This window comes from Pantherophis guttatus, chromosome 2 (genome assembly GCF_059756535.1).
Source record: "Pantherophis guttatus breed Tessera chromosome 2, ASM5975653v1, whole genome shotgun sequence".
Classification (NCBI taxonomy): domain Eukaryota; kingdom Metazoa; phylum Chordata; class Lepidosauria; order Squamata; family Colubridae; genus Pantherophis; species Pantherophis guttatus.
In genome coordinates, this window is record NC_142064.1 from 99,367,059 (window position 1) to 99,439,147 (window position 72,089).

At 38.0% G+C, this 72,089-nt stretch overlaps 3 protein-coding genes across 5 annotated transcripts in view; 2 read left to right on the forward strand and 1 right to left on the reverse strand.

The window, feature by feature from the left end:
- Window positions 1-3,272: 3,272 nt before the first annotated feature.
- LOC148115214 (uncharacterized) lies at window positions 3,273-6,291 on the forward strand. Its single transcript, XM_087888307.1, has 5 exons — window positions 3,273-3,379; window positions 3,487-3,610; window positions 4,212-4,266; window positions 4,573-4,648; window positions 5,994-6,291. Exons 1-5 carry the CDS (start codon window positions 3,289-3,291, stop codon window positions 6,149-6,151), a joined length of 504 nt encoding a protein of 167 aa, XP_087744433.1. The 5' UTR covers window positions 3,273-3,288; the 3' UTR covers window positions 6,152-6,291.
- A 417-nt stretch (window positions 6,292-6,708) lies between these two features.
- Window positions 6,709-34,642, forward strand: ERI1 (exoribonuclease 1). Of its 2 annotated transcripts, XM_034410858.3 has the most exons (8): window positions 6,738-7,105; window positions 9,964-10,145; window positions 11,520-11,730; window positions 13,403-13,486; window positions 14,501-14,610; window positions 15,552-15,666; window positions 17,918-18,167; window positions 34,090-34,642. In XM_034410858.3, exons 1-7 carry the CDS (start codon window positions 7,031-7,033, stop codon window positions 18,155-18,157), a joined length of 1,017 nt encoding a protein of 338 aa, XP_034266749.1. In that variant the 5' UTR covers window positions 6,738-7,030; the 3' UTR covers window positions 18,158-18,167; window positions 34,090-34,642. The 2 variants fall into 2 exon arrangements, with proteins under 2 accessions (XP_034266748.1, XP_034266749.1); XM_034410857.2 differs by lacking the exon at window positions 34,090-34,642 and having other exon boundaries at window positions 6,709-7,105; window positions 17,918-19,931.
- Window positions 34,643-53,519: 18,877 nt separating this feature from the next.
- PPP1R3B (protein phosphatase 1 regulatory subunit 3B) overlaps window positions 53,520-72,089 on the reverse strand; it is a 20,997-nt gene continuing 2,427 nt past the window's right edge. Inside the window, exons 1-2 of one of the 2 annotated variants that reach the window (XM_034410859.2) lie at window positions 59,803-60,030; window positions 53,520-58,820 (exon numbers count right to left, since the gene is read on the reverse strand). In XM_034410859.2, coding sequence (XP_034266750.1) covers window positions 57,929-58,820; window positions 59,803-59,852 — 942 coding nt within the window. In that variant the 5' untranslated portion in view covers window positions 59,853-60,030 and the 3' untranslated portion in view covers window positions 53,520-57,928. Of the gene's footprint in view, window positions 58,821-59,802; window positions 60,031-72,089 lie in introns of those variants that run through there. The other variant, XM_034410860.2, reaches the window with a different exon arrangement.

Sequence of the window (72,089 nt, forward strand, 5' to 3'; positions counted from 1 at the left end):
TAATGCTTTGCATCATTTTATCTTCTACCTAAAAAAATTAAAATAACATTCTCCATCTCTTCTAAACATCTTTTTATATGTTAAGGTACAAGATTAAACACACACAGAGGTGCAGTATTAGCACAGTTTCTATACATATCTGGGGAGAAAGGACATGCCATTGGTTACTCCTGGAAGAGGAAATTAAATCTTTCTAACATTTATCTAGAAATTATAGCGGGTAATATCTAAAATTACAGAGTAAATTTTGAAGAGGCAAATGTTTCACATTTCAAAAGACCGCCATCTGAGAAGAACTGAATCACTGTGAGAAAAAGATTGGTTGTCCATAGATCCAGCATTGTTCTCATTTTGTTATGCTTGGAATCCAAAGATCCCATTGCAGATAGCCTTACTAAGAATTTTCCAGAGGCCATCACATATTGACTTCTTGTGTTTTTCTATGAGTATTGCTTCCTGGAGACATCATTGTCTCAAAGTTGCTTCAATCTGCGAGATGGGTGGGAAATTAATTTGGTAATAATAATCTGGAGACAGCAGAATAGAAAAGAAAGAACTAGAGAAGATAATAAAATACATAGCCCTGCAAATAGAAAGACTGGCAAAAGAAAGCACCAATAGTAATAGGTGCCTTGGGTACAATCCCAAAACAACTAGAGCACCACTTGAACACCATCAATATTGATAAAAATCACCATTGGTCACTTGCAAAAGGCAGCTTTACTTGGAACAGCTTACATCTTAAAACAATACCTTCAATTTCATCAAATGTCCATATCTGCCTATCCCAGGTATTTGGGAAGAACTTGATAGGTGGATAATAATGCCAATTCCAGTCTGAACATCTGGCTGACTACAATGAACTATAATATTATCATTGGATTTGGCAGCAAAGATGGGATTAAATTGAAAAATAAAATTTCATAAATCCTGTATCTTGAAGCAGGATTCATTAATACGTTTTCATGGGAAAGTGTTTATTCTCAGACATAAATGGAAATTCATGTATTGACTTCATTGTAAAATAGAATGTTGCATCTTAACATTGCCACGTTTTAAAAAGTTTTCTTGTATTCAATCACTGATTACACCTGTGGGCCATATTTAGTAGTAGCCAGTAACTGCTTTTACTGTGCAAAAAAAATCACACATTTAAAGAGTTTGCTGATATCAACAACCTTACTGTATTTCTCTAAACAAAGTACAAACACATTGCTAAGGAAACCAGCATTATCACTATTCATCCAGCAATATTTTCCATGTTTAAATTTCATTCCAAAGAAGATATCATTCCGCTTCAGATTCTGTTTCTTGTTTGTTTTTTGTTCCACTTCAGGTTCTTTCTCAGTTCTATTTCTTTCTTGCTGCTTAATAAAGGCTTCTCAATACATGTTGGGTATGTACAGTATTTATTTGATAGTTTCCAATTAGTGTCTTTCAAAAAGCTATAATGTGGGATAGAACTGAGAAAAAAAATCACTTGTAAAAATGGAGATGAATACCATTAACATGCCTATACAGCCCACTGGACACCATGCCATGTTGCAGTTTTTGTAGTAAGGCATGAAGAAGGATACATTCTGAAGAATCATATTTTATTTAACACTGCTCCCCCTGATGAAGCCTGTACAGCATTAAACATGTATATATGTGTCTGGGGAAGGCTGGGGTGGGAAAATTAGATGCTCGACTGTATCTGCAATGTAATGACTATCCCAGTGATGGCTAATCTTTTTTTCTTCGGGTGCCAAAGTGCACGCACATGCAAAATAGTGCACACGTGCATGCTCACACCCATAATGCAATGCTCCCCATGCATGCCCTGCCTCCTCCACATGCGGGCGCAACCCCCTCACAATGCCTCACCTGCTGCACATGCAGGTGCAACCCCCCATGACCCGTTTTGGATCTAGCAGGCCTCCCTGAAGGCCGGAAACAGCCCATTTCCAGACTTCCGGTAGGTCCGTTTTTCACCCTCCCAGAGCCTCTGCGCGAGCCCTGTACTTACCTGGCATCTAAAACGGGCCACGTGGAGACTCCTGGGGTGACAAGGCAGCATGGACATGAATGCATGGTAGAGACCTGAAAATCAGCTGGCCGGTGGGAGTATGCGCGGTGGAGCTGACCTAAGGTGACGGCTCGCGTGCCCGCAGAAATGGCTCCGTGTGCTACCTGTGGCACGCGTGCCGTAGTTCGCCATCACAGGGCTATCTGAACAGGGTAGGATGGGGTGGGAAAATTCAGACTTGTCTGCATTTAAGATGTGGATGCTATTTTGAGTTGGCAGAAATCAGAATTGGAAACAAAATCTTGTCAGAAGTCATAGATTTTGGTTTTTGTAAAAATAAAATGGCAGTAGTTTCAGGTTTGAATTACAGGATAAGCCTAAGAATCTGGTTAAAGCATCACAGACAACCATGTATGTTTGCACGTCTGTATAAGAAGCCATATGTTGAGCATTATGTAAAATGCCATCTTCTTCAGCATCCCAGCGTAAACTCCTCAAACACCGAATTTATCCTACAGACAGCGGGGTCAGTTATACTGGATTTCTAGCACCTCACAATCGAGAAGACCTTCAAATGTAATGGATATTTGGCAGATGAAAATGTAAATGATTGGATAGCCATTTATCCGGGATGCAATTAAGGTCGCTTGCCTTGGGCAGGATGTTGAACTAGATCTCCAGGGTCTCTTCCAGCCCTATGATTCTATGACCTCTATACGTATAAAGCTTTTACTCTCCCTCCCCATTATGCACCAAGTGGCTTCCTACAGAACTGCAAAAGAAAAAGCTTTTCCACTTGGTTGTTTATAGAAATGGGCCCTTCTAATTGCTTGTGGAGGGGCATGAGATTTCTCTGACGTAGGGACATGAGTATTTTTAAATAGGGACATGAGTATTAAATAGGGACATGAGTATTTTTAAAACGTCAGATAAACAAATAAAAAGGAAATGGGACAAGTAAAACTGCTGAGACATGACCAAAGTTATTTTTATAATCAGGTTATATTTCTGTTAGCATGTAATGTGCTTTATGTACCAATGCTTCACAGTCAAATGCAAATGTGCTGACAGATTACCCATTCAAGTAAATTCTACTTTCTTCTACTGCACTGTTGCCATGAAACTCCACTCTGATGCACGTTTTTAGGAGGAAAAATATTCAGAGGGATTTATATAGTGTCAGTTTGGCTGGCTTTCCTCCCAAGCAGAATTCAAAGAGGAAAATGATATAGATTCAGGGTTTTTAGATTGAAATGTATTTGTCAGGGCTTCCTTGTTTTATGAATAGGTCATACGGTACTGCTTCCATGGCTACTGTGACAAACAATATTTATATTCAAGGTGGCCAAATGAAAGAAGACTCCCTTCAAGGTATTTCACTATTGGAGCTCTGCTTTATAAATTCAACAGGTGAAAAGGCCCAATAAGCTTTGCATGGGTAGATTTTGTTAATTTTCTGTTATTTTTCATTGAGGCAGAGATGCCAATTTCTTCAGGAGCTCAAGGACACATTGGATTTGGAGTGGACACATCCATCCGATGGTTTCCTAAAGGAGGAAAGAAACTTTATACGCCTTTCAAGGTGAATTCCTACCTCCAGAGGTATCTATAAAAATGACTATTTAAAACAAAGTACTGCATATTATGGTTCTTATGAGAAAATGTTGGCTATTGTTCCTCACAGAGGAATATTTTTATGCCAACTGAAAGGTCATTAAGTATTTAAGCTGTCAAATTCTCTAATCCTTTATTTTAAAACCTGGCAATGATTCTATACAAATTTGTACAAATTATAGAACTATTTCATTAATTAATGTCGATACAAGGATATTGTTTTCTTGGCCAGGGAACTGTGGATCTCATCTTATATAATTTGTCTCCTTAAGATTTATTTTAAAAACACTGTATAATTTGAAATTGTTATCATCCTCAAAACAAAACTGATCTTGCTGCACTTTGGATATGGTCCAATTTAATTTTCTTAAGCAAGTAATGAGTGAAATTTTATTAAAGGGATGAAAGCTTATTATCAACAGCCCAGTGTGCAAGTTATAACAAATCAATTGATTTCAGATTCGAGTTACAGCATGATACTCATCAGGGTTGCCCACTTTCCTTGTTACTTGTTTATTTAACTTTAGAATCCTTAGTCATTAGCAATTGTAAATTGCTTCTTGAATCAGTCTATCTGCTTTTCCGACAGGTATTTATACTCCCACTCTGAAGCCAAAAGCAGATTTTTTGATAAACATTCAAAAGTAAGTGACGCACTTTGAGAAGTAATTATAAACTGATGAATTCAAAAGACGATTTTAATCTAAAGATGTCAAAAGGAGAAAAAGCACAAGATAATTATCAAACAATATACATTGCAAATATATTATCAGTACTTCCTTTGATTTGTTTTTTGTGTTAGATCTTGTATTTAATTGTGCCCTAGATAATGAAATAATAAATAATGCAGTCTTTCAATTCTGTATTAAACCCCCCTTCTCACTTTTTTGGTTAGATTATATGTATTATTTAAAATCTCATTTAAAATGTAGTCTCATATTTTCTTTAAGAACTTCCATTATCCAAGCACACAGTCATGGCCTATCAGGAAGAAATCTTCTTTTTCTAAGGAAACATTCAAACCAGGTAAGCTATGTTAATACATACATATAAAAAAAAATCAAATGCAAAAACTATTTAAGTAATATTTATTCATCGTATTGTTCTGACAGTATATATATTATTAAATTCATCTATCTATAAGAATAGGTTTCACCCATGCATTTTAGTAGCCTAATCAATGCCAAATTTAGAAAATGAAACTGTGGTGCATAAGACTAATATGAAAATAATTCTAAGCTCTCTGGTATAAATGAATAATAGAAGAAAAGAATCTCATTTCACTGGGAAAACGTTAGGAATTGCTGAAAATTTTATAGTTATATAACAGTAGAATGCCTAGAATAGATGACGTTTGTAGGCAAAGCACGGAATGTCTGTTATTTTAATGTTATATACTGTCCCTAGCTTTGTATATAACACCTAGGCATTATACAGAATGACAAGAACTATTTAGGCAAAGTATCAAATGAAAGCCATGAAAGTGTGAGAAATTGCCAGTGCATAGAATGCTTAGGAAAGGAGCACAATATTAAGCATTTCATACTTTAATGTCCCATTTTTGACATTCTATAGCAGTGTTGACAAACCTTTTCGGCATCGAGTGCTGAAAAGGGAGCATGTACGTGCGGGAGCGCCGCAAACCAGAAAAGGAGCCCTAGTGCGCACGTATCAGAGTGCCAGAAACCGGAAGACCAGATGACCAGCACACTTGTGCTCACCGGGAAGCTGAGCTTCCCGTTTCTGGGATGTGCATGTGCGCTGGTCACCTAGTCTTCCGGTTTCTGGCACACATGTGTACGTGAAGATCAGCTGGCCGGCACGCATGCCCGTGCTGGAAACGCAGGGGAGCTGCTCTTCCGGCTTCCTGCAATCCCACACGCATGCAAAGACCAGCTGGCCAGAACCCGGAAGAGCAACGGGTAACGGCTGGGTGTGCCTGGATGGCTCTGCGTGCCACTTCCGGCACACATGCCATAGGTTCAGCATCGTGGTTCTGTAGATTTCCTAGGCATTTTACAAAATGCCTATTTTCATACACTGACATCACAATAAAAACATCACTAGCAAGATGTTTTATTATACTTTGGTTTGCCTTTTGGCATTGCATAGTATACCCAGGAAATGTGTGAAATATTAAATGTTTCATACTTTGATGTCCAATTTTGGCTTTCTATATATTTCCCATTCTACAAAATGCCAAATTTCACATACTGAAGTTAACAGATATTAATAAATTAGTAATTTTTTTAACCTGATAAATTCTTTTTATCTCAAGAAGCCACCCATGCTGACGTTTTTGTACTGTGTACATCGATTTGAATTCCCCTGATCATTCAAAGTTAACAAGGTTCATTTAATCTGTTGCCAGACGAAAAGACAATCTGGAAAAATCAGCAAGAAAGGATAATATCCCAAAATGGAAATATTTCAGCTACTAGTACAGTGCTTGCCAGCAAAAGAACTATAAAGAAAACCCCAAAACAGAAAACTGAAGCAACCAGATCTTCTTTTTGCAGCCTGCTGTAAATATCACTGTAGGAATTTAAGGAAGCAGAATTTCAGAAACATCCGGACAGAGACGTAATTTATGCCTTTTACCCAGACTGCAACATGATTGACAACCACAGAATTCCTGATAATGGCATTAAATAATCCAGAAGTGCTAATTTTTCTACAGCAGGTCTGATTTCATTCAAATCCCCTTATGTGCATTTGCCCAAAGCGTGCCCAGGATCGAAGTCTTAACTATAATTTGCTTCCTAACTAGCTAAATTCCAAATGGCTTTCTTTTCCTAATAAGGAATATAGAGCCGCAGCAGGATATTGTTCCAGCTTTCCCGTAACGTTTTCAGAGGCAGAGACCAGCACTGTGCCCTTAATCCCGTGTGAATGTTCCAGAGGTCAAGATTGAGGAATAAAATTCTGGAATTTTTTTAAAAATCCTTTTTTAATCGTCGCTTAACAAGAATCTGATTTTGCCACGTTCGCAGCGGAATCGGCTGTCCGCCCCCGGAAGTTTCCGCGGCTCCTGGCAGGAACTTTGGAAAGCAGCGAACGGGAACTCTTCGGGCCGAACCAGTCTGGCCCTTCCCGCGCAATTACAGGGAGGCCGCGCCTCCCGCTCCGTTCCCAGAGCGAGCCGCGTTCGTTATTTTCCGGCGGGCCCTGACGTCACATTACATTGCCGCCCCATCCTTTGCGGGAGGCGTTCCCACTCTCGACCCCGCCTCCGATCCACCATTGAGGGAGCGCGAGGGGCGTCCTGACGTCACCCAATCCGGTGCGGTGTTTTGTCTGGTTTGGGAAAAAAAAAAGTGGGGGGTGTTGGCGCCTTCCCTCCTCTCTCCCCCCTCCCCTCTGCAGGAACCCGAGGAAGACAAGAGACCGAGGTTTCCCCGCCGCCAAATGGAGGCGCAGAAAGAGAACATGCCGCGACGAGACCGCACCGAGGAGGAGAACGCGGAAGCCAGCGAGGCCTCGGTGAGTGTCCCTTCGCGGCTGCGCAGCTTTGCCATCGGGCTAGCTAGTCGTTTGGTGCCCAGAGAACCAACCGTCCCGGCTGGAAAGCTCCTTCCGTCATCGGTCGAAGGGCTTGGAGCTCCGCCCTCGGCGAAGGAGGGGCAAGCGGCGCGAGAGGCTGAAAGCCATTGGACCGCGGCGGGAAAGAGCTCGTGCTTCTCAGTGAATCGGGGTCTCCCGCGGAGTCCTCTCTCTGCGATCGATTGCACGAGAAAGAGAGAGAGAGAGAGAGAGCCCGGCGGCCCTGGGCCTTTGAAGAAGCCTTGCGCTTATAAAGGGTTTTTTTTTTGGGGGGGGGGGTAGTCCATTGAGTTTCGTCTTTCCAGTTGGGTTTTGCATTTAACCAAGATGGATCACTGCCCAAAGGAGCAATCATTGCTAAAACAATTAAACCCAACCCCGTGACACTTCCAGAGGGGGGTAGGGGTGGGTAGTGTTACTAATTAAAAGGTGAAATCATGTTTTACGTCTTTATTATTATTATTTTTAAATAGCATGGGCAAACAAGATGACAATGCCTTGCTTGGATTGTTAGTAAAAACGACCGTGAGGCAAGCTGTTTGTGTTACCTGGAAATATCCAAGAAACATTGCAGCGCTCCGGGGTTGCAGGTAGTTTCACCACTATTGGTACTGGAATGTACACTGCTCAAAAAAATAAAGGGAACACAAGCAGAAGACATCCGAGATCTGAATGAATGAAATAGCCGTATTAAATACTTTGTTTGTTACATGTAGTAGTTTTGTGTTCCCTTTAGTTGTTTGAGCAGTGTATAAACTACTGTATGTAAAGAACAAAGTATTTAATAAGGCTATTTCATTCATTCAGATCTCGGATGTCTTCTGCTTGTGTTCCCTTTATTTTTTTGAGCAGTATATTTTGCTTAGTGACGTATATAACATAGCAATTGCAGTCCTGGCAATCCCAGTTGCAGTTGTAAATCCAGATGCATGGGCCGTTAAGTGGGAAATAGCAATAGTACTTAGACTTATATGTTGCTTCACAGTGCTTTACAGCCTTATGCGGTTTTAGAGCCACATATTGCCCCCAACAGCCTGGGTCCTCATTTTACCAACTATGGAAGGCTGAGTCAACCTTGAGCCGCTCAGGATTGAACTCCTGGCAGTGGAATGCAGAGTTAGCCTGCAGTACTGCATTCTAACCACTGTATCACTACGGCTCTGGTGGGAGTCCCAGGTAAGGGCTGTAGGGGAGGCCCAGTACAGCCCGCACATGAATGAGGGGTGTGCTGCAGTGTGGAGCAAGTTTAGGAAGGCCAGGGAAAGAGGAGGTATGTGTGAAAGTGCATTGAGGCTAGGGAAGGAATATAGGGGCTTGGTGCACCACATCTCTGGCTGTAAGAAGCTCCAAGAAGCTGCAGCATGAAACCACAGGTGTTCCTGGAAGCTTCAACCAACCTTGCAGCACAGCAGAAAGCCATTTTACCTTAGGAAGCACAAAGGGGCTTCTTGGTGTGCCACAGCTGTGGGGCTGCAAGAAGTTCCTAAGATGCAGTGCAATATGAACTCCATCCCCAACCTAGCTCATCAGCACAGGGTAAAGGGGTTTCTTGCTAGTCTGGAAAGTCACAATTAGCTCAGCCCTGTCCAGCTGCAGTCACTCTTGCTTCACCATACTCCATTCTACTCAAGGCCATCTTGGATTTTAGAAAAGGATACGTCTGCCTCTGTACATTCTTATTTTTCTACCCTTGAAAAACCCTTCATGCTTTTCCATTGGTATTCCAATGCATCCTCAGGCTTATTGGCTCCTCTCACCATTGAATTGTTTTTCAATGGAGCTAAGACCGGCCTTTACCCAATCCACAAGCATACAGTGGTTTACTTTCTTCAAATTCATACTTGAGAAAATGTTTTCATAAGTGTCTAACTTTTAAATTATATCAACCATATTTGCCTATTCTTAACTGTTGGCCATTAAAATGCATCAGGGTGTTCTACTATAGTTTCCACAATTTCCTTTGCTGGTATTTATCTGATGACTTTAAGTTTAAAAAGATAAAGGTTTCCCCTGCCCAGTTGTGTCCAATTCTAGGGGGTGGTGCTTATCTCCATTTCCTAGCCAAAGGAGCCAGTGTTGTCAGAAAATGCTTCTGTGGTCATATGGCCAGCATGATTATATGCCAAGGCACACAGAATGATGTTGCCTTCCCATCAAAGTGGTACTTATTTATCCACTTGCATTTGCATTCTTTTGAACTGCTAGGTTGGCAAGACCTGGGGCAAGAACAGGAGCTCACCCCATCACGCAGTACCTGGGTCTCAAACAGCCAACCTTCTGGTCAACAAGGCTTTAAGCTTACCTATCTTCAAAAAAAATATATAAGAACCTGTAAAAAATACTGTAAAGAAGGAATGTAGCAAGTTAAACACATGCCTATTGTATGTTATTCCCAATTCTAAAATTTAAAATAAAATAGTATTGTCTTTGGGCCTGTTCTGAAATGTTGCTAAATTCCTTAAGTGGGAGTTATGCTCATCTACATGGTGCCATGTTGATGACCAAGTAGGAAATTTGACTAATTGATGGGCCATAAACAAGATTAGGCTCACATAACAATTACAATAACAGATTCCCTTCTTTAAAAGAATGCATTTCAAAATCTGGATGTTAGAAGTGAATAAATTACACCTCTCAGTATATGTAAGGGCTTTTTCAATATAATACTATGATCAGTCCTGCCTTTGGACAATTATCCAATGTCATTGTTTCTAGATAATGTTGAATAAGATTATTATTAAAACTTTTGAAGATAAAGACAATTATAACGTATCACAACTTTTTTTCTCATCATACAGACTTTTTGTCAGAGTAAGCAGTGCTGCAAATTTGATCTTCAAGAAGAAAATAATACAAAATCTAATTCAAGTGATTTCAGCGATCCAATCTACAAAGAGATTTCTCTGACAAATGGTTACATCAATAGAATGACTAGAGATGAGCTGAGAGCTAAACTTGCTGAATTCAGACTTGACACCAGGTAACTGTGTGTGAGTGCATACATTTTCTAATGTGTTTCTTACTACATATGTAAAGGTAGAATTAATAAAGTCACCTTTTGTGGATCTTGTGTTTGAAGACAGGCCTATTCGTTTTATATGTACATACAGTACAATATTTAGTTTTAATAATTTGACATCATCCTAAGAATCCACTTGGACTTAGGCAAGGAATAAATTGCATACCTAAATTAAAGTTGGAACAAGAAGAAGATTTTAAAAAGTACTTTGCAGTTGGTGGTAGTTTAGTGATAGAATGTAGGCTTCACACACAAATTAACCCAGGTGTTATTCTTGGCATTTTCAGGTAGAGCTGAAAGAAACTCTTGATTGGCCACCTAGACTTCCCTCTCAACTATAATTGACATTACTGGGGTTAGGTCTGACTTTTAAGAAAATAGCTTCCTATGTCAGTTATGTAATAGCATCACAATTTTTTTATATATGATGTTTTTTTTAAATAGTGTACATGAAAGTGTTCCTTCTGTTCTCTGCCCTAGAGACCATTTAGTTCATCTGAAATCAGGGGTGAAATGCTCCCGGTTCGGACCGGATCGGCCAATCCGGTAGCTGGTGGTTTGGAGAACTGGTAGCAAAAATCCCTGCCCCCCTCCCCGCCCCTGCCCATGCCCACCTGGTCGCCCACCTGCTGCTTCTTTTAAAAAATGCTTTTAAAAGGTAAAAAAAAAGCTCTGACGATCCCAGCTGAGCTGCGCAATCGTCAGAGCCTTTTTCTTTAACTTTTAAAAGCATTTTTTTTTACAACCTATTTGGCCGGATAGGTTGTAAAGAAATGCTTTTAAAAGTAAAAAAAAAAGATTGCGCGCCACAGCTGATCACATACACACACACCAGTGTGCTGTTCTACTTATCCCATGGCTCCTTTTGGCGTGAGTGGTGTGCACTGCACATGCGCAGCCAGCAAACTGGTAATAAACCAGTTCAGATTTCACCACTGTCTGAAATGTAAATGAAAGGATTACTTATTTGTGCAGAAATAACTTCATGTCATTGCAAACAACTTAAGTAAAAACTGGAATACATTTTGTCTAAAAATAATCTCTTAAATTTCTTAAAAGCATAGGGAATTTTATAATCCTGACGAATGTTTCTGTTCATGTTTTATCTCTCAATGGAGAATTACACAGTAGGAGCAACTTCCTTTTGAGGCTAGTTTGGTGCAAAGAGATCAGAGTAGGTAATTCTTGTCATTTCTGTTGGAGGAAGTTATTAAAAACAAGACTGGCATTTTCATGGAGAGATAATGTCCAAATGGATTAGGAGATGCTACATTTCTGTTCTAATTCAACAGTATACTAAAATATCCTAGAAGTAAACACTATTTTTTTTAACAGAGGAGTAAAAGACGTATTAAAGAAGAGGCTGAAAAATTACTATAAGAAAGAAAAATTAATGCACAAGCAACCTCCAAATGCAGAAGACTACTACAATTATATCTGTGTTATTGACTTTGAAGCAACTTGTGAAGAAAAAAATCAGCCTGAATTTACACATGAAATAATCGAATTTCCTATTGTTTTACTAAATACTCAGACATTACAAATAGTAAGTATTCCTTCCTACTTGATTACTGGACAGTTTAATAAATTCATGAAAAACTGAGTTTTGCATTTTGAAAATAGATAGTGAATCAAAGGTATTATGTTGCCCTGTGTGCAGTCTGATCAACAAATTAGGCAGCTTACGACTCTGGCATAATATTTTTTAGATCTTAAATTATATCCATAAGAAAATAATTACTGATATATGTTTGCTGCTTAATGTACAGGCATTTTGTGCAAAAAAACAAAACACCTTCCCTTTTCTCTTGCTAAGTGGAACAAGCATAACAGAAGTAAATACATGGCTAGATTCCCCAAGTAGACAGTTTGGGAAAAGAAAAATGATTTTGGGTGAAAGACAACAAATAGTCCAAATGCCCTTCTTTGCTACTCTTCTGCTCTAAATGATGCCATCCTGATCCTTCAATTCATTTTTAAAATGTTGAGTCTAATGTTCTGCAGGTAATTAACACTGATCCAGTTGCATATCATGCTAAGCCATAATAGCTTAGCATAAATATGCATGCTCATTAGTTTTCTTCTATGGAGCGTGGCTAGCAAGTTACCCATCATTTGTTTGTTTAGAATTAATCATGCCATTTCAATATGGGCTACATTCCTAGCAGAATTAATGGAAAAAAATAGGAAAGGCGTATGGAGTGGCTTATGGCTATGTTCTCCAATTTGTTTTGGTTGGAAAGAACCTAGTCTGCATCCTGTATTCACACATCATGCGATAATTTAAAAAAAGGCATCAATAGGTGGTTCACTGGCTATGCTGGTTTGAGTAAGGAATAATCCATTGTGGGTATGACGTGGAATCACAGGTGTATTCCTGTGATATCAGATGGGGCTTTCTGTATTTTTTGGTTATCTTCTCATAGCTGTCCAGATACAGTGCCCCAGGGGTAGGTTCTACTTACCTTTACTACCAGTTCGCAATAGGGCTGCGCGTTTGCGCTCTCTTCGCTCGTGCACATGCACACTCTTCTACACAAGTGCAGAAGCTTCTGTGCATGCACAGAAGCATTTTCATGACATCAGGGTCAGTGGGCGGAGTCTCCCACCGGTTTTACTACCGGTTCTATAGAACCGGTGCGAACCGGGGGCAACCCACCACTACAGTGCCCCTAATATACTTGTGTGTAATGACTGTATATCATTCTTTATGGCTATTCTGTGTTACAACTCTTGGTACTCTTTGTGAACCTGAACCTGAAGTGGGAGTTGTAAGAAAGCCTCTAACCATGGCAGCAGGAACAGCAAAATATCCCACCTAAAGCATAAGTATGATACTGCAGTACTTTTTGCTAAGGTTCAACTAATCATCATCATCATCATCATCTCTTTTATTAAACGTGGAACTCAGTCAACTAAACATTTAAAAATGTATCACAAATATCATTGACTAGCGCTGATGGTTGATATGGGTTGCTGCCAGCATCCTAGGTATTATAACAACAACAATAACAACAGCTATTATTAATTAAACATGAGGTCAACTGAGTTATTATTCTATTCTGTTATTCATTAAACATGAAACTCGGTCAACTGAGTTGTTATATTGTTATGTTTGACTGATTGTTATTCCTTTGGATTAATGAGCTATGTAAGGAGCAGGTTTTCTGTGTTTTGTATCATCATGAAATGCCCTATGTTTAACTTCAATTTTTCAGGAAGACACTTTCCAGCAATATGTGAAACCAGAGATTAATCCTCAACTCTCAGATTTCTGCATTAATTTGACAGGAATCTCTCAGGTAAATATTCTGTCACACATTACACTCATAAAGAAAAACCTTTTTAAAAAATAAAGATTTAGACATTAGATGTATTCCTAATACCTGACTGCAAGCACAGCATGTAAATGAGTGCTCAGATCTAAGTTTAACAACTGCAGTGATTCACTTAACTCTGATAAAAAGGTTATAAAATGGGGCAAACTCACTTAGCAACTGTCTCAGCAACAGAAATTTTGGGCTCAAGTGTGGTCATAAACCAAGGACTACCTGTAATTCTTATGAGAGTTCTACATCGATGAAATCCGCTTTATTGCTTCCTTAGTGCCAGTTGCAGGAATAATGCAAAGACTGCGTGGGGTCCTCAAACTAGTTACATTCTTAGTAGCTCAATAAATTACAAACTGAGTTTTGTACAGCACCAGAAAAATATACATTTATAAATGTTGGTTTGTAATGGTTTGTTAGGTATTGAATCTGATATGGAGCAGTATACATTTTAGATGCTTTTGAGATACAGACATTTAATGTTGATGTTAACTTGCTACTGCTAGTTCTTTTCTTATACATTACAGTTAGGCTCCGAGGAACAAAAAAAGGTTTTTCTACCATAAATTCTGTCTTTCTTCCAGTTTTCCAAGCTGAGAAGGGGTGGAAGAAGAGGGAAATAAAAGAACAACCAGAAAGATAGGGTGCTTGACAGGCTGCAGGATTTTTGAAAATGCAATTTGTGAGAGTTGGATCCAGGACATCCCTCCCTTCCCTCCTGCCCCTTCCCTGCCACCAGCCATTAAAGAATATTAGATATATGAGGCAGATACTTCAGTAGTTATAAAGAAGTTTTTCACTGAATGTAATAAGAATGAATATAGGATATTTTATTGCATTAATAGTTATTGTAGAAAACAAAAAAGGGTGTAGTAGATTTTTAATAATATGACTTGACAGAAGCCCTGTTTATATTCTCACATTATATAATTAATACTTGAATTTCTTAATATACAGTAATTGTATTTTCATTCATAATATTTCTAGGAACTGGTAGAGAAAGCTGATGAATTCCCAAAAGTTCTGCAACGTGTTGTAGACTGGATGAAACAGAAAGAACTAGGAAGCAAATACAGCTATTCCATATTAACAGATGGGTATGTGTTGGGGAGAGGTACATATATGTTTAGTTGGTGAAACATATTTATTTTTTAATTACAACCATTAAATTATGTCAGTGTTCTTAAACCAATCTTTAGCTTTGAAAGGATTGTATTTCTGGAGTTGTTCAGTTTGGTTGTATTTGCAGCAATAAACTAAATAGGATGCTGTGATTGGAATGTCAGAATACCTTGGATCTTTACCCTGCTTGCTGCACATAATTAGAAATATTTTCTGTTCTGAAAAGCAAATTTACTTTGATTAAAATTCAGAGCCTAGTAGATTACAACTTTTTGAATTCAAGAAAAGTAATCTGCATAGGTAACATTCATACATGAGCATTGAAGTCAGCTGTTTTATTCAGTGCCTATACATGAGCAGGGGATTATAAATATGCTAATTTTCTTTGACAGATAGCTGAAGAATGACATTTATAGAACCTTACAAGGGAGTACATTCATATATCTGTTGATTATTTAATATTTGAGCCATATATTTTACATTTTGATAAGTATCATGCGTAACATAAGACAATAATAAACAACGAAATTACAGTACAATTGTACAAGTTAATGAATTATAAAACTAATGAAAAATATGATCAATAAAATGTCAAAAAACAAATCAACAGCATGGAATAAGACAATATTTCCATGAGAAAATGTAGGCAGATAAAATTCTTAGTGCATATTTGGGCCACTGAAAGAAGAATTTAACAATAGGTGTTGCCAGAAATAATGCTGGTGGTCTATTTAAGATTCAGGGACTCTCAAAAAAAGATTTACAAGTTGTCTCAGAAAAATTGGGGAAATATTAAAAAAATATCCAAATAATTTGCAAAAGAAGCTTAAAAGAACCTCCTGATGAAAAGCTAAATTGACATCCTTAAAATATTATGATTTATTTGTTTCTTTGTTTGCTTCTTTGTTTGTTAAAGGTCCTGGGATATGAGTAAATTTTTAAATATCCAGTGTCATATTAGTCGTCTGAAGTATCCTTCTTTTGCTAAGAAGTGGATTAATATCCGCAAATCCTATGGAAACTTCTACAAGGTTTGTTATCTGCTTGTTTCCTGAAGCATTCAGATTCTATTGAGAAAAGTAGAAATTCAGAAATCGGGTTATAATAATTGGCAAGTTAATGAATTTAACTATATGCTGTGGCTCGGACAGAAATGGCAAGTCTTTGGGGCTTGGCATGTCAAAAACTCAGAAAATACATAAATTCATTCTGCTGGCGTGTAATACATACATATTGGGGGGCGGAGAGAGAGAGAAACAATTCTCTATTCACCCACCCACCCCACATCCTGAGCATTGGCACTTGGCAGCAGTGCTAAGGCTGGGCCTGGAGTTGAGGTCTGACCTCAGCTTCAGACCTAACCTATGCTGTCACTGAAAAAGGCCACTTTGCACCATTCCCATTCCTCAGCTTCCAAAAATTGTGCTTTTGAAAGTAGTTTTTGGGTGTTGGTAAATTATGGCATAAATGCTGGTGTGTTACCCAAAACTTCGTAATGTGTCAGATTTGACATGCATGTTACAGGTTTATCATCACTGAGCTAGGAAAAGTACACTGCTCAAAAAAATAAAGGGAACACAAGCAGAAGACATCCGAGATCTGAATGAATGAAATAGCCGTATTAAATACTTTGTTCGTTACATACAGTAGTTTTGTGTTCCCTTTAGTTGTTTGAGCAGTGTATAAACTACTGTTTGTAAAGAACTAAGTATTTAATAAGTCTATTTCATTCATTCATATCTCGGATGTCTTCTGCTTGTGTTCCCTTTATTTTTTTGAGCAGTATATATAAAGTTTGGGCTAAAGATTGCCCCTACTGAGATATGTATGACAGGTAGGATATATATGGAGTTATACCGCCATTCATTAGCCCTTCTGCAAATTCTAAATGGTTTGGAAAAGAGATGCCTTTTTTATATAGTTTTGGAGCCATTTTAAGCAGGGAAATTCCATGTTGGTTTTAACGTTTGATTCCATGTTGGTTTTAACGTTTGATACTGATTTTTAATTGAAATGTTTTAAATTATGGGCCAAATTTCATTTAATTATTTTTAAAATTATTTTAACTTTTGTGTACAAATGTTTTTATTTTGGCTGTTCACCGCCCTGAGTCCGAAAGGAGAAGGGTGGTATACAAATCTAATAAAAGATAAAGATAAAGATAAAGAAATGGGTGCCTTAAGCATCCCTCCCATTCTGGTGATGTCCATAGTTCACTCCATGTAACTTCAAAATACAGACAATTCTCACTTACTGATCACAATTGGGACCGCAACTCCATCAATAAATAGTTATTAAGTGAAATGTCATGTGATTGTGTGGAACTTTTGATGTAAATTCCACTACAATTATTAAGTGAATCAAGTCTTAAGGACTTATGCAGTCCTTAAGATCCCAAATGGAAATTGCTTGACTGTAAGATGCTGTGACCATCGTAAATGGGCACTGGTTATGGACTGCTTGAATTGTGATCACATGACTTTGGGGACACTGCACTGGTCATAAATCTCCTTTTTCAATGATGTTATAACTTCAAAGTTGGTTAAGTGAGGACTATCTATATTGAAGAAGACAATGTAGAGTTTATGTAGGAGCACAAAAACTGCTTACCTCTGCTAGATACTGCATGTATAAAACTCAGAATCTGAATGTTGCCTTTTGTTGCCCATTCTTGATTTTTCTAGAACTGCAGCAACTGGAACAACAGATCTATAAACATTCTTTGGGGCAATGGGCATTATTTGACATGTGAGAACAAGTCCTAGGTGCTCTTATAACATGGGCACTTTGAAGGACGTGGCCTGTTGTAAAAGATCTCTTTGCTGAAGGAAAACTGGTTCTCTTGCTCTCCACCATCCTTCCCAGTATTTCCCTCCAGGATATGCTCTTAATTGTCCAGCTTTAACTTTTTTTTTGTCTTATTTGGTGCAAGTGGACATACTTTCATATAACTATAACTACCCATCATTTTTGTTTTCTAAGAATGCCTAAGTACCTGGGTTGGCACAGAGACATTCTCAGAAACAAAAATGCGAAATGGTTTGGTATGCCAAATATTGTCCTTTTATTCATTTAAATTAAATCAGTTTATTTTAAAATTACACTCCTTCATGTAGGAAATATGCTGGACTTCAGAGCATAGCTGGAATATGCAAGACCCCATTGCCATCTTACATTTACGTGGGCAGGGGTAGAATTTAGAACAGCTAGTAATGTAGACAGATCGATACTGCATTTTTATTTGGTCTGCATCTACTCAGGATAATTCAATTCATTTTCCAGGTTCCTAGATGCCAAACAAAGCTGTCAACCATGTTGGAAAAACTTGGGATGGACTATGATGGACGGCCTCACAGTGGGCTGGATGATTCCAAGAACATTGCAAGAATAGCCATTCGAATGCTTCAGGATGGATGTGAACTCCGTGTAAATGAGAGGCTGCACGGCGGGTATCTGCTAGCAGTCCCTTCCTCGACTCCAATAGAGGGCGCTCCAATCCCACAGATGCCGAGGTTTCGATAAATATTAGGAAGTGAGTTACCCTGCCTTCAGGCCCATATTCTTGCTATTCAAAAGCCATTTCAAAGAGTTTTTAAAAGCTATTCTATCCCCAATTTAACCCCTTGCAGAAATTTACAGGTCACAGAGCACCCACTGAAAGTCTCTCTTAATTTAGCACTCTAAATTTGTCACGCTAAGTTTCATTTTAGTTATCCAAGAAATTTATGCACTTATTAAATGGTTTTCTCTGAAGTAAAGTCAGACATTTGATCTGTACCATTTGTAAGTGTAACATTTGATCTGCGGATATAACAACACTAATAAGATGTTTAACATAGTTGAATACTACGGGGAATGCATCTTTGCTGATCTCTTCTTTTACTGTTTAATGTACCAGAAAGATCTATTTGATTTCATGTCACAGTGACCAAATTGTTTCCTGGTATGCGTTAGTTTATCTGGGTTTGGTAAATTCTTCACAAAGGGGATTTGTTTTTTTAAGTTTGATCTTCCTTACCCAGTTGATGGAAAATTCTAGTAGTAATACATTTTTTGATGTATATATTGATGTTCTAAGATTGTTGAGAGACCTATTGGGCCAATATTAGTTACCTTTTAGCCTCATTAAATTCTAATAGCAATTTAAGTATTTCATTATATTTCTATTGAAATAATAGAGTGTTTAACAAGGATTATTGTACTTTTCTCCTTCCATTCTCCTTCCTCCTTCTACAATAGCATGGTGTAACTTACTTTAATATCCTACCCCAGCATTGTTAAAAAAACAGAGAAGCAAATTATTTCTGTAATAAAGTAAGCTTTGGCATGGATTTTATGCCAGTATTTCATTCATATAATCAAAGAGAAACAAATCACTTCCCTGTAGATTATTATGCCAATCTTTGTTTTGACATTTCAACTTATTTTTGAAAGGTTTGCTTTAATAAATACAATTTATGTTTTTAATGTTCTGAACCATTACTTAGCATGGCACATTTTAATATTTATTGCACAACTGTTACAGATTTCTAACTTCAAATTGATTTGTTACATTTTGCCACTTTCCTGGGAATTCTGCACAAATTGTTGCCTAGAATGTTCTGAGGGAATGGATGACTGATTCAAGTCGATTATTGACTTCAGGTCTAAACAAGGATTCAAGCCCATCTTTAATCTATTATACCTCACAGTGGCTGTGTACAGTGTATAGTTTGGCACTGTATGCAGCACTGGTTTTCTCTTGAAAGCCCATTTTGTAAATATTCTGCTTTCTTGTAATCTGTCCAGAGCAAAAGTGAATAATGATTTGAAATTACACTTTCTGCTGCAGCCTGCAATCTTAATATTCTTTTCTATTTTAACACTTTAAATCATGTGTTCCTACATGTGTAAAATCTTTTCTACGTGTTTTGTTCATGGAATTGAGATGGTTTTGAAAGACTGGCTAGTTCACACCTTGTGATAAGTAAAAACAGGCTTGATCATTTTATGGACCAGTCAGTCCACATTGTTTATGATTCAGGTGAACCCAGACTTTTGGGTGAATCTACTAAAACTATGTCATATGTTGTATGAACACAGTTTAAGATTTTGTGCTAGGTCAACTTTTTTCCACTGCACAACTAGCCATTCATCTTCTGGACACTTTAAATATCAGCTTTTGGTATAAAAGTTTATGCTGTTTTGAATACAATTTGTATATTTTTACTTTAAAAAAAGGTTTCAATCCACTGTAATCATTTGTATTTCAAATTAATGTGTTATGTCTGTCCAATAAAGGTACTTTGTAATGTCATACCATAGCTCCTCTGCCCATTCAAAAATGGATTGTGGGAACAGATATAAATTTTAGCTGATTGTTGCAGCTGGAGTTAAGACAGTGGACAACACAGAAGGACCATTAGGGGCTGCATTAAGATCTCCTGGGTATGCATGTATGTTGGATAATGCTGCTGTGAGCCACAAGAAATAACTTATGAACATTTTAATTACCGATACATATTGCCAAGCAATCACAAATGGACATAATATGGAGATTTCTTCAATGCAGAAGTCCTACTTACTGATAAATTTTTGAATTAGTTAATTAATATGTTGCATGGCACACTGACCGACATTATCCAACCAAGCTTTGACCTAAATATTGCTGGATTAAAGAAAGATTAGTAACCTTAATCAAATTAAACAGTGATAAGTATGTTTTGAGAACATAGCCACTGAATACCCCAACCATTTATATGGATTTTTTTTTTCCACTGAATTTTTCCTTGTGGACTTTTTAGAAGCAATTGATTAGCCAATCTGGGAAGTAGATCAATCTTTGGACTGATTCAGCAGGATTTGTCTTCCTGTTTTTTTATAATCACCTTCAGAATTACATGACATTACATTCTTGAATGAAGGATATGGTATTACTGGATGGAAATGCCCAAAGGAGAACAAGTTGAGAAATTTCAAAGAATTCTGATATGGAAGGTCGGTAGAACAAGGCTAATAGATTGCAAATGGGATCAGCTAGTTGGGTATATTGTGGAAACATAGTTTTAAAAAAAAAGTTTGTTCAAGAACAGCCTTGCTTTATCTTTTCAATTTGTTACAACATCCTTATCTACGAACAGAATTCAGCCAAAGCTAAGTAAGTCCCAAAGCTAATTTCAGCAATAGAACTGTTAAGCATATATTTAAATCTCTCAGTGGAACCAGTGGATGAAAGATTTTAAAATTGGACTCAACTGTTAAAATATACTACAAACATTGAGCCAATGGGAAAAATGTTTACATCATATCTCTATCAGTTTTGTACTCTTTATATGCACTGATTGGATCTCCTTTAGATCCAGATGGGAATTTACCAGTATATCTGGTGTGCCTCTGGATTATTCGGTTTCAGGCCATTGTAAACAAGGCACTTAGCAACAGAACAACAACAAAAAATTCCAACCCAATAAAATAGTGCTTAAAAACAATATATTTTTAAAAGTAAAAATCATTTTAATATACTAAAAGGAAAACAACAGGCAATGTAAAATATCTAATTCTGGTTAATTGCTCACATATAAATCTCTGGCACATCTTCAGTTGCTTTCTGAAAAAGGACAACATGGGGAGAGGCTAGGCAAACTTCCCTTGGGAAAGAATTCCATAATTGGTGAGCTACCACTGAGAAGGCCGCGTCTGGTCATTAAACTCAAGCCATCAATGGGAAAGCAAATAATGCCTCTGCTCTGGATATAGATGCACACATTGGGGTGATGCTATGCGGGAGTAGTAGAAGTAATACTTCTAGTCATTAGGACTTTATAATCCCAAAGCAGCAACCACCACAAATATGTTGACTAAGGGATGAAATGCTCCCGGTTCGGACCGGATCACCTGATTTGGTAGCGATGGCAGTGGGTGGTTCAGAGAACCGGTAGCAAAAATCCCTCCCCCCCCCCATGCCCAGCTGAGTCACGTGATCATCAGAGGCTTTTTAAAATTATTTTTAAAAGCATTTTTTTACAACCTCTTCGGCCAAAGAGGTTGTAGAAAAAATGGTTTTAAAAGTTTAAAAAAAAAGTTGGCCATGCCCACTCAGGCACATTACCCCCCCCAACCAAGCCACGCCCACAGAACTGGTAGTAATAAATTTTACATTTCACCACTGTGTTGACTGGATAATAATGGGAATTGTAAAGAAACTGACAGAGAGCTACATCAGAAAATAGTGTTGCGTAAATGAATAAAATGTCTTGGTTTATCAAGAAAGTTTGACATGAAATAAGATGGAACTCTGCCCGTATCTTATAGCCGTGGAGAAACTAAATGATACATTATTGAATGCACTTAAGATACAGATTAGATTCTTATTCAGTAGTCAATGACCTATATTCACCTTTCTTTCTAGAATTATATTATTTCAGGAATAAGTTGTGAAACTTAAGTATATCCCAAACCTATGCATTCTCGAGTGTAGGAAGGCATTATAATGTGTTGTCAGCAGTTCTGCTTGGGATTGTTGAAAAATTGCTTTTTAATAGCAATATATGCCCTTGTTCAAGGATATGGAAACAATAGGTTATGTGTTGCTCTCTTGTTTTTCCATCTACTGGGATTTACATAGAAAATGTTCTCACGCTTACACTGTATTTTGTTTTCCAGAAGAACATTTGGTTATGATATATTCTATCTCCTCTCAGACAAAATTAAATCTTTTGATGATAAAGTGGCCAGGATTTTGGGGTCAGCTGTGAGGATTTTGGCTTGTTTATCTTCATCATTCTGGGGCGTTTGTGGACTTAATGATCTGTGTTGGCCTTATTTGTAGGTGAAATAGTATGAGAACTGAATTGGCTGATTTGGTATTACCATTCGTTAGCTTTGTAATTAATATACTTAACTATCCAAGATATCTAGGAGGTAATATACTGATATCAAGTTAGGGAAATACTATATTAAGGTGTGTAATAATTTTTGTTTCAAACCAAACTTTGGTTTGACCCTTTGAAAATAAGAGTCCCTCATGTTCACCTTGGTCATGATCACTTCTTCATTAGAGTATTATAATAGCACTAGAAGGGTTACCCTTGAAGACTTCTAGGAAGCTACAGCTGGCCCACAATGCATCAGTGCAGGCAGTCATGGGCATGTTGTGGTATCCACATCTGTTCCTGCTGCTTCATGAACTGCACCCATTGCCAAGTGGTTTCCAGTGCAATTCAATATGCTGGATATAACTTATAAGCACTGCATGGCAGAGGAGCTGGTTATTTGAGGGACTGTCTCCATCTGTTTCTGCTTGTCCAGTGAAGTCAGCTGGAATTGGCACATTCCAAGTCTATCAGTTATGCAGTGTTATCTTGATGGATCTAGGAAGCAGGCCTTCTTGGTGATGGTTCCTGTCCTTTTTGATGATATCCCACTCCTGTGAGTTTTTTGTAGTCTGTTTAGATCCAACTGTTCTCCCAGGTCTTAGGTTAGGATGGTGATTGAACCCCTTTAGGTTTTTGTTTGTTTGTTTCTTTGATCTGTTTGCTATCTTCTGGCACATTTTTTTCCTGATATGTTTGGTTTTCTTTTTAATATTTTTATTTGTAAACTGCCCAGAGTTGCTGTGGAATTGGATGGCCTCAAAACTAAAATAATAATAAATAAATGAAAATTAAAGAAAGATATCAAAGGACTTAAGCATTTTCCACATGAAAAAAGGAGTTGTGGGCTCTCTAAAAGGTAAGGGGTATCTTGAGACTGAAAAATGAAGGCTAAAGGTAATTGAGCTATTTCTCTCTTCTCTTGTACAGTACTAGAGCAGCCCAATTAGTATTTGGTATCTCAAGCAGAACAATTGCTTGAGATACCAAAATCTCAGAAGGCTTTCTTTAGTGATTGGTGTAATAGACAGCCAGTTCCTCAATTGAGTAAGTCAATGTTTTTTAACATGTACACTTTAACATTAATTACCTAACAGATTCTGAAGAAAAACAGCACATCAACACAACAATGTTACAAAAGCAATGTCCACACTAGAGATCAGAATTTCTATTATCTTATTTTGTTTAACTCTGCTCAGTTAAGATTTCTGGAAACATTTTCAGAAATTTTAGTTGGCTCTGATAGAAGAATTGCCATTCTGTAATGGCAATTACAGATTGCCATTTTACATTTTACAAATTACATTGCCATCTTGATTGGCAAACTCTATTCACTGGCTGCATCACTGCCGAAGATCATTATAACATTTTTTTGCAAGAAGTCAAAAGAATCATCAAACTATACATACCGCTAATAACCCCCAAAACTAGGAAAAATAAATTACCCAGAACAATAAGGAAGCTTCAGACCAAAAAAAACCCCTCTTTGGTGCAAAAACAAAACTGGCTATGTAGCTAACTTCAAAAGTCGCTACAAAACCGTATGCTGACAGAATGCATAAAGGCAGAATGCATCAGTTATCATAGCAAACAAGGAAAACCTAATACTCACTAAATCCACCCGGACCTTCTACAATGTCATAAACAACAAACTTAAAGACTCAAGATCCATCCCACCACTAAAAGGACCAAACGGGAAAGACTGTAATGATGAAACTGTTAAGGCCAACCTCTTCAACACATTCTTCAGTTCAGTCTTTGTAAACAGCAATGGCTCATGCCTCTCATTTCCCAATCGTACCACAACTACTCACAACGATCTACTACATGTTGATTTCACAGAAGATGCCGTTGAAAAGACAGTACACAACCTAAAACCATCTCTATCGATTGGCCCTGATGGATTATGTGCCTACTTCCTAAAGAAGCTCTCAACCACCATAGCAGAACCATTTAGCATAATCTACGAAATATCTTTCAGAACCAGCTCCTTACCTAATTTATGGTCATTAGCCACGGTCATACCTATCTTCAAAAAGGGTGACCCCAGCCTAATTGATAATTACAGACCAATCTCATTATGTTGTGACACCTGCAAAATCATGGAATCAATCATAAACCAATCCATTACCCTCTATTTAGAGACTAACAACCTACTCTCTAACAAGCAATTTGGCTTTAGAAAAAAATTGTCCTGCAATCTGTAACTATTACACTGCAAAAACACATGGACTTCAAAACTCGACCAGGGTAAATCAATAGATGCAATTTATATAGACTTCTGTAAAGCCTACGATTCAGTGGTACATGACAAGCTACTTCTAAAACTAAAATCTAATGGCATTTCCAGATTCCTGCATAAGTGGATAGCTGTGTTCCTATCAAACAGGCAGCAAGTAGTCAAAATAGGGAACGCCTTACCTAACCCTGCACCTGTTAACAGTGGTGTCCCCCAAGGCAGCATTTTAGGACCCACACTCTATACTTTATATAAATGACCTTTCCGATCATATTATAAGCAACTGCATTCTCTTTGCAGATGATGTAAAACTATTCAACACCAGTGACAATGCTGCTACTCTACAAAAAGACCTTGACTATGTGTCAGAATGGTCAAACAATTGGCAACTCCAAATCTCAACCCACAAATGCTCTGTCTTACCCATTGGCAAAAAAAAAATTCAGAACACCAAATACAAGCTGGATGGATACGACCTAACAGATGACCCTCACTCTGTCAAAGACCTTGGAGTACTCATCTCGAATGATCTAAGTGCCAGAGCTCACTGTAACAGCATTGCTAAAAAACCATTAAGAGTTGTTAATCTTGCATAGTTTCTTCTCCGGTAATATTGAACTGAAAACCAGGGAATACAAAACTTTTGCCAGACCAATTCTTGAATACAGCTCATCTGTCTGGAACCCACACTGCATATCGGACATTAATACAATCGAACGAGTCCAGAGATATTTCACAAGAAGAGTCTTCCACTCCTCTGCTCGCAACAAAATACCTTATGCCACCAGACTTGAAATTTTGGGCTTAGACAATCAGCCTGACCTAAGCATAGTACATAAAATCATCTGCTACAATGTCCTACCAGCCAATGAATACTTCAGCTTCAACCAAAACAATACAAGAGCACACAATAGATACAAACTCATGGTAAACCGATTCAAACTAGACTGCAGAAAATATGACTTCAGTAACAGAGTTGTCAATGTCTGGAATGCACTACCTGACTCTGTGGTTTCTTCCCCAAATCCCCAAAACTTTAACCTTAGACTGTCTACTGTAGACCTCACCCAATTCCTAAGACATCTGTAAGGGGCATGCATAAGCGCACCAGCGTGCCTACCGTCCCTGTCCTAATGTTTTCTTTTTTGTATCCTTTTCATGTATTTATAATAATGTTTACACTTGTAGCTGTCATATAATACATGCTTGACTAAATAAATAAATAAAATGTTTGTTGTTGCTGAGGTCACACTCTTCCATTGCCCTCTACCAGTGAGCTAATGTAGGTCATGTGTTGTCACTTGCGGGGCAAGAAGGAAGAAAGACTTTTGGTTTAATCCAGTAGTGTTCTTTTGCATTTTAGACATCTTAAATTTACTGTGGGGCTGTTCCATGATGTACGCATGGTTCAGTTTCTAAATATAGTTCTGCATAATTTCTGGCAAAGTAAAATTATTCATCTTAATATGCTGTCAAACACTTTTTCCTTTTCCTTTGCTTATCTAACATACTTCAGTCTGCTTCCTCCCATTGTATCAGTTTCGGTTTGTTTCTACTGTATTGTTCAAGAGTTCTGATGAATTTTCCAAAGTGGAAAATATTCAAATTAATTTGTTCAAGAGAACATTTATCTCTGAGAAGTTACTATAATTAAATCATTCCGCTTACTCTTGAAGGCATCTGTTTCTAAGAAGATGCCCAAATATGAACTATGTTTTGCAATGTTGCAATACACTTTTCGTTACTAACGCCTCCACTTTCTTCACTTTATTAAAAAAAAAAATTTAAATTATACTTATGCTGTTAATAAAATCTTTATTTTATTTAAATAATTAAAAAACTAAAAAACTTTAAAAACTAAAAAAAAAATGAGGAAAAAAAAGACAATCTCACCCCCCAAAAAATACAAACTAAAAAAGAAGGAAAAAACCCTACCCTTATGAATACATTCGTATACCATGTTTTTCTGAAAATAAGACCTCCCCCAAAAATAAGCCCTCCCCTGAAATTAAGCCCTCCCCGAAAATATTTAATGGCATGCACAGCTGGCCCCGCCATTTCCTATGGTTAGGGTTAAGGAGACAGAGCTGGAAATCAGTTAAGACGGCAAGAGGAGTCCTGTCTTGTTCCATGGGCCCCAAAATAATAAGACCTCCCCTAAAATAAGGCCAAGCGCTTATTTCAGGGTTCAAAAAAATATAAGATAGGGTCTTATTTTCGGGGAAACACAGTAACATGATCATACAGTATTATACTACTGTATTCACTAGATATAAGGGTAGGGTTTTTTTCTTCTTTTTTAGTTTGTATTTTTCATTACAAAATATTGTAAAATATCACAAAATCTCTGCCATAGTAACACCCATTGCTGCATCCTCCTCATCCCCTTCCCTGAAAGATGTACCGGTATATCCTGCTCTTATTAAAAGCCAGGCACCTTCCAGCTAAACAGAATTGATCTGGGCATTGCCACCAAAATCTTAAAGAGGGACATTTTAGTGAAATGTGAAATATACATATTTATAATTTGAAAGTAGCTTCTAGTTCTTTATTAATGGAATTCTAAATCTTTTATATCATATCATTAATTAACATTTTAGGAAAGGGGGGGGGAATCAGGAGGCTGCACGAGACTCAATAGTTGGCCATTTCTGCTCATAAGAAACACTATTCCATACCTGCCTTCTGTTTTGCCTGACCTGAAAACTAGTTAAGAGAATGAAATCTGCTCATTCTTGGGAGCTGTGCCCATTCTGTTGCTTTCAGCTCTTAAGGCACAGAAAATCAGCAGATGAAATGAAGGGACACTTGAGTTTGAGGATTAGAGCCAGTAACCAGACTAACCCACCAGGGGGGAAAGTTTAATTTCTACAGATATATGGAGATTCTCAATCATCCAGGTCATGGTTGTCCTAATTTCTAGACTATCAGCTGCTTGGTTATTTGGAGATGACCCATATGGAAATGTCCATTTGAAGGGTGGATTTACCATTTTATTATATGGGCTTGAGTCTACTACCCTAAATCCACATTGCATGACTTTTCAACAGAATTTATGCTTACACATTTGCTTTTCTTATTAGCCACTTTTTCCTATTCTTGCACCCATGGTGTTTCATTCCTGGGACATTTTATTTGAGAACTGGATCTTGTAAAAGGAAAGATCAAAACATGCCTTATTAGTTTTGCCACCTGGAAAGTAATAAAAAGTCTTGTGGCACCGTAACTTATTTGTTAATGCATGAGCTCTCACGTATCACCACCTATTTCATCAGATGTGCAGGGTATAATCCTGAGAATCTGATACACATATATACACAACTCTAAGCATCTAGATACCTTTACGGCTTATGCATGTGTTTGCATACACACTTGTATGTTCATGCCTCTGAATGGGAGACTACAAAAATGCAGACGACAGCACCATTGAAGTATTCCAGATTTGTAGCTAGCTGTGCAGAAACAAGTCAAACCAGTTAGTCTGTCTCTTTGTCCACAATCCACAAGCCAGTTCTCTCCTGTTTGCTTTACAAGAAATGGCTTGAGGATGGCTTCAGCTTCCGGGTCCGCCTTTTGTGTGCATTCTCCTGAACGTTTGCTTTTCTCCTAGAGATATTTAAGGAGATTAGCTAAATGTTGATTTTATTTCCTACTGACAGAAGTGGTCCAACTAGGGCTCAGAAAAAACAGTAGATGGTCGATATTATCAGGGGTGTCAGAATGAGAGAGAGACTTGACTCACACAGTGCAGAAATTAAGGGAATTTCTGCTCCTCCTGCTCCTAGGATTTTCAAGTACACCTAAAATATCACTGAATGAATGAATGAATGAATGAATGAATGAATGATTTTCTCTAATTTTGAGAAATTACTTGAAGATTCACTCTCCTTTTACCCAGTCTCTAGCAGTTTGCAAAACTCTTATCACTAGATATGGTTTACAGAAGTTACTTGCTGCCCTCCTCACTTCATCATTTCTGCAATATTCTTTTCATGACTGATAAATTCTGAATACTGTAAAATTAAAGCAACAGCCTGAGTTGTTTCTAAAGAAATAATGTGAGGGACAGTTATTAAAGACAAATTGTAAAATCTCCTTTGAGTGGAGCTTAATCACTGTGGACTTCATGGACACATCCATGCCATTTTTCTGGCAGCAGAACAGACAATACTAGTTGGCTATTATCCTTATTCATGGATGTGTTTTCAATTTAGCAATCTAGCACAGTGATGGCGAACCTATGGCACACATGCCAGAGATGGCACACAGAGCCCACTCTGTGGGCACACACTCCATCACCAGCTGCTCTTCCGGATTTCGTCATGCGCATGTGCACTGGCCAGCTAGTCTTCGCTACTTCTAATTCAATTAATAGGCCCTTTTTCATTTCCTTACACTAGCAATAATAGGGAGGGCATTTTAGGACCTTATGTGTACAAGAAGACGTGCCTGAATATAATTTAGACTTCAGTATTAATCAGCTTTCTAACTGACCGATGCTACAAGCTCTGAGATAACAGGCCTCAGCGCGGCGGACAGCTGAACCTCCCAGTTCTGGCATGCACATGCACATGACGGAACCCGGAAGAGCAGCTGGCCACCACGTGCATGCGCACTGGCCAGCTGCTCTCTTCCAGGTTTCAGCACTCAGTGCCGAAAAGGTTAGCCATCACTGATCTAGCATGTAGCCTTAGAATTCTCTTCACTAACAAGACCCAGTATTATCCTGAATCCACTGGAGCCTACTACCTAAAAATTGATTTTTTAAAAAAAAAATGGCAAAAAATTAAAAAAGGAAATATTTACTGTGTTGATATCAGCAAATATTAATAACTCACCTTGGTACAAAAAATGGATTCAATATTAGGAAACTGAAACTCATTGCTGTACTTGAAGATGACAATTGATACAGAGAAGATAGGATAAAGGTATTTTAAAAATTAAAATACGTTTTCTAATACTGGACAGAAATAGTAATGTGAAAGCAAGCGGATGTATCAAAGTATTTATTCATTGTAATATGAGTTTATTGAGATTATTTTAATTCATGGTTTAAAGGGAAAGCTGTAAAAAGACGGAAGACTTCACGTATAGTTCGAACAGCTAATAACATGAACAATATAATGTGGCAATGAAATTAAATTATAAACACTAAATTGCAGGGCAGGTCTAAAGCCTTTTTTTGCTAATTACAGGAACATTTTTTATAATGCCACCCCACCCTTCTCTTTCCGGAATTTGCTTTCCAGTCTTTTATGAATTTGCTTGTCCACTGAGATGAACCTATTTCTTGATTTTATTTGTCCCTGATGTGCCCACCATGTAGACAAATCAGATCATATTATGTGGTCAATATTCTCATCTTGTTGACTCCCAGCTTGTAGAAAATGAAAGACTTCTCCAAAAAACAGGTATTCTACAAAGTGTAAGGATTTTAGAAGGCAACAAAATATTCACTGAAACAAAGGCACTGAGCAGAAGTACGTCTGGACTTATTTTTTTTACTAATGTCTTCAGTATTATGCTTCATACTTCCTGTTGAACTCCACCTGTTTGATGAACATTATAGGCTGTGCTTCCAAGACCAGTGACATCGTCTTTGTAGCTCGCAAGGAGCCCAGTTCAATAACTGCAGTCTCTGGAGTGCCACATAAACTTTCAGAAAGAGATTGGATTCTTATGGAAAAATCTACCAACATTCCAGAGGAAAGCCTAACAGTTTAATTGTTCAAGCCCCAAAATGATTAAGCAGTGGTCTAATAAGCGAGTCTGAACTCTGCTTTTTTTTTTTTTTTTTTTTTTTGCAAATTTTTAAGATCCACTGTCAGTGGTGCCAAGTCAATATTTCTACAGTACATTTACAAGAATGACATCCAATGACCAGCCAGATTAAATAAGCTCTTGCAAGGATTCTGCTCATTCTGGGATGCGTGCAAGCATTAAAACACTGGGAAGAATGCCAGATCTTCATACCTCATGGGAACTGTGACAGTCCCTTTGTTTCCCTTTCTTAGTACAGGATACACCTCCTTTCAATCCACCAAGCTAGGTTACCCCTCCCTCCTTATCAACTGATATTCTAACAGTAAAGCTGCAAATAGGTGGAGCATATGGAGGCCAAAGCAGCTGGACTGACAGTTCACTTCAGAAGATTTCATTAGCTTTCATTAGAAGATACTGTGCAGAGGATGAAGACACTATATTACTCAGTCTATGAGGAACCAGGTTCAAGTTCCATTTTACCATGAAAGTCACTAGGCAACTTTGGGGTAATCACAATTTCTCAAGCTAATCAATGTTAGTTATTCAGGTAGTCCTTGACTTACAACCACAATTGAGCCCAACATTTTTGTTGTGAAGTGAGACACTTGTTAAGTGAGTTTTACCACATTTTACGTTCTTTCTTGCCACAGCTGTTAAGTGAATCACTGCAGTTAATAAGTTAGTAACACAGTTGTTAAGTGAATCTGGCTTCCCCATTGACTTTGCTTTGTCAGAAGTCACAAAAGGTGATCACATGACCCTGGGACACAGCAACAGTCATAAATATGAACCAGTTGCCAGGCATCTGAATTTTGATCACCTGATCATGGGGATGCTACAAAGGTCGTAAGTGTGAAAAATGGTCAAAAGGCACTTTTTTCAGTGGTGGTGTAACTTTGAACAGTCACTAAATGAACTGTTGTAAGTTGAGGACTACCTGTACTGGAAATATAATTAGTAAAATACACACATATGCACACGTTTGCTGCCCCACACTTATAGATAGGAAAGACTTGAAATAATACATAACTAAAATAAAACTGGACCACTTGAACTGGTTGCTACAGAAAAGCTGCTAGAAATAATTTCCCAGTATTGAACTCCTGTATTGGATGCAAATCTGTAGAAATTCTTAGGGACTTTCTCTATTTGTATTTAACCATGGCACAAATGTGTCTTGACTACAGTGTCCTTATAATGTCTTCATCTCAACTCCAGCTTATAAAATAGATTTAAATTGTTCTTAGCTGTACTAATGTTAAAGTAATGTTTTCCCCCTTAAGCCAACAACATCCAGTGATAGTCAGAAAACAGGCAAAATCTGTTACACTTTATCATCAGAGGTGATGTCAGATGGATGGGTGGGTCAGGTGGGATCAGAGGAGCATCTATTGGCTGTTACAGAACAATGTGATCATGCTCTCCTTCTCCAATGAGATTTTATTCCATTTGGCTTTTATCTCCCTAAAGAGCTGGATACAACAACCCAGGCAGTGGTCCTGTAGATTTGTACAAGAGCAGTAAAGGGTTTTTTTTAATTGAAGCTTTCCTATAGCAACCTAGCTCTACCTGTTCGTAAGCAAGTTCAATATGGCATATGGATGTAGCCATTTTTATATCATCCAGGCATGGGCTGATGAAAGCAATATCCAGCATTTCTTTTAAGTGGGAGATGTCAATCAGAATTATACAATAGCACTACAATTTTCAGCTGATAATACTGCACACATGCTTTAACTCTATAGTCCTTCTGGTAAAGCACAAGGCTGTAATAAAAGAATAGTAGACTAATGGAATCACTTCTCACTCAGTATCGCCTGAACAGAACTCAGAAGAACCTGGCAGTTATCATCTTCTGCCATACCAAAAAAAAAAAAAAAAAAAGGGAAAAAAGTTTAAAGAAATGTGTGGTTTACAAGCAGCTTCCCTTATGACTGATTTTATTTGCCCTTTTGAACTTTCTCCAGTCTGAGCTGTAACAGAATGTGTTGACATTGAAGACACAGGAAAATGAATAAGAGATGACAAATTGAATTCTGCAACAGATTTGCCCCAGTCCTGCAACAGTCCTGCAACAGATTCGCCCCAGTCTGTAGATCCACGACTGGCTGTTGATGTGCTATGCAGAGGGTAGCAGAGATGAAGGAACCAGCCAACCACTTTGCCAGCAGGTGCATAATCAGAACAGAGTGATTTACCTAGAGATGAGATTGGGATTAATAGCAGGAGCAGCTCATTTCATGCCAACAGAGTTTTCTGATAACCCAAGGATGTTGCCTTTAAATATCCTTAATTGGGAGGCGGTTTGGGGAAAGCTGAAGACTTGTTTTCGTTCTGATATCTTTGAGTTTTCTAATTTTCATTCCCTTCTATTACTATACGGGAAATGCTCTACAGCTGTATTTTATCCAACTCACATCTTTAGCTTTAACTTCCTGTAAAGTTCCTGTAAACTCATGGAAAGTTTAATAGGCGATTCTTTCATAATTTATGGGAACTTCATAGCCCTTCAGTTTCTTGGATGTCAGAATCCCATTTCCTAATATAGGCACAGAGGATGGGCATGGTTGCACAGAGGCAAGGTCTACAAACTTTTCTGCAACTTGCATAGAGGCAAGGTCCTCAAAACGTTTTCTTTGTTTATATGGGTCCTATGTGGCTAAGATGCAAAGATTTTCACAAAAATGTATTTAGATAAAACTGCAACATATATCAAGTTGACATATGGTTAGACATAAATTATGCTAAGCTATTTGAACCAAAAGAGGAATTTGCAAAACTTGCTTTTTAACTTCACAGTCAATGACTTCAAATTCTTCTTCAGTGCCATCAGATGGAGAAAACTCAGTTCCATAGAACAAAGTAGTAGCAGCAAACCAGGAAATTAGAAACGGAAGCTGAATTGCTATTGACAATGCAGATCTAATACTCCTGTACTAGAGATACAGTATTGAATTTATTACAACTTCCCTTTGACCATCTGATTAATTTTCCTGATCCAAGGTGATAACAATGTAAGTTTTATATAGTTTTCTAAAAATCAACTTCCTGGCAATGGAGAGAGCACTTTTTCCCCTCCAATTATATACTTGAATAGTGACTTTGCCCATATGTGCCTAACTAACTTAAACAGTTAATGAGGATCACATTTGCAAGGCCAGTTATATATACAAGGACCATCATCGTAGTGGGGTTAACCTCCAAGCATTCACCAAATATAAAGGGAGAATTTTATGCCCACTAACCACTTTGAATCTACCCTCCTGCGAGAATTCATTATTAGTGACCCGACTCCAAAATCTAGGCCACAAAAATTAAGGTGACCACAAGATGGCAGCAAACATAGTTTTCCATATATCTTTATTACCATCTAGTGGCTGTCTAGATTTTTGCAACCTTATTAGGAATAAAACACTGTGTTTTCATCTCAAGTCAAGGCTAGTAGTGCTCTTGGTTATTTGGGTATTTACTGGAATAGAGGAGGAATAAAGATAAACATGTGTAAGAATTATGATCTCTGTCACTCCTTTGTAGCTATTCCATCCCATTCCCGTACTACCTGAGCATTTTCTCATAGCAAATGTTTTTTTGCTTCTTCCCAGACTCTGCAACCTCAAAAACTGTCTCAGTACAGCCTACAATTGTCCTCACACAGAAGAAAACTTGGACTGAGGCACCCAACTCTCCCTTGCCCTGACCAATAAGGAAGTACAAGAAATGGGTCCCTCCTGGCCTCATCCTGTGTCTGCTTTTGGAGCTAGGAAGGATGGGAGTCCATAAGCGGAGCTTTGATAGAAATCTGGCTAATGAAAAAACCATTTGCACACAATCTCACAATCATCAAAAACCTCACTTTTAAGACTTTGGACTCAGCTGCCAAAAGTTATGTATTTTTATGCATTACAGAATTTTGAATCTGCCAACATCTTTCTCTTTATTTATTTATTTATTTTTCAAATTTATATTTAACACTTTTTTAAAAAAATGTTTTTAATAGCTTTGTTATTGTTCTTTTAATTTTGGGGCCAAACATAAATTGGTTTTAATGTTTGTATTTATGTTTTTACTTTGGCTGTATACCTCCCTGAGTCCTTCGGGAGAAGGGCGGTATATAAATTTGAAAAATAAATAAATAAACATCTTTCTCTTAATGCATGGATGCTGCCATTTTGGATATTCTAAATATAGGCCCAATTTTAAAAGGCACTTTAAAAAGACAGTGGCTAAGTAAAGCAAAACAGAATGATCACAACTGCGTTGTAGGACATTTCTGTTGATTCCCATCTCAAAATCATCTTATGCATAGCCCTACCTCTCTAGGCTTTAAGATTTAATTCTTGAAATCTTCACTACATAATATAGCCTCACTTATAAGATTATTCTTTCTATGCTTGGTAGAGTAAGAATAAAAATGGCTTTATCTCTCAACCAAGAAATTGGATATTTAGACAGTCAGAAAGTATAGGACAAAGCAGGTAAGGAAAGGATAGTGAACAGAAGTATTTGTATAAGGGGTCAAAAAAAGTCCAGTTAGTACTTCCATCCAAATTACTGAAGCCCACACCCTTTTTTTTAACATGCACATCAGAAAGGGCAAGGCTTTGATTGTATAGCTGTGGCTGCCATCTTGACTTTTTTTAAAGTCTCCCTGAAGATTCCCTGATAGTGGATAGAGATTGATGTGGCTACAGATGTTTATTTTTCATTAAATTCTGGGAGGATAAAATGATAATAAAGGAAAGAGATTGTATAGATCAATGGAAACTCTGATGTATGAAGGAATAAAGGAAAATAAGACATTTTTGAAAGAACAAGACACCAGGTTAGCAGAAGAGGGGAGACCACCTTTGGGAACGGGGCTTAGGTGAGAGAAAGATGTACAAAAAAGGCAACAGCAAGACATTTGTATTAGAAACAGGAGGGAATGGGAAGACAGGAAAGGAATTTTTAAAGAGCCATTGCTTGCTATAAACATCATGAGAGAAGTTAATGTTTTTGCTAATGGAGTTCTCTACAGAGACAAGAAGATTTAAAGAGCCAAAAATAATAGCTACTGACCATGCTAGTTGAGGATTATGGGAGTTGTATATCAACCCATTTGAAGAGGATTATGGCAGGAAAAGCTGCATTTGAAATATTATTACTTTTCTCTGAGTTTTTTTCTACTTGCTATAAATCCTTCTTAATACCATGTTCGAAATTAGGATTGACAACAACTGTTACCCAGGATGCTTTTATCCACGGCCATCCGCTAAAACGAAAGAAGCTACCGAGGAGTGCCAAATGCTGCCCTTCGCAAAGAGAATCGGTTACCATGGTCTCCAGATTATGTTGTTAAATAACCGGCAGGCCAACGCTAATCCTTCATAGACCCCCATCTAAAATTGGGTTGTGCCTTTTTCTCTGGCTCTTTAACTGCATGAGCTGAAGGCCAACGGAGTTAAGAGTAAGATTACCACTGCATGCCAAAGCCACATGTTGGGATGCCACGTGCCTGCTCTCATTTTCACTGGATTAGGTTACTCTAAATTGCAACAACCGTCTGCCCTCGGTTGCCTCTGCTGAGCAGGACTGTCCAAACATCACAGTTCAGGTTCAATTCTTATAATTACTGTGAAATGACCCAGGGCTCCCCACCCTCATCTCATTTAGGGGTGAAACAGAACTATGTAGTGTAATAGAACAGCCCTGTGATATTACTCGCCTTTAGACCTGGCAATCAAAATCAAGGAAACAGAAATAGAAATCACTTTAATAGGAACTCTTGTCTGCAGGCTAAATGCATGAGCAGAAATAGCATCAGAGAGGAAAACCTGGAAGATGCTTCTTTCCAAATATGGATTGGATTCTTTTTTCTGAGCCAGATAAAGTTAAAGATGCTTCTTCCTTCTAGCAGACAAAACATTCTATCATTCGTTTCCTATAAGGTATAAGAGAATGAATGCTCAAATTTAATTTCTTGGGGACTGGTGCATACTTGGAAAAAGCTCTGTTGTCTTAAAAATGGGGGAGAGGGGACAGAAGAATGCCAAATTTTTATTTACAGAAAGAAAAAGCAATAAAGGATGTATTCAGGTGAATGGTGTATCATGTAAGGGACATATGCCATGCAAGTATTGTTGCCAGACCACTTGATTTAGTATATTCCAGTGCAAGTTGGAGTCCAGAAATGTTAACATTTATCCCAGGGCCTAAATGACATAGCAATAACACTGGCTCCCATTGTAATAGGGGAATCAATGTTCCATTTACTAAAAATGTTGGTTCACTCTCCACACTCTCTATTAAATGACACCCTGGTTAGCTCTGATTCATTGCTGCATGTCTGAGTTGATGGATTTCCTGGGGTTGCCTGTATAGGTTGTCATTGACTCACTGGAGTTTGTTCTTCTGGAGGTTTTAGTGAGGAAATCAACAGAAAAATCTTCCATTTTTCGTGTCTTTTGTTTGATTAGTAGAAAAGATAAAACAAACACACCCTGTTTGCTCTTTCAGTCTAGGCAGAAAAGAATGCCAGCAGCAGTCTGCTGAACCTTAGATACTTGAGAGGGTATGTGTCATAAAGAGGTACGTCACACACACACACTATCTTTCAAATTGAGGCAGCTAGAATTTCATATACAAGCATGCTTTCTCTATCCTTCTCGCTTTACATGTTCTTAGTAGAAAGAAGCTTCAGATGATAGTTCGGGTGTGAGTTCCCAGTCCTGATCATTGCAGAAACAGACTTGGTCGAGGCATAAGAGTTGTGCCTTGTGGTAAGAGGGGCAGCCAATAAATGTTAAACAAGCAAGCTTCTTTGTAGGAAAACTGGGGCCCGGGCTGCCTGACTACAAGTGAATGTTACACCCAGAACCTAGTCTTGTTCCTCCCCAGTTATTGCATGATGCAGCCTGGCAACTAAATGCAGATTAGTCCACACTGTGGTGTTTCTCATGGCTATCTACAGTTGTGAAAGTTGGACCGTGGAAAAAAAATATGAAGATTTTGAATCTAAATTTAAGAAATGTAGTGGATTAGAGAAAAACATGAGGAAACTCAGAAGGCTGGACACTAGAGGCAACCAGAAAGAAGTAAAGATTAAATTAAAGAAGAGACCCACTAATACCGAATGGAAAAACAAGTATTTTAACACTGAAAGAATTCAAAAATAGTTGGCACCACTGACCTCAGAAATTTCTCTTAAGATTTGCTACTATAAAAGTAGCAAAAGTAGCAAATCTGGATTTAAAAATGAGAAGATATAAGGATGATATAGAAAATGATGTTACACAGGATTTACAAGTAAATATAAATTGGCTGATATCTTAATAACTGAAAGGGCCACCCAAACAACAAACCAGAACAGTGACTTGGACAACTCATATTTTTCTCTAATCCATAACATTTCTTAAACTTAGATTTGAAATCTTCATATCTTACCTTGGATTTACAAAAGAGATGTGTTAGACTCATAAAGAAGTTCCTGAGAAAAAATAAAGAAAAAATGAAAAGAAATCAGTTTTGGAAATATTATTTAAAGGAATAAACATCAAGATTTTTTAAAAGCAAAACGACTATAAGGCTGGCTATATAGATATATTGTTCTTTCTAGTAGCTCTTAATAGGTTTTCTGGACCAGGACTGAATAACAAGGTTTTAAAGATTTGTTTATAGATAAAAGATAAGATATGGGAAGAATTTTTTGTATTTTTAGAGAAAATGGTAAGTTACTGTGTTAAAAGTAAGAGGGTATAACATTGATTTATTTGCTTAATGTTAAAATATATACATTATTATTTCTGGTAACTGAATGAATTAAGATTGAATGATGAGGCTTTATAATTTGTTTATAATTTGTTTATAGATAAGATGAGACATGGGAATAAGGGATTTTTGGTTGCAACGTTAGAGAAGGGGTAAATTACTGAAACTGATTGTATTTGTCTTGAAGGGAGAGTTGATTTCTTTCTATTTTTTTATATACCTCCTTTGTCCTTTTTCCTCTCCACTTTTTTTTTTACTTTTTATATTTGTCTTAGCTTTTATCTTTGTATTTTTAACCTTTAATAAAAATACCATTATTAAAAAGTAGTGTACATGCTTTCAACATTGGAACTAAAAGAAATATCAAACATCGTGATACTTGCAGGGTACAACTTTCAAAGAAGGAAATCATTGGAGATGCCTAATCATTGTGTAATTACTTGCACGTTGATATGGGATGAACAGTGAAATATATGTCTTCAACTTTATTGAACTCAGCTTGCTGGAAGAGTTCCTGCAATATTCAGCGTTCATTCTCTGCCTTTCAATCCCTGTCCCAGCAAAGATGGTCCTTGGGGTACAAGAAGAAATCTTTGTCAACCTGTCTCCTTGACTAGTGGAGAGAAGAAAGATGAATCACCGTCACCAGTTCCCGCAAGACGCATTTTGTTCTTTGTGGTGAACAGGGAATGCTTTTCATGACAAGTCACAATTCATACTACCTATTGCCAGCCAAAATATCACAGCACAGGAGACAGAAAGTCCCATAAAAGTCTCTCCACCTCCCTGGCAGTAAAGATCCTTTCATGAAGCTCATAGTATACCAGTTGAAATATCTGCCTTATTCTGTTTATTGCACTGACCACTGATTTTCTCTTCCATATTTCCAAAGTCTGTCTTTTTTGTACCTTCAAATCAGTATTGATTCCTGGTCACTGCCTGGACATGTCACTGCCATCTTCTTGACAAGAAAGGTTGAAAGAGATTGACCAGCCAAGGTCACCCAGCTGGCTTTGTGCCTGAGGCAGGACTAGAATTCACCGTCTCCTGGTTTCTAGCCTGATGCCTTAACAGGACACCAAACTGTAGAATATTCATACCACCACCACTTCTCTCCATTTCCAAAACAGAAAAATCTAAAAGCCACAGTGATCCCTCATCCATTAAAGCTACTGCTGCTGCTACTACTGTTTTTTTAAAACTCCACAGTAAATATTTTATAGACTAACGATAACAGAAAAACTCTGAGCCAGAAGGAAGGTTTGTGCATGATTGAGATTCTCGGATCAAATATGGGACGGAAGGAGAGCCAGTTTGAAAATTGACCATCCCCTCCTTCCTCAATAACTGGCTACAAGTTATTGTCTTACCTTGAATTTAATTAAGATAAGGATAAGGAGAATCCAAGACCTCAGTGCCTTCCGCCGTGCCCTTAAAACCCACTTTTTCCAGCAAGCCGGGCTGGTTTAGGAAGAAATTTTTTAAAATTTTTAAATGTTTAATTGGTTTGTGGTTTTTTAAATTTTGGGCCAAATTTATATAGATTTTAATTGTTTTTAATATTTGTATTTCATGTTTTTAATTCTGGCTGTGCACCGCCCTGAGTCCTCAGGGAGAAGGGCGGTATATAAATTGAAAAAATAAATAAAATAAATAAATAAATTGATTACGGTGCCTTCAGTGTGCCTGAGCTTTGCAAGTTAACAATGTACAGGTTGGTCTCCTGAGAAGGTACCCCCCCCCCCAAAAAAAGGCCAGGCATCACGAAAGGGACAAAAGCAAAGGCTTCTTAAGGTGTTTTCTCAAAAATGCCCAGGGTGACAATCTCAAAAGAACCTGCAACCTGCCCCAGTCGGCCCCTCAGGAAAGCAAGACACTTGAATCCATTGAGTTGAATCAAAAGAACTTTTACTGAGGGAAACTGGATGCAGTAAAATCAGGCAGAATCAGGTTTGTGCGCAAATCATAAAGCAATTCCTTCAGTTCCCCAATCCCACCCCTCACCCCACCCCCCGACCAGTCCAATGCAATGCCAAGAAGACGTTTTGAGAATGTTGAGGTACTAGGTAGATAATCATTCACACTCAGGGCACGACAACCTTGGAACCTAGCAAAAACTGGCTGGGAAGAAGTCCATCCAATCTCCAAAGACAATCCATTTCCCTAATTCCCAAGCGAACAGCACAAGCGGAAAAATCCCAAGCACACCATCCCCCCTCCCCCTGTAGCATAATGGCAGGACACCATAGAAGACGATGGTAGATCTGACAATTGGCTTGTTTGCCTTCATAGCTTTTGATATTGAGAGTGAGGTAGCACTAAAATTCATGTAGAACAGTGGCACTCAACCTTCCTAATGCTGCGACCCTTTAATACAGTTCCTCATGTTGTGGTGACCCCCAATAATAAAATTATTCCTAAAACCATTGAAAATATGTGTTTTCCGATGGTCTTAGGCGACCCCTGTGAAAGGGTCATTCGACCCCCAAAGGGGTTCCGACCCACAGGTTGAGAACCACTGATGTAGAATGTTAGAGGTCACAGCCTCGCCAGGTTTGAGTACCTCTAGTAGACTATTGTGTAAAGTAGGTGTAGCTATATTTCCTTCTCTTTTTTCTTATCTCCTGCTGTAATTTTTTTAGCTGACTCATTCTGACGCCTTTTCTGTGCTTTCCATACCAATCCCAAGGAGAAGTACATAATGAATATAGAATATAAATAGACATGGTTCTATCGTCAAGTCAAAATCACCCCTTTGTCCTTAAGTATTTTGCAAATGGACTTGTTATGTATGTGTGTAGTAGGGGCAGAGAGCTGACAAAGCAGCATTTGCTGCTCTACTGTAGGTCATCAATAACTCTTAATTATATTCACAACTTCAACTATTCTGTTTCAGCCAATTCTTCTCCTGCTGCCACCATTTTCATAAAGCACCCATATTTTGCCTTCTTCATCTTCCTTCTCCTGTTCTTTCTCTATATATGATACTGATAGCAATATTTGCACCCCAGAATAGGCATGGTACAGCATTTCTGCATATATTATCTTTAGCTGCACTATTTAACTGAAAGCAAGGTCCCAAAACAATTATTGCCTATGTGATTTGAGGCAAGAGAAAAATCATGTAATACTTGCTTATATTGCCTTCTCCTACAGAACATCTAATTAACATTAATATATTTTTGTGCTGTTGAGAAATTGCTACTTTTTTTAAAGGGGCACACTTACAACTAAAAAGGTACCTACAAGGCTATCTTCTCCAACAAACATTGACATGTTTGAGATATTCATCCCAGGAGAAACTAACAGTTTATGTTTTTGGGAGAAAGCATTGGTCTTTGGGGATGGCACCAATTCTTTGTACCAACTTCTCTCGGTAAGTGAGCCTAGCCGAGTTGCAAATAACTTTCAGTCAAAATGGAATTGCTGGACAGAGATGTCACCAACTGTTGTTGTGATCTTTTTCTTCTTCTATGCATGTTTTAGCTGCTGTATCTGTGTTTCATTCTGTAAAACCCCAAGAGTCACAGAGATGCGAATTCTGTAAATTTTATTTTTTAAAATAAATATTTATTTAAAAATTTATAAAGAACATAAAAACTAACACAAACTGGTAAAGAGTAAAAGCAATAAAGAAAGTAAGGAAGAAGAAAGAAAAAAGCAAAAGTGCAGAAAGAAAGAATAAAAAGAAACAGAAAGAAGCTTCCAGTTTTCTTGCATCTAATATAAATTACAGAATAATTTGTTACTCTAAAAAATTCACGCTTTTTCTATTATCCAGGGGTTTCCCCCTAATCATTAAAACCACAAATCATAAATGGAGTCCCCCCTCCCTTTCATGCAAAAAGATTATAAGGAATTTCCAGTCAGCCATAAGTGTAGATATTGCTTCTTCTCTAATTAAAAAAGCTAATTTATCAATCTCCACAAGTTCCATTATCTTCACCAACCATTCCTCCATTGTACTGAGTGTCAAACCTTTCCACTTTTGAGCATATAATAGTCTTGCTGAAGTTGTCATATATAAAAAACAAAGTTCCATTACTTTTTAAGGTGTCCAGCCTGCAATCTGTAAATTTTATTAAAAAACAAATACGACAAAAACATTGTATGAAGGCAAATAAGTTCAAACAAACACAGAAATTACTTTTCTCACATATTTCACTTTTGTGCAGAATTTATTCTAGGCACTTTTTCTTTCTGGGCCATTACTCTACTGGTATGTTTTTCCAAGTGTAACCACCGCACAATGGGTATGTATTAATCTAGAAACACCAAATTATTATTATTTTTATTAAGAAAAATTATATGGCTACTCAACTCACTTATGGTGACTTTGGGCAGCTTACAAAGATAAAACCCAATGCAATTTCTGAAGTGGGTGGGATTTTTAAAAAAATCTGTTTATCAATTTATTTATTTATTTATTTATTTTATTTTTTATTTGATTTATATGCCGCCCTTCTCCGGAGATTCAGGGCGGCTTACAATGCTCTAAGCAAATTGACTGTGACATACAACTAATTCTGTTTTAGCTAATTGATAACTAAGTGAAGCAATCACAAAATGAAACTGTGACTGTGCTTGTTACTTACTTAGTTGCTTACTTCAGCTTTCCTTTACTTTATAGATCTGTGAAGGTCATAAATTCAAGGTTGGGTTGTAAAGTTACTTTTTCATCACCATCATAACTGTGATTAACCAAGACAATTGCTAAACAAGGTCTATCTGTGTTGGAGACTGAAATGTGAGGGACTTAACTTTATCCAGTCAGCCATGCTAATAGTTTTTAAGACTAAACAAATCCTATGCAAGCATGTACAGGTTTGTAAAAACATATGAAAACTCATTCTGGATCAGGCTGAAGATACATTTAACCTTGCTTTCTGTACTCCAGTGATCAACTAGATAAAATCTTTGCCATTTGCAAAATGGATATGATAATCTACTACTGAGTGTCACTAGCAGTTGCCTGAGGGCTGAATCCTCAAATTAAGAACAGGCTCCAAATCAACCCCTTTCGTAAAATAAGTAAATGTTACTTACCATTGGAGATAAGATGCAATCAAAACAAATTCTCATCTGTGTTGGAGTTTGTATACATTACAGGTTTTAGTAATTGCTGACTACTTAAAAAAAAAAAATTAAAAAAAATTGGTTGGGGAATATTGCTGAAGCAAGCAGGAATCTATCCCTGGCAGCCTTGAGCAACTCAATTAGTTGCTGGAGCTTGGAAGGATCTAACAGGAAAATAATAGTTTTTAGATTGTATCACTTCCAAAGCTCTTCGTTGGTTTGACTTGGATATTTACTCACTTCTGAAAGCTAGGTGGAATACTGGTTTACTGGTTAGAAAGTAAGATAACCTACAATTTTATTTAATATACCTGAAGGAGTTACCTATTCCACTTTACCAAAGACTTATTTTACAAATTGAACACTCCAATATGATAACATGACAAACAGGCTTTAGAGAGCTAGAAACTTAATCTTCCTTCCCAAACCTGTGTTGAAAGCCTCCCATCCATTCTTAAGAATTAAAAATACACCCGGCAAGATCCTCCATTAGTGACACTGCAGAAGATCTGGCAGTCAGTTGTCCTACTGCATGAATTATGAATTTTATTCATTGGTGTTTCCTGGAGCTGCCAGGAAACTCCTGCTTCCATCTCATGAGAGCCTTTCAATTCCCAATTGAAGGACCAAAAAAAAAAAAAAAAAAAACAACCCTTCCCAATTTTGCTCAATGAGAATGTGTGCTTTGACATAGTATAATAGCTAAACAGGGTGATCTATTTTAGAAGCATCCAGACATCCAATTATAAATTTGACCAGCTGTCAAAACCATAATTATAGTTGCCATATTAATGAAATTAAAATGCAATAAACTGTACAGCTCTTCCCTTGAATGTGATTTGCATCATGTGGCAACAACTGGAGTGTGGAATTCCTGACATAGTTCTGCTTTTCCTTATTCGTTTTTGCCTGTCTCCTTCCTTATTGGCACTAACGGGAACTCTTCATCTCTAAAAGAAGATCAGCTGCAGTGGGTACATGGATGTATTACAGCAATGCACTACAGCCTCAAATCCAGCTGATTTCAGCCCATGTCCTTCATATCCTGATCTCCGCTCCTTCAGTTGGGACCTGAAGACTTGGCTGTTCAAGCAAATAGGCTGACTCTGATTCCGGGTTTTATTATTTATTAATTAGTTATTTGGTTTAAAATGGGATTTTATTGTACATGTTTCTTAACCTGTGTTCGCCGCCCTGAGTCCTTCGGGAGAATGGCGGCATATAAATACATGTAATAAATAAATAAATAAATGAACAATATCTCCATCGTCTTGAGAAAATATGTATATGCTGCAGAGAGAGAGACACCCACTGCACTCTGACGATGGAGGAAAACCACAGGGAGACCAGTGACACAAAGATAATAACCTCCTTTTCACCAGAAAGCTTGAGGAGGTAAGATGATTTCCTTCCTCAATGTTATGGTGTCTCTATCCTTAAAGTGATAACACTACTTTGTCAATTGAAGACTAGATGAAAAGCCAAAAAAGGTAAGTAGAATGAACCAACATTCCAGATAAAATTATGACATAATTGCACATAATGGACTCTTTTCCTTCTTCCCAACTCTTATATTTCATTTTATAATCTAAATCATGCATTCAGACTCCAACTTCCATAATCACCACACAGTATTTCCTTTTGGGGAGTAACAGTGGTCCGGGAATTACTGTCTCAACAAGTGTGCAAGTGTAATATGAGATCTGCTGCTACTGACATGATGAATACACTGGTCGGAAACCTTATATACACCACCAGAATATTCCAGATAAGATAGTAGTTGGGAAACTATGACATTGAAAGGACTAAGATACTGATTATTGGCATGGAGGGGGAACACAACTGCACTATATTTATTCAGTTGTCCTATGTTCTGTTGGCAGCAGCAAAAATGCAATTATAAAAATATACTTTCAAAATAGGATTACTTACAACTAAAAAGAGACATGGAAAAGTAGTTAATAAATCAGTTCATAAGCCAAATGCCAAACCAGTTCAAACCAAGTTAAGGTTCAGAGGACAAGACAAGAATGTAGACTGCAACCCAAGCAATAAAGAGCCAGTATCACCAGGGAGGTATGTCAGACAACCAGGATTTCCAGTAACTGGACCAGTCATTTTAAGACATTGCTCCTGGTTATTAGTTACTTTCAGATAGAAAGCTTGATATTATATTATTATAGGCTGTAGAATAATAAAAGGGAAAGATCAAGGGGTACCTTGGGGGTTTCCAGAGGTAAAACCTCTACCTGAAAATGGTTGAAGTGTTCTAGATATGGAGATCCATATTAAACAAATCTGTTTGGGGGTTGGTTCATCTTCAGAGCACCTCATTAAGGCTGAACTGCCTCCAGGAGATGTCATGTTCCAGGAGGTTCAATAGGCTCTGGAACATTCCAGAGTTCTCCAGAACATCTGATTTTCAAATTGACCAATTTTGTATAAGCCTCACTGTTTTTCTTTTATAGAATGTGAAGGATATGATTAATGTCACAGTCTTATTAGAGAGCTTCCCCACCATTATTGGTAGACCAATAATGGTCTATAGATAGACCATTATTGGTCTATCTATAATTGATAATTATAGATAGACTAATAATCATTATAATGTGCCCACTGTCCACAGTAATTAGTAATTATTTCAAAGAAAAGGGCTTCTACTAAGATGAATAATATCTTCTACAGTAGTGTTTAGCTTCAGTAACAGCATTTTGGTGACCCTTTTCTCCAATGAAAAAAAGGGATACTGAGATGACACTGTTTCTTTCTTTGTTGGATAAAATTTTAAAAATATTCCACATATTCATTGTTAAAATAATAGGATGTAAAAATATCACCTATTTTTTCTTCTCCCCTTCTTTTACTCTGTGTAACTATTACCTGCCTCTCTGTACTGGGAAATGTAGCTGCTTTCTTTACAAAGAAACCGCCAATTAACTCTTTTCTTGCATAATAGAATAACAAATTAGCCTTTCCTCACAACTTTCTCCTTTGCTATATGGAATTCAGTGGGTGTCAAGTGTATATTTATATTACTTTCTAAACAAATAGAAGTCTAATTGACAAGAACTCTTATGTGATGAGGAAAAAGCCATTTCATGTCAGGCAGAATAGAAAGTCATACGTTTTGTTTACTTTCTCCCAAATTGATGCATTTAGCAGGCATTTCACAAAAAGCTCAGTATGAATGTGAAAACTCCATGAGAAAACCCATGTTTGTTCCTTGTCCTATTTCTGCAGCATGCGCCAAAACAGCTTTTACCAATGTTTGTCCTGATGTGACTTAGAACCAAACCCAAGGGCAATGACAGTAAATTACATTTTGAATCTCAATCTCTTTTTTTAAAAAAATGACAGTGGAATGTGACTCAACACAGCCAGCTTCTCATAGATACACCATGAAAATTGGTCAAAATGTTCAGAGATGGAACTATCTCATAAAAACATAAGAATATTAGCAGGCCATGTTGGATCATACCTGTGGCCCATCTACTCCAGCAGCCGGATATCTGATCCAACAGGGTGACCCATTTGCACAGGAAGCCCAATTGTTTCCCAGCAAATGACTTTCAGATATACTCACACGGCTACCCAGGCTAATAGTCATTGATTCTCATTATTTCCATTAATTAGACCAGCCCCCTTGGACTGTCAAAACAAGCACCATATCTCTCACTGGGATACTCTAATCATTCCTTTTTTCTTTTTCATATTTTAAAAATGTAGACTGGAAAGTTGTGGGAAGGGAAGGGAATTGCCAGATACATGTGTGCCTGCCATATTTAAATGTCTAAAGTAGAGTTATTAGTGAGCCACGGTGGCGCAATCGTTAGAGGTGCAGTACTGCAAGCTACTTCTGCTGACTGCCGGCTGCCTGCAATTTGGCAGTTCAAATCTCACTAGGCTCAAAGTTGATTCAGCCTTCCACCCTTCCGAGGTGGGTAAAATGAGGACCCAAATTGTTGGGGGCAATATGCTGACTCTGTAAACCACTTAGAGGGGGGTGTAAAGCACTGTAAAGCAGTATATAAATCTAAGTGCTATTTCTATTATCTGTGAATTGAAAAAAATAAATTTTTGTATGATCAAGTTATGCATGAAAACGAACCATAGATGGCAGAAAAAGGTTAAAGTTATTTTATATTTCTCTGCTGCCTCCAATTGAGCCTCTTGATTTCTGCAGCCTAGATGGATGATCAGATTTAATTGACATGAGTGCTCAGTGGAATCATTTGCTCCATCTTTTTTTTAGTAGCTCTAGCTAAACCTAAGGATGAAATTCCAAAACACAGCAAGACGATAGATAAATCCCAGTATGAATATAATGGACTGTTTTTCAGATTGAGGAAAGTTCTAATCAAGGCAGTACTTAGCTTCTCACATTAAAGATACCGTAGCTTGCAAAGCACTGGATGGATTTCCACGGACCATCCAGATATTTTAGTGCACATGTATTAGCTCTAGCAAAGAGAATATTTGAGAATGTGTAAAAATGTAAACAAAGGGCTCCACATGATCATGATCTGAGGTTTACAATAGCTATAGGATAGCACCTAGTTAACCTAAAACTCAGTTGGCTTGGCTAGTATTGGGGCAGGATACTAAAGCTATAGACTCAACAAAGAAGCTGAAAAAGAAAAAGAAGACAAAAACAAGGCAAATCCAGAAGAAAGAAAAACCTCTCTTGCTGGCAAGACCTTTACATGAACCAGTCTCTGAGGTAACCAAGACTCAGGTTCATCTTGATGGAAATTTTGCAAAATATCCAAGTACCAAAAACTTCCAAAATGTTTGCTGGGGTTTATGGAACACAAAACTATGTGCCTGTATGTAAAAAAGGCAGAGGGCTACTGCAAAGGGGTTGTAGAAACTCAATCTTGCCTTGGAAGACTGGTGAAAAGCACCTCGACCCCTGCCCCAAGGACAAGGCAGAGAGAGCTTTTTTGATTTCCTTCTAAAAGGAAGTTACTTTTAGTCCTGGCTTTTAGCCACCATCATGTGAATCTTTCTCAGTGATGATCTTTCATACACAGCTATGCTTGCCAGCTGACAGGGAGAGGATAATCTTCTTATATGCCTCTTCCTGCTTCTCAGTGCAGTGATGGAAGGCCCTGACATATGAGTATAAGGTTGCATCAGAGTTCTCATCTCACTGCTCTGATGTTTTTCTTTCTGCTCTTAATTGTAATTTTACCCTCATTCCAAATGAGTTTCCTTCTGCACTGTTATTTCACCAATAAACATATGCTAGGTTGGGTGAAAGCTTATGATCGGCCCATTTATTCAAAGGAGTTTTTTCCAGAGACTGCCCAGTCGAATCTAATATATTTAACATTCTGTTCTTACAGCAACCCTGTGAGATAAAACAGATGGAAAGACCTACCCTGAGTAGAATGAGATTCATGTCTGAGCAAGAATGAGTTTCCCCAGGTTTAGGCTGGTACTTGAATTGTCATACCACATTTGCTTTGTAACTTTATTCTCCCCTACTCCAAGTTCCTTGGAAACTAATGATAACGTGTATTACCTGCTGTATTAGATGTCCAACACCTGCTTCTGCTTATCACTTTTATCTTGTATTTTGATTTACATTTGAAATTTGTCGCTCCTGGCAAGTAACACTTCCTTACTATAAGCCTGTTATTCCAAAAAAATATGTAATAATAACTAAGGCTGACAAGATAGTGTTGTGTCTAAGGCAATGAGCCCATATGTTCCTAGCGTGAGCACCACATGGACCTTCATACAAAAGAAAAATTGAGATAGCAAGATTTTGCTGTTGCTAGGATAAAAAAGTACAATTTTTATTCTCTGATTGCCAAAGAAATGGATTTCTGGATTAAAATACAATAGCTTTCCTCAGTTCTATGGAGGAGATAGCTATGAAATGTCATAACTGACTCTACCTCAGAAGACAGTCTGTCAGGGACAGAGGTTACAAGTTGTTCTATCCTTTTCACAAGCCTCTACTTGCATATATCATGCCATCAAGATCATCTTGATGGATGAATGTAGGTAGGTTTGTTGAAACTGCATTGTTTCACTTTGCTTGTAGATTTGCCTGTGTAAAGATTACTTTGGGATTTCTACTATAGGCTTGCTAAATCCAGTTTAAAGTTTTACTTAAAATAGCAACATAAACCATAACATACCTTGTCTTTATAATTACATCAATCATTTGGTTTGGTCTGTAAATTCAGAATAGAATAATAATCAAAATATTCGTTTCCATGTGCATTGCATACATGAAAGGACATTTGTCAGATCTGAAATTCTATGAAGAATTTCCTCTCAGCTTCAAATGAGCCATTTTCACCAGACCGCAAAAGAAGAAGGAGAGTTTAAGATATCTCTGCCCCTGCATGGCAGTCCCAAGACAGGGCTGGGCAGCTATGGCAACCTTACGACCTTTGGACTTCATCTCACAGAATTCCTGAGCCAAACATGCTTAGGAATTCTGTTTGTTGAAGTTCACAGGTTGTAAAGTTGCCATGTTGCTTACCCTAATCCAAGAATTGCTATTTGCAAATTTAACCATTTACATTTAGTGCAAGAGAAACATTGGAATCACGTATTTGAGGCCAGTAGGACTTTTTCCATGGATTAGTAGTTATAATGCTAATCCAGATGTGGGTTTTATTGTATCACTTACATGGAATTTTCAAGTTTATTCTTTCATTTCTAATTTTCCAGTGGTTCATTTCTAATTTTCATGGTTACAACTTTTCATCTCCTCTCTCTCTCTCTCTCCTCAATTAAAAAATTCAGAAGACAAATATATAGTTGCATTTCTATACTGATACATTCATATTCAATCTCTGCTCCAAAATCATAAATAGTTTTCATTAATATATCTGTTTTATCACACCAAGCAATCATGTCACCTAGTAAGTTTCTTTGACTAAGGGTAGGCTTGAACCTTGGTCTCCAATCCTAGTCCAACACCCTAACCATCACATCACACTGTCTCTTTATCTAAGTATGTTAGCTCTTGCTGTAATCATTCTGTTTGAGCATCTTAATCAGATCCATCCATTCCATGAGACTTTGTAAAGCATGGTACAAAACTCCTTGCTGTCCTATCTGGATGTTTTTCTGTAAATTCCTTTGCACAACTGCTTTTGAGGTAATCCCAAACTGTCATTTGCTATCCTTCTGTCTGAAGCCTATAGGGCAGAGATGGGGGAGGGGAGAGACTTTAAACTATGTCATCTCAAAATGAATACCCTACTCATTTAAGCTGTGGAGTTGCTAGGAATTAATGGCCCATAATCAATCAATTGATCAATCAACCAATCACCCTACACTAGTTTTTTTCATGAGACCATATAGCTAGACAATTTTTAAAACATACTGAATCTAGCAAAGCTTGCCTAGAGAAGGTAAAGGGAACACCACAGAGAAAGACAGTGCACCAAATGAAATCTTAGATTCCACAGGAGGTGAAGATTCAAATAAATTGACTGGAAACAGATAATCTGTTTCTTTGCATTTGTCCCTGGATAGTTTTGCTGTTGGGTAGTATATTTGCTGTTATTGGGCTATCTACTTGATAGTTTTGTTTCTAATTCACTTTGGTAAATCATCTTCTTCGCCTATGTATCTGACTTTAACACTCCCTGTATTTTATTTATTTATTTATTTATTGAATTTGTATACCGCCCTATTCCTGAAGGATTCAGGGAGGTGAACAGCCAAATAAAATACATATAATACAAATGTTAAAAAACCATTAAAATACAATTAAATAATTGGCCCGGAAAACAAAATTTAAAACACCCCAAATTCATAAGACAAATTTAAAATTTAAATTTTTTTAAAGTTTTAAAAAACAGTTTAAAAGAGAGATTAGGCCAGGCCGGCCTGCTGGAAAAGAAATGTTTTGATGGTACAGCAGAAAGCATTCAGGTCCAGGATCCTCCGTATCTCTGGGGGAGCTCGTTCCAGATGGCGGGTGCCCCCACAGAGAAGGCTCTCTCCCTGGGGGCCGCCAGTTGACATTGTTTGGCCGACGGCACCCTGAGGAGCCCCTCTCTATGGGAGCGTACTGGTCGGTGAGAGGCTACTGGTGGCAGAAGGCAGTCTCGTAGATACCCCGGTCCTAAGCCATGGAGCGCTCTAAAGGTGGTAACCAAAACCTTGAAGTGCACCTGGAAGACCACCGGGAGCCAGTGCAGCTCGCGCAGGAGGGGGGGTCACATGGGAGCGCCCCGTCGCTCCCATAACCACCCGCGCGGCCGCATTCTGGACCAGCTGGAACCTCCGGGTGCTCCTCAAGGGGAGCCCCATGTAGAGAGCATTGCAGTAGTCCAGGCGGGAAGTGACGAGGGCATGAGTGACCGTATTTAACGAGTCCCAATCCAGAAAGGGACGCAACTGGCGAATCAGGTGAACCTGATAAAACGCCCTCCCGGCCACAGCTGTCAAGTGCTCTTTTAAAGACAGCTGTGAGTCCAGGAAGACCCCCAGGTTGCGAGACCTACCGTGGGGGCCAACGACTCGCCTCCAATAGTCAGTGATGGCACCAACTGACTATATTGGGATGTCGGAAACCACAGCCACTCGGTCTTGGATGGGTTGAGCCTGAGTCTGTTTCTCCCCATCCAGATCCGCACAGCCTCCAGGCACTGGGACATCACTTCAAGGGCATCATTGGGGTGGTCCAGGGTGGAAATGTACAGCTGGGTGTCATCAGTGTACTGGTGGTACTTCACCCCGAAACCACGGATGATTTCACCCAGCGGCTTCACATAGATGTTGAACAGAAGGGGCAAGAGGACTGACCCTTGTGGCACCCCACATACAAGGGGCCTCAGGGTCGACCTCTGCGCCCTGCCAACACTGACTGCGACCGGTTGGAGAGGAAGGAGGAGAACCACCGCAACAAGGTGCCTCCCACCCTTAACTCTTCCAGCCGGTGCAGCATGATACCATGGTCGATGGTATCAAAAGCCGCTGAGAGGTCTAATAGGACCAGGACAGGGGAGCAACCCCTCCCACCCACAGTACTGATATAATATCCATCAACAGCACATGCTCTAACCCCCTCCTTGAGTCCCGCACCTCCCGTACCGCGCTCTTCAGCCGGACCAGGCCTCCTCCCACGCGGGTTCTCCCCCAAACCCACACAACCCACCCCCCTCCCAGAGCCCTTTAAAATCCTATCTAAAAGCTTCCCCAAAAAACCCCACCCCTCTTCACACCATGCCACTATCAGTAGACTATCTCTACTGCATCTGAGCAGTAGGTTAGTTTAGGGAATCCATATGGCCACAATTCTGTTCCCCAGCATCTCGCATGCCTTCCTTCTAGCCATGCCTATGCAGAAAATTGGTTTAGAAGTGCTGCTCTTTTTCCCAAACCTCATCTAGTCCCCTTCACATGAGACTTTGTATTGATCAAATCTGCATCTGTAGCCATAACTTTGGGCAGAATAATTTTCTGGAACAACCCAAAAGTAGGTGATAAAAGCTGATATCACCGAGAATTGTTATATAAAGTACATACTCTTTTGGATGGTTGTAGCATGTCTCAAAACTGGGTGAAGTTCAAGTATACTCCTGTCCTAGAAAATTCCCTGGAGAATAAATTTTATTGAATACAGTGAAACTGATTTAGCGGTTGTAGTTCTTATTTCTACATTTTAGAAAAAGTAAAATTGAAGTGAGGTTTTACCTCTTAATAGCAATATAAAATGTGACAAAATGTTTAGCTGCATAAACCATCGTGGACCATCTCTAGAATGTAATGGGCTATTCTTGACTTTAAAAAAATACATTTTAAAAAAGAACAATGCTTAGCGCTGTTATAGATATCACATAGTTGGGTCCCTCTGAATTCAACATGAGTTACTCCCAGTTAAATAAATTGAGGGTTTCGTTTTTAACTCTCTTCTGGAACAGTGTTTCTTAAACATTTTTCTCTCAGGATCCCTTTCCATTTTTAAAAATGGAATATTTTAATCAGTATTTTCTATATTACAAATGAAACAAGACACATTCATTGCTGCTGTTTTTTTTTTTCACATAAGCTGGAAAATAATTTTGATTTTGTAGATCCTAGGACACTTTAAGAAACATTGATCTAGAACAAGTCCCAAATCTTGTTTTCTTTTTGTAAAGTTTTCTGTCTCATAATGAGTTGCCAAGTAACTTTTTTTTTTCCAAGTCTTTAATTCACTGTTTGAAAGAAGAGCAAAACTCAATGGACGTTTTATTTGTAACAGTTTATTATTTGCTCTCAGATAAAAACATTTCAAAAAACACTACACAAAATAAATCCATTGTGATTGTAAAGTGCATTTTTCAGTTGTGTAAAAAATATATTTAACAACATGCAAGGCATCCTGAAGCAAAAAAATGGACTATTCCTCATTACATTCATACAGGCAAGAAAAACACAAAAGTCCAAGAAGTTAGCTTTGAAATTTGGAAAGAAGACTGAAATAAAAGTGCATTTTTATAGCCATCCTGGGTATGCATTTCACACTGTCAAGTAATTTTTTTCTCTCTCTAGTCATATCACAATAAGCTAGAGCTGCTAAAGAAGCCAATTATTTGGATTCATGTGTGACTCAATAAGCCATGGCTTTACAAACCCGATGGCCATCCACAAAACAAAGCCAAATCAAGCAAACTTCTATGACTTTGTGCAGTGATGCACTAGTTATAATTAAAATTACTCATGTTTTAAAAATTCAATCAGAGGAACATTCAGATTATGAAACTCCAGTTTTGCACCTCTGGGTTCAGCAAATTGTGTCCTTGCCCCTTTGGCATGATGTTTGATACTTTGATCTACTTTCTTGGAAACCTTTAGGATAGTTTTACATACCATCAGAGGAAGCCATTACAGCCTAGCATAAGGCCTTTGGAAGGTTGAGTTATGGGATATAGAGAATACAGACTTTTGGACTGAAACAATTCAACTGGTGTATGTTCGATTTGTCCAGAGTTCTCCAGTTTAATATTGTTACTTGAGATGTTTCAGTCCTATATCAAATCCCTAGACAGGGTGGAAATATGAAGGATTAATAGAGGGATGGACCATGTGAGTAGGATCTAGATTTATAAACATGTGGCATGTTTCAAGGCTTACAGGAAGAAACCTTCTCTAAATAGGGCCACATATAGTCCTGATCAGAAGATTAAGGATAATGCATTTAAGTTTCCCCAGCTTGATTTTTTTCTACTGGCATGTTAATTCAACATGAAAGGCAGTTGTGAACAGCTGATTTGCAATTTTATTGAGGAGTTGCATGAAGGAACGGATTTTGCACATGACTTTGGGAGATTATTTCTTGAATATACACAAGGATTAAAACATTTCTTGTAGTCTATAGTAACCTTCCCACTTGCAATCCCAAACTTGTAATTTAAACTAATTTTCTACTTTCTAACTACAAATTTACACATTAGCCTTCTGTTTCTCAAGCCCTCCCAGACCCTCCAGACAACCATCCTATCATCTCCTGCAGCATCTGGAGGCCTTCAAGAAGAGAAAGCTTATGATACATATTTCTTTTGAACATATATACTGCTGTGTTCAGTGGCTTCACTTCCAAATGGTTTTTAACATCTTGCTATTTAAGTTAAAGCAGCAGTTAATGTGTGCATTTTATTACTGGTTGTTTCTTGGGGAAATAAAAAATAAATGATTTTTTCCCCATCACATAACTAACCAGAGGGTTCAGTTTCTCTTCACAGAAAGCATTAGTCAACACATCAGAGTGGCTCAGCCCCAAAATCCTTTTCCTCAGAATAAACCCCATTGCGAAAGAAGCCACGCTCTCACTTTTCAAATAGCAGTGGGAAAAGAGACCCATGGCACGTAGTAGAAGTCAAGTCCAGCTTTATCATAACAGGCTTGCAACTGCTGATCACACCATCTACAATTTTTGTTAAAAAATTTTTAAAGCAGCAATAACTAAGACCAATTGGGTATTTGTGCTGAAGTTTCTAATACACAGTTTCTAATGGGTCCAGTGCCAAGTCTTAATTCAAGTTGAAGGCATGCAAATGAAATGACAGGACTCATTATAGTTAAGGAAATGCTGAGAGTTAAGAAACAAGCTGTGGCATGTTGACAGACTTTCTCCATTTTTAACCACAAGCTAACATTCCAGGGCAAGGCTCTTGCATCATGCTAAGTAATCAAGCTTGGTCACTGCTGCTTTTCCAAAATTGCATAGGAGCCTACATGAACTCCTTTCCAAATGAAGATTTTTTTCAGACAGAACAGGGAACATAAGAACTTCATCTGAATATTTAGATACTAAATCTAAAATTCTCAGTTCTATTTCACATTCAGCAAAACTATTTATGGGGCTACTTATTCAATCACCACCATTGATTGGGACCAGAACAACTGATTTGCTTTAAGGTTGAGTTATGAAACTCTAGTAAGTATATCTTTGAGCTTTCAAGTAATTTCACCATTTTGTTATAGATAACTACAAACAAGCACTGAAAAGAGTTAAATTTCTAGTCAGTTGGATTTATAATCCAAGGTGGAAAGTCTAAATGGCTTTCTTTAGTATTAAACAAGAACCAAAGAAGGATTGGCCCCAAGAAATGATAAAACATGGGTGTCCCCTGTAGTTACTACAGTTTTTGCCAATAGGGGAAAATATTTCGGAAAAGAAAATAGTGATAAATTTATGAAGCTGAAGCAACATTTTGGATTGTTTTGCTCTGCCTGCAGGGAATGATTTACCGTTTTTGGTTAACCATCTTTCCCTCTCAACTTTACCAGAGTTCAGGAACCTAGGAAATTGATATTTCATTTCATACTACATATGCCCATTAACAAAGAAAAGATCAGGATATCTGTCAAAAGAAAGGGCAATCTAGCCCATTGCATAGTTCAGTCAGGAGAAACTGACAATAATTTGAACACTGATTTCATTATTAAAAGGACTCATGTTTGACACATAGTAATCACTGGAATTCATTCCTACTGGCTTTTAGTTTTTCTATAATAAAACTCCTGGATTCTTGAATGGCTGTTTAATTCACGCTGCCACAATGTTCTGCCCTCACTTCAGCTGCCATTGAAGGCCAACACCAGAAGATCCCCTACTCAGAGAGACTGCCCCTGTGAATCTGGACACACAGAAACAACAGAGCACATACTCCTCCAGTGTCTCTACTACAGAGACATTCCCACTAGGCTCATCTTGCCATCATTGCATAAATACCCAGGGCATAGAGGACAATCCTACATCTTCCTACTTCTTTCAGATATTAACTCTGCTAAAACATTTGTTGTTTTTATGCATATACTTCGTTTTATGTCTTTCAGCTTCATATAGTAATTATTTTTTTAGACTTTGGTGTGTTTTCTATGGACTGGAGCCCACTTTCTTTATGCAGTAATAAACAATTGATTTATTAATTGGTTCTAGTCCAGCCTACTGTTGAAAGCCTGATACCAAGTATTAATAACTCTAGAGAGATCAAGCATTCTTGTGTCTGACTTCAAAATGTCTGTTCTACCACTGAGTTAAATTACTTCTGAGCATAAGCGTTGAGGACAACCGACAACTCGACTGAGTGGGTATCCATTATTTGACATGATATCTTATTTATGTCAGTAACATTCAATTTATAGGCATTTTATAAAATTCATGAAACAAAATGAAATTTTAAAATGTTCTTCACCCAGATGACTTAAGCCCAGCAGGCCCCAACAAAATTAAATGTAAATAAGATGGTGTCATGAGGAGTTAAGACTTAAAAACAATTTTATTCTTAACAGTCCATCACCACTTAATAAAGGAGGGAGGAGGGAGATAAATAAAACCATCTAAATAAAATTATTACTTATTGTGGAAGCTAAAATGCTCCATCAGCCTTCTCCAGGCCACTGACTGTTCCGCCTGGAGATCATAGGAACTAAAGTCTGGCACACCCTGAGGGCACCAGGTTGGTTAAGGGTGGATTATGTGACTAGGCTACATAGGGCTTGTTTGGTTTAGCCACTGAAAGAAATGTACATATGTGTTTAGGAAAAGAGATACAGGCAGAATGGTGAGTAAGCATTTTGGAATCTTCCCAGAAACAAGGCAATTCCTAAAATGGAAGGAAGCAAAGGATCATTTGAGCTAAAATTACAGTCTTTTCCATTTGGGACTCTCAGCCTCTCACAGATTGTACAATCTGATTAAGAGAGGAGGAGGAAGACCGCTTAGCTCATCCCTGCATCTTGTTTTTTCTCAGAAAGTTGGTTTTATCAAAAAGGTGCATAGCAAGTTTGATTCCAGAATACAGAAAAAAAAGGGGGGGGGGATCTGTTCTTGCACAGCTCACAATACTGTAATGTATCTCAAAAGCCCAGAAACCAAATTGCCCAAACGACAGCACCAAGTGCTGAATTCGATCTGTGGCAGCCATGTCACAGGAGACCATCTCCTTTTGTTTAAATTCAAAGGAACATGAAGACAGCATCTGCCCTAAAAACCTTTGCAGCCAGGAATTTTCACGTTTCTCTTTGTTTCCATTCTGTAAATACAAACTTCAGTTCTTTTGCCTACTCTGACTCTGCAACCACCTTCCCAAGAGGGTTTTCTATCTCTGTTTCTTCATTCTTGTGCAGTAAATATAATCCCGAGGCTCTGATTTAGTAATAAGGGCCAAGTTTTTCATATCCGGAATAGCTAGGCCATTCAGGAAATAAACCATAAGAACACCGGGGGCTTCCAAACTGATCAAAGGCAATCCCAAAATCTGGCTCACTACAAGGCTGCGAAATCTCTCGAGCCGATTTGAGTTCAGAGCGTATGATCCTGTAATTGAACCCCTTGTTGCTATCCCAGTAGACTTTGCCATCACATTCATAACACACTGCAAACTCGATTCTTTCATGGGCTTGAACCCGCTCTGGCAAGCTAACATCAAAGGAGAATGTATCCTTATCAGAACTGGCATAGGTGTCCTTCACGTATTGGCATGGGTGATCCGTGAAGGTTTTCCAAGTATCAAAGGTCATCCGAATCTTGACGGCCTTCTCAAATGCCAGATTCCTGACTTTCACTGTACCCACAATAGCTTTATCTTTCAACATGCAGTTCTCAAGACAAACACAGTCTGCCTGGAGGCGATTCCGGAAGTCCAAGTAATCTGCAGAAGGCTGTACGAAATCCAAGACAAAGTCATCATGATCCACCGTGGTCAGGCCCACAATGTTGTCTATCAGTTCTGTGATGTTCAAGGGAATATCCAAGGGGTCATCAAATTCTGAGAACACTTTCACCACTGTCAGAGCCAAGCCCCGGCTGTCTGCAAAAGAAACCCTTTTCTTCGCCCTGTTCCCCTGAAGAGCTTGGACCTCTGACCCCAGCTCGTTCAGCATGGGGCTGCTGTTTACATGGATGCAGGGTCGCAAAGGCGACTTGATCTTTGGGGCTATTTTGTAGGCAAAGCTCTCTTTCCGCAAAGAGGGCGCTCGCAGGTAAAGTTGCATAGCTACATCCACTGCCATTCTGGGCTTTTGAGGAAAAGAGTCCAAGATTCTGGAGGAGGAGATAAATAAAAAGTAAAATTAGAGAAACACATTAAAGAGTTACAAAGCCACATAGCAGGCCGCAGTCAGTCCCAATTCTCTGATTATTATTATTATTATTATTATTATTATTATTATTATTATTATTATTATTTTATTTCTATACCGCCCTTCTCCCGAAGGACTCAGGGCAGTGTACAGCCAATTTAAAAACACAAAACACAACAATGATTAAAAATTAAAATAATTAAATAGATTTGGCCGGTTTAAAACCCCAAAAATTTAAAATACCCCAATTTAAAATTATTATATTGATAGCCCGGCCTGGCGGAACAACAGGGTCTTCAGTGCGCAGCGAAACACCCGGAGGTCGGTGATCTTACGTATTTCCGTAAGTGTACCTCTGGATAACATGTTTTAGCAAAGCCTGCTCATTTTCAAGCTTTGTATTTTTAGTTATCTCATCAAATATATACTGGACTCTTGCGGGGTATATAAAACTCACAGCCTTACTCTTGCTTAACATCCTTGATAAAGGCAATCAGATACAGGTCAGAAGTACAACAAGAAATGTGGACGTGTAACTCAAATTTTTAGCGTTTGGCAGCAAAACAGTTGGATTTACAAGTTGATATGTCTTCCCTGATCTAGTAACCAAATGGCATATTTACATTTTCAAAAATAGGAATTCCTCCATGGAGAAAGTGTATGAACCAAGTTGTGGCAGATTTCAACAGAAGATGCAACTAGTAGATGAAAACCGTGTTTCATATCATTTCACAAAGACCCCCAAGCAAATCTCCCCAAACAAAGACCCAGAGTTCAAATTTCTACTTGATCATGGCATTCTCATATGTCCTTTCATATCACAGAACCACACCTTCCCCAACATTAGAATACTAAATCCGCCTCAGATACTCTACTGAAAAAACATCTGTCTTTCTTCTATCAAAAGGCAACATAAATGGCACAATAGTTTACCACACACTCACCCTGTAACCCAGAAAGAGTTTGGTCGAAACTGCATTCCAGTCTGGAGCATTCTGAACGGTTAGGTATTCAAAACCAGCAGAGCAATAAAGCATGGACAGGCTTGGAGAGCCGAGTAAAACACAACTGCCAGAGGCTATGGCTTGCGTTTCTTTCACAGCAAGTTCTCCATTTCTCTAAGTATTGGGAACATTTCTTTCAGTGTGTAGAAACAGGAAACAAAATAGACTGCAGCAAGAAAGAGCTGCCCCGACTTCTTAACTGGAGCGGAAGCCACAGCAGACCTGTGACTTCACAGATTTACAGTTCAACAATATTGAGACATTTCAGGAATTTGCATCGATGTAACTATGTCAATGAATTTGAGTCACAGTACATCCAAATTCACTTCCGTAAAGCCTTGCCAGGATCCAGGCACAAACACGAAAAAGGATTATATTAATAATATGAAGAAATACTGCCTACAAGAAAACTACCTAATTCCTTCCTACTTGCTAGATTTCTTGCAGTTTTGAATATTACATAGATTCGGAAACAGGTGGCCTCAAATTACATGGAATGAATGAATGATCTTTCAGTATTTGTCCAAGGTTCACTTTTGAGTTAACTACAGCTTAGAGCAGTCATTAACATGCAAAATAGCAAAATCTAATCTACAAAAATTGCAGAATATATTTACGTAAGTAGGCAAATTATATTTTACACTGCAAGCCAGTCTACATTAGACACCATATTAGTCTCCCCCAATCCTGACAAGTTCCAGTCTCTATGGAAAGTCAGTTTACAAAAATACAAATAAATTGGCCTCAGAAAAGAGTTTCCAATAGTATCAAAAGCTTTAAAAGAAAAGGGGCAGTTCAAGTTAGTGCCAACCAGATGTTTTGAATTACAGTTCCCATAATTCCTTGCCTGAGCTGTGAGAAATTTAACAGCTAAGGTATATTAGTTTGGCTACCTTGAATTAGACACTGAACCTGGACTGGAAATAAGATTTTTAAAATTACTACATAGGTTGTCTCCTATGAGTCAGAACTGAAGAAGCTTCTTGGATGATAAATGAAACATTTTCAAGGAAAAAAAAAACACAATGAATTCCAGTTGCCTTTTGGAAAAGCACCTTTGGGACAACCATGACCTGGATGACTGAGAATCTTCATGTATATCATCTGTAATTGCTTGGAAAGAAGATGAAATATAAATGTAATAAGTCAGTAATAATTATACTATGAAGCTTGGAACGCATGTATAATTGTTACACAAGCCACAGAAGCTTCACAATTGATTGGGAATGTATAACTTATTTGTTGGCATTAAGAACTATACCATCAATTTAGAATTTATAACAACAAAATTCAAAACCCAGGCAAACCACCCCTCCAAACCCCAAGAGGTTACAATTTTTTCCAAACAATTTCAAATGAACAAATAAGTATCACAGTGACTATGAATTCTAAGAACTAAGAATTCATGCAACAAATTTTTATTCCAGTTTTTAATTCAAAATTGCTGAAATTTCTGTAGAACATTTTGCAAATACCGTGTTTCCCCGAAAATAAGACCCTGTCTTATATTTTTTTGAACCCTGAAATAAGCGCTTGGCCTTATTTTTGGGGAGGCCTTATTATTTTGGGGCACATGGAGGAAATGGCGGAGATTGGCTGCGCATGCGTTTAAATATTTCGGGGAGGGCTTATTTTCAGGGGAGGGCTTATTTTAGCGCATGTGCTCAAAAGCCTGATTGGGTTTATTATCAAGGGATGTCTTATTTTCAGGGAAACAGGGTAGGAAGCTTTCATCATCGATGAAACTTTGAATCATGCACACACAGGATCCGCCAACAGATAAAACTGCATATGCCAAATTCCAAAACTTCTTTTATTAATGTCTGCTGTCCTCAGCTGTGTAGAACAGGCATCTTAAAACCCCTGGCTTTCTCTCAGGTTCTTAGGGAATCAAAGCAAGAGATGCCTCCTTCTGTATGTTTGGAAATGGTTGCCTAAACAAACTATATTCTTGGACACATTGCTGTTTCCAAGAAATTTTAAAGGCTTTTCGCCATGAAGATCATTAATAGTGGATAAGGTTGCAAGATATGCAGTACAAAATCCATAGGAGGAGTTTACCAGACATTTTCTCTAACATATTTGTACAGCAATCGTGAGAAAGTGTAATACTTCCTCTGTTTGATCTTTATGAAACAGCCCAAGTTTTTCATAACTCACCAAAAACATTCAGTATATAATTTTTGCCCAGTTGAAAATCATATTGTCAACCATTTTAATTTGTTTAGAAAAGCCACCAGCTACTTGACGTTAGGAACCATAGATAAAAATTGATTTCTTGTTTGATAAGAAGGCAATAATTTCTGGTGAGATAAAAGCCTGAAGGCTATTGCATTTGGAATCCAGTTTAACAGATCTGCCAGTGGCATTCAGAGAAAGTGAAAGCAGAAAGTTGTAAAGAAATAGAATTTTGGTAACGTAGTAACTTTCTCTACCATATAATTATCCACCTTCAAGCTAAACCAGAGTAGCAAACATTTTTGAAATAATTTCCTGATATGCTTCATTTTATACTGGAGCCTGCTTACAAGTCTTGGTGAGTTTTTGCTACTATGAGTCCCCAGAAGACTTGTTCCGATTCATACATTCAAAGATCAAATTACCTTTAATTACTCTTACTAAAACAGAAACAAAAACCACCACTTTAAATGTCACAACAAGTAAGACTTCCAACAGCAAGCTAATAAGATCCAATTTCAAAGTAGGATCACCAGGTCCAATAATTGGAAACTGACCAAATCCGTATTTTCCACAGAATCTGTTTTGCAACAGAAGGAGCAGGTTTGTGGAAAAATAGGGATAGTTTAAAAAGACCACACTTCTTTAAAAGTATCCCTGTAGGTTAAGTCTATTTATGAGATGTAGCAGCCTAAAGCCAGCTAAATTATATTTGGGATTTTTGAAGGAGCTAGACATAAATGGTGGCTCAATTACTTCTTCAGAGGGGTAGGGATTGAAGGGTCCATAGTGGACTTCATCATTACAACCTGCTTTTGTGTTGAAGTCCCTACCTACTAGAATATATGCATTGGGAAATTCATTCAGGCAAACATTAAGGAAGATATCAACCTGTTGCCAGGTTTGGGTTACCTGTAACTAGAGCTGCTGAGGGGGAAGATAGAAATTAAGGCACAGTAAGGATACTTGTGCAGGGGCAAATGGAAAGGATTGAGAATTCCCCCAACATCCATGTCTCAAAATGATTATATCAAATTTGTATAGGAATCCAAGAAAATCTGGCTCTGCTTCTTTTGAGGCCTACCCAGCTATGTTCCAACAGAGGACAGAGAGATCCAACCTTTCAGATGCCAGGGACCAGCTCCACGCAGGGTGGTTTTTCCGTGGACCGGGGGTGAGGCATGGTTTCATGTGCTGTCTGGATATCGCGCATGCATGGATGGGGCTTCATTTGCTTGCACGACCCGGTTCCTAACAGGACATGGATTGGTGCCAATCCGCAGCCCAGAGACTGAGAACCCAATTAACAGGATATAGTAGTCAATTTGCTGGTTCTCTCAGAGTGCTGTCTCTGGATAATTGTTCAGGAGGTGCAACGCTTGGTATGAGTAAGTTGGTGACTGAAGGAAAAGATGGAGAGCAGACCTCTTGCTGCCAGTAAGGGTGGCTAGTACCCTGGAGGCAATTCCACAGTGCAAGTTGTATGGGTAGAACAAGTAAGGCCAGATTGAGGATTGAAATCAGGGGATTGGTCATGTTCAGGGCTCTTATGGAAGGAGTATCCTTAATCTAACCTCTGAGACTTTTTCAAAGCCAAAAGCCTATATATCAATAGCTATGAAGAAATATATAAGTAGAATTTAATGCTACTTATATGAATATTACATACATTTCTGAAACCAAAGCAACTAGCAACAAAGCAAAATCCGACAAAGCAAAGCAGATGGTGGTGGTGATGATGATGATGATAACTCATTGTCAACAGGTTTCTTAGTCTTCAAACTGGTTCTAAAAGAATAGGAACTAATTGCACTTCTATAAAGATTTCTGTAAATGACTACAAAGAACATTTACCCAGGGGGCGTGCGTGTCAAAAATGTTAAGATAATGTTTATCTGACTGCAAAATTTACACACAGCCACAATCTTGACCCCCCACCCCCCTCACCGCCTTTCCCACAGACACTCCTGGAGACTATTACATGTATGCTACTCTTGCCTTATTTGAGAATGAGGACATAAATATAAACAAACAAAGCCATGCATCTTTTAAAAAACAGGTTTGAAAGTCACTAAATTAAGATCAATTCCAACTCTCCAGTTCACCCAAACAAGCAAGTTTAGCACATGACAGATTTCCTCCACTGCTGTCTGCCAGATATGTTGGATTTCAGTTTCTATAATCTGCAGTCTGCATGCCCAGGGAATCTGTCTAGCTATAGCTGAAACAAACAAACAAACAAAAAAGCAGATTTAAATGTTCTTTCAACCTGTTCTAATGCTTTTTAAAATCTCTTGAAAATACAGGCACTATTTAGTAGTGGCTGTCATGTTCCAAATAGTTCCAACAGGTGCACAAAAACAGCTTTCAGACATACTGGTTGTCTTTTCCTTCTATGCAAATTGCAAGAGATTTTTGTTTCTCAATTAAAAACATATCCGGAAGCTTTTTACTCAATCTTTGATCCCCACCAGACTTCCCTTTATCTTACCCGCACCGCCTATTATAAAGCTTTCAACAGCTCTTCGTGACCTTTATTGTGAAAGACTGGTTTCTCAATTTTTTATAACTTTAAGACCTAGTAGTACAGGTCATCTTCAGAGCCCTGAGCGTTAAACATATTTATCTGCCATTTCAAGGGTGGAATGCATGAAGTACTACCAACCCTGCTGAATTCTTCCTGGTATTTGTGTGGACCATGGAATGCTTACCCTTTTTCTATAACTATTTGCTGCAATCAAAAGTCTGGTTCTTTGAGATTATCTCCCCTTCCCCCAAAGTATAATAAAAATACTTAAGTGGTATGAAGAAAACCTGCCCTATCAAGTTGAAGTGGCGTTTTAAAGCATGGGAGGGGGGTTAATGGGAAGAAGGGCTTTATGAGTTGTAAGTTGGATATAGAAGAATATATAGAGGGTGGCCCAGCAAAAGTATTAATTCAAAGAATTAACTAAATGTCCAATTCCAGGAATGCAGGTTGAAGAAATAATCATCTTGTAGCTTATAAAGCAGCAAGGTTATTTATACTTGCATATTATTGCAGGCATACGGCAAAGGGTAGCTCTTGCATTTTAGTATTCATTAATAAAGTATTTTCCGGAGACTTCCGGTTTGGCGTCCCAGCGATGCAGTCAGGAAAATAGCGGGCTCTGATAAGCCCCGCGAAAACCCTGACTGACGAGCCGCCGCCGATGGGTCTTTGGACTGAGCCTGTCTTGTAGGGACAGGGGAAGGAGAGGGGTACCTCGGACAGCTGAGAGGAACAGGCAAGTTCCTCGGAGGCCGGAGGGAACCCTCTGAATCGGCGGCGGGGGGAAACAGCCATGGCGGCTGCCACGAAGCTGGGACAAACCAGGAAAGAATTGTGCAGGAGGAAAGAAGAAAGAAAGAACGATGTGCTTTGAAGCCGGGTAAGTGACACCAACCCAGGCAAGAAACAACATTAGACTATGGACTTTTACTAATAAGACCCCCAGCCTTAAACAGCGGCTGCAGATTTGCGGGGCTTGAAGATTTTGTAAAGTAACAATAGGGGATAACGACCCATTAAGGAATTTACTTTAGTACTGATTGTTTTGGACGAACTGGCTATTAACAAATTAGAAAACTGAGTTTTCCTTCAAATTGGAACAGATTCGATCTTTGGAAAAAGAGAAAAGCAACAAATAAGGATTTAATACCTTTAAAAGTTAGATGAAGCAAGGCAAACGGATGGTTACATAATTGCTACAAAATGGAGATTGCTGTGACTAAGCAAAAGTGTAAATTGTGGAGACTCACCTTCTGTTTGAAAAAGAACTATTTTGACTGGCTATTTACCTGGGATTACTTAGAAAATAACTATGGATTTTTGGATTTTGGAGATTCCTATTCTGCTTATGGATGGTTTTATAAAGAAAGAAGAAATATAATGGAACTAATAAAATCGAAACTAACTGGCGCAGGGACGAAAGAAGTGGCGCAGGAACAAAATAAGGAAACTGATGGATTCTACATGGAACAGACTTTTCAATAGAAGTAAAATGATATATAGAGTTTCAAACATGGATATACTGATTTTGAAGTGGAATACTTATGGACAGATAGGGAAATGAAGAAATAAAATAGATAAACTTAAAATGTAATGTTTAAATGTTTGAATGAGTTTTAAATATAAGCAGGTGGTGTCTATGTAGAAATAAAGATGGAAAATAAAAGAAGGTAACTAAAATAGAAATTTGATGTTAAGGTGGTTAAAAATGATATTTTTACAAAAGCATAAGAGTATATATTAATATGAGACAAACTTAAGAAAATTTATTAGACTATGGGAGAATAAGTGGAGAATATGTTTGATGTAACATGTTTTAATTTTAAACGGTAAACAAAGTTGAGAATGGTAAATATGATTAAATGTGAATGATTAAGGAACTATTGGATGATAAAATAAGAAACGCAGACTTAAGTAACAAATTGTGATTGAATTTAATGTATGTTGGAATTGATCAACATTAAGAAATAGGTTGGGAAACACCCTGGAAAAGTACATTTGGAAATAATTAAATAATAGATAAATATACTGAAAACATTCAAAACAAGATATGCTGGGTATCAGCCAAACAAGAGGTGGAGATGTCGAGGAGAATATGCTGGAAATCAGCCAAAATAAAATATGCTGGAAATCAGCCAAACGATAGTTGGAGGTATGGAGAATATGCTGGAAATCAACCAAAATAAAATATGCTGGAAATCAGCCAAAATAAAAAAAATGCTGGAAACCAGCCAAACAACAGTTGGAGTTATGGAGGAGAATATGCTGAAATTCAGCTAAAATAAAATTTGCTGGAAATCAGCTAAACAATAGCTGGAGATATAGAGGAGAATATACTGGAAAATAGTCAAATTAATATGGGGTGAAAAAGAATATGTTGGAAGACAATTAAAATGAAGTGAAATGATTTTGAGATTATTCTGTGTAAAATGAAATGTGTAATAGATGATAAACTCAAGAATAAGTGTAAATTGACAAAATTTAAGATCTAAAGATTGGAGGAAATGGGTCCAGACATTAAGAAATACAGATAGAATTTTGATTTATAAATTGAAATAAAAATAGAGTTGTATATATTGGAAATTAAGATTTGTGGTGATAAAATAGTAAGGTAAATACTTAGATTAAGAGGTTATAATATTTCTTAAATTTGTGTTTTGATATTGATGTTAAAAGAAGTAATGGAGGAAATTTAGGAAAGAGTTAGAGTGATTGTACCTATTTATGACCGGATCAAGACTTCGTTCTTAAAAGATATATTTTATGTTTATGTGGGGGAAAAAAGTAAAAAAATATTTTTTAAAAATAAAATAAAATAAAAATAAAGTATTTTCCAATCTGTGACCCAAATGTAGCTCCTGGCAGCCAATTTACAGCCCTCCAGCACCTTAAAACTGCACTGCTGTAATTCAGTAGGAAATAGTTGGTTTTCAGTGGTGCAATATTTGTGCTAATTCCTTCCAAAAATTGGAGGGGGGGAGGAACATTAGGCATCTGAAAGGCAAACGGCATTATTTTTCCAATCCAACTCCCCTTCCTCTACATCATACAACCCATAGTGTCTCCCAATCTCTCTTAATTCAGTCTTTTTGCTGCTAAATTTTACTTGCCACTTTAGGCCAATTTCACAGGGTTTTAAACACTAGAAATGAGTGCAGTAGGGCTTCCAGGGACTTCCTCTTCTCACCCTTAGTCTTAAAACTTCAGGAAAACCACAAAGAGCAAGCAAAAAAACCCTATTATACACTTCCTGTGATACCACAGGAGACCTTATGAATAGCTCTCCAGACAGCTGGTGTTTACGTGTCAAGTTGCAAGTCTGACACAAGCAAATTGTCCTTCCTTACATTTGAGCATCAATAGCTCTCCTGGGAGATGGTAATATTATTTATTAGATCTATATCCCAGCTGTCCTCTGAGGACTCACAAGAACACACATGCGCAGATGTTCCTTATTTCATCCTCCTATCAACAAATCTGGAGGTAGTTAGGTTGAGAGAGAAAACACTGGCCCAATATCCAGTGCTGAAATCCAAATTTTTTTACTATTTTTTTTTTACTACTGGTTCTGTGGGCATGGCTTGGTGGGCGTGGTATGGCTTGGTGGGCGTGGCTTGGGAAGGATACAGCAAAATCTCCATTCCCACCCCACTCCAGGGGAAGGATACTGCAAAATCTCCATTCCCACCCCACTCTAGGGGAAGGATACTGCAAAATCCCCATTCCCACCACACTCTGGAGCCAGCCAGAGGTGGTATTTGCCAGTTCTGCAAACTACTCAAAATTTCCGCTACCGGTTCTTTGAACTGCTCAAAATTTCCGCTACCGGTTCTCCAGAACCTGTCAGAACCTGTTGGATTTCACCCCTGCCGATATCACTCATTGACCTCTAGCATTGTAGACTTGCACCCCTCCCCCCAGTTCTGTCCAACATATTAACCACAACATGATGCTGGCTATATTGTGGGCTGGACCTCTTTCAACTGATCCACTCATATGAAGTAAACAATGGTATGCTGCTAGCATGGGAGCCAGCCATCTGAGCTTTACTACTGCTGACCAAATCGTAATCGCAAGATGAATAGCAAAGCATCCAATTATAGGAAATGATTACTGTCATCCTGAAGATATCCTAGACATCAGTAGCAATCTATTCAAAGCGAAAGGTGCTGCCAATAGATAACATAAATAAGCAAACAAACTCCTTGCTGCTTGTTGGCTCCTATTGAGGTCTATTTCTTCTTATTTTATGATATTAGTTTCATTACTATTTACAACCACAGCAGAGGACCCCTCTATAATAGTTCCTGACATATTTTAACAAGTGCCCTCAATTTACAGATAGTCCTCAGTTTATGTGCATTTATTCAGCGCCCGTTTAAAGCTATAGCAGCACTGAAACAGTGGACATAGAACTGGTCCTCAGAGTTCCGGCCACCATAGAACCTCAGTGGTCATGATCACAATCTAGTTTACAATTACAATGTTGCAGGGAGCTACGGTTATGTGATCGCCCTTTGTGGCCTTCCTTGCTGGCATCCCACAAGCAAATTCAACAGGATAGCCAGTAGAAAAGGCCACAAGTGACTCCAGTAAGTTGGTCTTGCTTTTTTTTTCCATTTGTAGTACCTGCCTATCCTGCCCATGCTTCTCCACTGGCCTTCCCAGGTCCTCCCCAGTCTCCACCCCCCTAAAGCACCCCATGCTATTTACCTAGGACTTCCGTCTCGTCCCACTTAATGACCCGCATGTGTTGGGATTACAACAGCAACCAAAACTGCCCAGAATTGCCATTGCCAAGTGATGCAGTCACGTGACATTGCCCTTTACAATCACGTTGCTTAGCGATGCAATCCCAGTCCCAATTGTCATTGTAACCCAAGAATGTTATTTTTCAGTAGCACGTATTTTCATCTACAGATCTTTCATATTACAGAAGAGGTTAAATGCCATTAAAGACCAGTCCCTTTGGTCAATTTGGAATTTTTGAAAACATACTAGGAATACCCATAAAATGTCACCATATATACCTAGTGAGATAACTCCCTTACATCCTTTAGCCTTCCAGAATGCTTTGCACAATCTCTACTTATTATACTGTATATATATGTATGTATAAATGTATATGTGTATATATATATATGAGACATTTATATTTATGTATTTATGTATATATGTATGTGTGTGTGTATATATATGACATTATATACATATATATATATATACACACACACACACACACATTATATATATATACTTTTCGTAGGTTTTATGTGTGTTTTTCTTTTAGCCAGGTTTTTCCTACGTAACCAAGATTTTTCTACAGCCCTAGCTCAGTGGAGTCACATCCACTCGATTCTGGGCAGCTGCTGGCTGCCAGAAGAAAAAAGCCAGGGCTAGGGCTGTAGTAAAATCTTGGTTACATAGGAAAAACCTGGCTAAAAGAAACACACACACACACACACACATACACATATACATACAATGTCATATTTGCAAACAAAGGTACAATTGCACACCATTTTATTCTCTAAGATTTTCTCTAGAATTTTTATGGGATCCAATTTTCTTGAGACTAAAAAGGAAATCTTTGGAAGTCCTGAATCTAACTATATCCTGTACCTGTTAAGACCAAACTGCAAGTCTCAGGCCTTGCCCTCACTCCAACTAAGCAGTACAGACTTGTTTCTGAGATCTTTTTTTTTTCCTGACCTTTAAACATATTTTTTTTTATAAATAATTTTATACAGCTGCCCATTTTACATATGTTACACTAGATGGCTTACAAGCAGTTAAAAGATATCTTACCTGATGAGTCTTAATTCTAAGAAATATGAACATTACAATAGTAAAATATAAATGATCTTAAGAGAACCAGAAGCTTTATAATAAAAGGTGCTTGAATTATGATTACAATTGTGATTGAAATTTTGGTCTTAAGTCGAGGCACATGACCAGACTCGATTCTTATGACCGTTTTTATGATAGTTGTACAGTGAGTCACCGCGACTAAGTGAATCACATGGTTGTTAAGCAAATCCATTTTTTTCTTTCGTTCTCATTTAAATATAAATTAAATCATTTCCTGACCTTACAGTCTTGCCCTGGTCTCATTAACCTCTCCTGTTTCTGACTACTCAAAAACTTAGATAACCATGGACTTACACACCTCAAATTTATGCAATTTAGGTCATTATGCTGACATTTTGAAGCTGAGAGAAAAATATCAACCTACTGAGGCCATTGTTGGTCTAGGAATTGCTTTTGCAGATCGAAGTAAATTAGTACACATAGTTGTAAAGACTATAGAAGTAATTCAGTCAAAATGCATCAGAATGCTTTATGTACATTAATCCTGGCCAAACATATTTCTTTGGCTGAACATGGGCTATGACACTATGGAAAATTTGAATATTACCTAAAATTAAATTTCTTTTTTGCCTCTTCTTAGAAGAAAATGTATCCTTGGTTGTTGTTTTTTTTAACTCAAGCTTCTCAGCTCATTCACTACTTATGCTTGGATTAGAGAAAACCATGCTAGAGGTCAAACAAAGGATCCTTGATATGGATCTGCATACTCAAAGTTTCAACCCATTGTGATGGGGGCCTTTGCAGCAGATTTTTATCAAGACATACCGGTAATTGGAATTCTTACACTCTCTCTGTTCTGCACAGGAAGGCACTTACACTAGCAAGCTCTATGTTTTTTTTACTCCTGCATGTTTGGAAGGGGATATTATTAAAAGGGATGTTACTCAGAACACTTCTGTCCTGTTTGAATGTGGCCATCAGGACAATTTTATAAGTGTTGCTGAACTACCCTTTATACCATACTTGGTACTATGAATTAATGCTTGCCTTCCTTATTAAATGAATGGGCTGGCCTGAAATGCACATTTTATAAATGGATCAATCAACCAATATTTCAGTGAACTTTGTTTCATTTTGATAAATTTAAATTGCTATTAGAATATGCTGGGAAATTAATTATAACTGGGCTAGAAGGCCACCAACATTTAACGATTAACTTTTCTCCTTCTAACATGCTAGCTCCCCATTGCATTTACTGAATTGTATTGGTTTTTCTTTTCTTTTTTGGTCTTTGACCACAAATTGTAATGACTAGATTATGTCAAGATCCTTTTAGGCCATGATGTTGATTTCCACCTCTGAAAACAGCAGCCTTTCCATTTAAATACAGCATCTAAAATTCAGAACGCATGCTGCTGTTGTACATGTGGGCAAAACCAGAAGTGATGTATCCCTTAACTATCTTCTTTGTTAATTATAAATGTGCCTGACCTGGCCCCCTTGGAATAAGAAAATGAATGAAGACATAAGGGAACAATGGGATTTATGGTTAACTGTATGAAGCTGACACTCTTAGTGTGGAAATTTTAGGTTTTGTAATGATAGCATCCATTCCTATTTATGCAATCTCAGCTAGATTACCAGTCTTGTTTAAAACTAAATATTTATCTTATCGATATCTACTAAAAATAGTTCACTGATTGGGTCA

What these genes read in the sequence shown, in the direction of transcription:
- LOC148115214 (XM_087888307.1), top strand. Translation starts at nt 3,289, where the DNA reads ATGAATAGGTCATACGGTACTGCTTCCATGGCTACTGTGACAAACAAT. An exon ending in GAAAGAAGACTCCCTTCAAG is followed by an intron (nt 3,380 to 3,486) that starts GTATTTCACTAT and finishes TCATTGAGGCAG; the next exon opens with AGATGCCAATTTCTTCAGGA. An exon ending in GTGAATTCCTACCTCCAGAG is followed by an intron (nt 3,611 to 4,211) that starts GTATCTATAAAA and finishes CTTTTCCGACAG; the next exon opens with GTATTTATACTCCCACTCTG.
- ERI1 (XM_034410857.2), top strand. Translation starts at nt 7,031, where the DNA reads ATGGAGGCGCAGAAAGAGAACATGCCGCGACGAGACCGCACCGAGGAG. An exon ending in ATACTCAGACATTACAAATA is followed by an intron (nt 11,731 to 13,402) that starts GTAAGTATTCCT and finishes TCAATTTTTCAG; the next exon opens with GAAGACACTTTCCAGCAATA. An exon ending in TATTCCATATTAACAGATGG is followed by an intron (nt 14,611 to 15,551) that starts GTATGTGTTGGG and finishes TGTTTGTTAAAG; the next exon opens with GTCCTGGGATATGAGTAAAT.